Source organism: Sus scrofa, chromosome 7 (assembly GCF_000003025.6).
Source record: "Sus scrofa isolate TJ Tabasco breed Duroc chromosome 7, Sscrofa11.1, whole genome shotgun sequence".
Lineage (NCBI taxonomy): Eukaryota > Metazoa > Chordata > Mammalia > Artiodactyla > Suidae > Sus > Sus scrofa.
In genome coordinates, this window is record NC_010449.5 from 32,762,910 (window position 1) to 32,823,857 (window position 60,948).

The 60,948-nt window shown below is 46.6% G+C and overlaps 1 protein-coding gene and 1 pseudogene across 1 annotated transcript; one reads left to right on the top strand and one right to left on the bottom strand.

Annotated features, from left to right (window-relative positions):
- PIM1 (Pim-1 proto-oncogene, serine/threonine kinase) lies at positions 25,337-30,973 on the top strand. The gene is made up of 6 exons (XM_005665927.2): positions 25,337-25,831; positions 25,941-26,047; positions 26,153-26,203; positions 26,288-26,654; positions 28,226-28,402; positions 29,416-30,973. Exons 1-6 carry the CDS (start codon positions 25,750-25,752, stop codon positions 29,571-29,573), a joined length of 942 nt encoding a protein of 313 aa, XP_005665984.1. The 5' UTR covers positions 25,337-25,749; the 3' UTR covers positions 29,574-30,973.
- Positions 57,289-58,237, bottom strand: LOC106504397 (annotated as a pseudogene).

The window sequence follows — 60,948 nt, forward strand, 5'->3', positions numbered from 1 at the left end:
AATAGGGTATCTCTCCCGAGATCGGGGCGGCGGTGGGGGGGGGGAGAAGAAGTGTGCAGCACGTGGCTTAATATCGAACAGAAGCAGATCCGGCCAGGACCGTCCCGGGGCCTCCGGGAGACGCAGAGCAGGGCTGAGGGTGCCCGCAGGTCCCCGGCTCCCTCACCCCCACGGGAGGGCCTCCCGCCCTGTCTAATTACCGTCCCATTCCTTTCGCTCCCCTCCTCAGCCCGCAGCTCGGGCCTCTGCATACCACAGGGGTCAGACACAAATAAAATCCATACATGGACTCCCCTCAAGGGTCACAGAAGCTGGCGAGCCGCTCAGACGGAAGACGGCTCCGGCTCCCACCCTCCTTGCCCACCGCAAAATCTCTGCGGGCAAACACCAGCCCCTTAGTAACAGCCTCCATCAGTCGCCTTTGGGCTCTTATTCATCACCCACGAGCCTTACAGCGATGTCTCATCACAGGCCTCCCCCTACCCCCCACCCCCCGAAGAGAGGAAATTCCACAGCTCTGAGGTGATGTGAAACGTGATCTGCACGCCCCAGCACTCTTTCTTTCTCCCTCTCCCCGGCCGGTTCCCAAACTGGGTTTCCCGGGCCGCTCTCACAGCGGGTCCTCTCCGCCCCTCCCCCCCCCCCCGCTCCCCCTCCGCTTTACACACTGTAACCTGATAGGCTGGAAATGCAGCTTCTTTCATCTCCCCTTTCCCACATCCTGAAAGTCCGTGGAGAAGGAGCCCACCCAGATAAAGGAATGCCAAGTATGTGCACCCCCTCCCCCTCCAGCTCCATTCACAAAGCAGATTCCTAATGGCCCGAGGCTCCGGGGAGGCCCCCGCGCCCCGCCCCCACCCCCACCCCGGCCCGGCCCGGCCTCTGAAGAGTTTAATCATTGCACATCCTCACTCCACAGCCGCACCAAAGCCTAAGTCCACAAGCCCAGGACCCCATATTAACTTTTCCCTGAACTCTGCTCCCAGGGAAAGCTTTCAGATGGCGCTCCGATGGGGACCGCAAGGGCTGGGCCAGCCTGTCTACCCCTCATCTGGGCCCTCGCCGGCACTTCCAGATAAGAGGGCTCACGGAAAATGTGTCATTGGATCAGGGGGAAAAGATATAAATGCAACATGTGATGTTTCAAGGAGACACGCTTATGCCTTTGGGAAAGATCACAGGCTGTTCTAACCCAGAGACATTCCCTTCCGACAGAATTTGTCTCGAGGCCAGAGGAAAAGATGCTTTATTTGAGGGAAAGGCAAAGAATGGGTGGGTCTGTGTGTCTGTCTGTGGAAGGAGATTCTGGTAACATTTTTGTTCATTACTGGGGGTGGAATATCCTATTCCAGGGTCTTCGCTATGTGGAAATTAGCGACTACAAAACATGCTCTGGGGTCAGTTCTTTGGTGGTCCATGTCCAGGGTCCTGTCAGGGACAGGAAAGAAGGTCAGGGACAGCTGCTCTGACCTCAACCTCAGAGGTTGGGAAGTACCCTTCCAAGCATCCCCTTTCATTAAGGGTGATAAACTATCTTATCCATCCTTTCGGGAGGGTGTGAAAGCTGTTTTGAATCTGTACCAGTTCTGGGATAATCAGTTCCCTGAATTAACTAATCACTGTGTGAAACAGGATTTCCTCCATCGACAGAGTGCCCCCCCCCTGCCACCCCCACGTCCTGGTCCTGATATTCGGGAGCATATTTACTAGATTATTAATCCATATTGTCTTTGCAATTCAGAGGATAGTTAGCTAACTTTCTCAATGCACTAGCATAGAACTAAAAATATGCTAATGGCTGGCCCATGAGTGCATTATGTCAGGCATTCAGTAGATCTGATTCTAGCTCAGGAAGTCTCCTGGAATTCCAAGAAGAATTTGAAAGGCCAGAGCCAGAAGATGCAATAAAGTATGCTAAGAAATAACAGACTGTAGCAGAACAGCCACATGGCAGCTCCTCAGATCATCCCTATGGTGCTGAGGAGAAATCTGCACTGTAGCTCAGCTCCAGGACTGGCCCACGTTTGCGGTCCTCATGTCAGAGCAGCCTGGGCCTCCCTAGACAACAGCAGCACAAAATAATGCACTGACGCCTGCAGCTTGGGACAGGCAGTATTCTCTGAGCAACAGTTTCCTTATCTATAAAAAGCTAATCCTTTTATTTTTTTCTTTTTTGGCTGCCCCATGGCACATGGAAGTTCCCAGGACAGGGAAACAGCCAAAACTTCGACTTAAGCCACAGCTGCCTGGACTCTTTTTTTTTTTTTTTTTTTTAAGGGACACACCTGTGGCATATGGAGGTTCCCAGGCTAGGGGTCAAATTGGAGCTGCATCTGTTGGCCTACACCACAGCCATGGCAACACCACATCAGAGCCACATCTGCAACCTACCCCACAGATTGTGGCAACACCAAATCCTTAACCCACTGAGGGAAGCCAGGGATCGAACCCCAATCCTCACAGACACTATGTTGGTTCTTAACTCAATGAGCCACAATGGGAATCCCCCGGATTCTTATCCCAATGCACCAGGCTGGGATCAAACCTAGGCCTCCACAGAGACAAGCCAGGTCATTAACCCATTGTGCCACAACAGGAACTCCTATAAAAAACTAATCAAAGTGTGGTCCCCAGAGTGGCAGCAAGTCTTTACCCAGGAGTGATCTAGAAATGCAGGATTTCAGGCCCCACTGTGAATCCTACAGCATTTGAACAGGAACCCCAGGTGATCCTGGGCAGGTTACCACTTGAGATGCTCTGGCCTAGACTCAGGGTCTCAAAGGTCCTCTTTCTAGTTCCGAAATTGTCTGATCTCATTAAGTGGTCTCCAAGGAAGTTTTTCGTCTCTGATAAATGGTTTTCTTCCTTTCTTACACCTCCACTCTTGGCACTTACTGTCTCCCTTGCCAAGGAACTCAAGTTTTGCACGAGGAGCTTGTTTAGCATGTAGATTCATGAACCCCATCAAGAAATGTACTGAGTAGGTCTGCGGTGGGGCCAAAGGTTCTGTATTTCAGCCAGCTTCCTCCTGATAGGTCACAGACCAGGGTCCCCAGATTACATCTAAATTTTTTATTATGGAAAATTTTAAACATGGAAACAATGGACAAAATAGTAAAAATGACAGTCACATTTCAATACCCAGATTCAACAACCATCAACTCCAAGCCAATTTTGTTTCAGTCAGATTATGGTTTGTTTCATTTTGTTCTGTTTTTTGGCTGCCTCTGTGCAAAAACGTATAACTTCCCGGGCTAGGGATTGAACCCCCACCGTGGCCAGATCCTTCACCACTGAGCCACCAGGGAACTCCTTGTTCTGATTATGTTTGAAAAACTTTGGCCTCTAGAGCTTCCCACTCTTCCCTGCTGCATCTGTTCCTTTAAGGCTCAGCTTATTTTCCTTGAGAGCAAGAGTTGTGCCTAAGTTCTTGCTGTGGCTCAGCAGAAATGAACCTGACTAGTATCCATGAGGATGCGGTTTCGATCCCCGGCCTTGCTGAACACTGCAATGTAAGTCTCATTCATATCTGGATCGGATCTGGCATTGCTGTGGCTGTGATGTAGGCCAGTAGCTGTAGCTCCGATTCGACCCCTAGCCTGGGAACTTGCGAATGCCAAAACTTTGGCTGTTAAAAAACAAAAAGGAGTTGTGTGGTATTATCTTGGAATCCCCAGTACCTAACACTGTGCCTGGTACATGCAGACACTCAGAAAATGAATACAGTGAGACATTAAAAAGAACTTTAAAGTAAAACATAAACTGGATGGCTTAAACTGGAGATAAACAGGATTATCTGATCTCTCATTTTTTCAATTCTTTGCCTGTGATTCCTTTTCAGCTAGAGAAATTACGGCATCAAAATGCATGCGACTGAGTGAAAGAATCAGGAAAGTTTCCAGAAGTCCTGGTTCACGTCACTTTCCTTCTGTTCTCAACATTTAAAAAAAAAAAGAAAAAGAAAAAAAAAGTGTGTGTATGTTTGAAGAGAGGGGATGTCTCCTGGCCTTTGTTTTGCTCTCTCCCTTTTTTTTTTTTTTTTTTTTTTTTGCTTTTTAGGGCCACCCAGGGCAGGTGGAATTTCCCAGGCTAGGAGTCCAATTGGAGCTACAGCTGCCGGCCTAACAACAGCCATAGCAATGTGGGATCCGAGCCTTGTCTGCGACTTACACCACAGCTCGAAGCAATGCCGGATCCCCGACCCACTGAGAAAGGCCAAGGATTGAACCCACATCCTCATGGAGACTAGTAGGATTCGTTTCTGCTGTGCTGCTAGGGGAACTCCCTGTGTTACTCTCTAACATAGTAGTAAGTGTCTGAAAGCTCCTGGTGTTCAGAATATCCTGGAAATGGCAAAGTCTTCCCACACTGTGAAAGGAATTCAAGTTTCCTGAGTGGACGAATCACTGGTATCCCAAAGGTGCAGTCCTGCTCTTTTCACCTATTTGCTAATTATAAAGGCCAAAACTGAAGGGGGATGCTAAAGAACGCAAGGCGGAGGAAGGGATGGCAGGACCAAACTGAGAAAAGAACTCTGCCCTTCCAAAACTCAGCACAACAATCAAGGGATAAAGCGGTAATTAGGCCTGATTATCATGCAAGGCAGCCCCCGGTTAAATTGGAATGTAGCCGGAGAGACGAGAAGCTGAATGGAGAGTTTGCGACGCTGGAGACTTGCTTTGATGTCTGCAGGGAAGGTTGTGTTTCATTCAGCCATCCAACCAACCAAAAAAAAAAAAAAAAAAAAAATGTTGCAGGAGCAACATGAAACCCTCCAAAATGAAGCATGCAGCAAGCTGAAGGCTGAAGTGAGTGGCTGGGTGAGAGTTCTCCTTATGGAGTGTGTGTGTGTATGCGTGTGTGTCTGTGGATACGAACATGCCGCTTTTCTCAGATTTACCGCTGCTGCCTCTTGGATCTGCCAGAAGACAGGAAAAGAGCTCTTGCACACGCTCTGACTATTAACTCGCCATTCCTGGCTTAGCAGATTTTTATACGACAAGGGAGAATGTATCTAGGCTCAGGGCAGCCTTCTTTTCTTTTTTCTTTCTTTTTTTTTTTTTTTTTTTGCTTTTTAGGCCTCACCTGCTGCATACGGAAGTTCCCAGGCTAGGGGTCAAATCAGAGCTGCAGCCGCCAGCCTATGCCAGCCACAGCCACACCAGATTCGAGCCTTGTCTGCTACCTACACCTCAGCTCAGGGCAACACTGGATCCTTAACCCACTGAGCGAGGCCAGGGATCAAACCCATATCCTCATGGATACCAGTCGGGCTCTTTATCGCTGAGCCACAATTGGAACTCCAGGGCAGCCTTTTTTACCTGCTGCGGGGAGAAAGCAAAGGAAGTGGAGGTAAATTACATCCCTGAGAGGCCCAGAACTACAATAACAGATGCAGATGGAGTCATCTGAGGCTGCAGCTACCACAGCTTTTATACCTACTGATGTAGGAAGAAGAAAATGAGCCAAGGAAGTAGGTTAATCTCCCAGAGAAACACAAAATAGGTAACAAGTGGAATTTTTACACCTTTCACTCTTTAATTGCTTCAAAACCCAGAGCTGTGAAGCACACGGAATTCCTTTTGTGTCCTCATCTCACCTCTCTCAACCTTTTCAGGGCAACCCCTGATTTAATACAGTGTTTTCCATACCTGAGCTCACTGCTCAGCTCGGTGCCCTCCCCAAACCGACAACTTTCACTTCATGCAGGGGGCTTTCAGTACAACTTGGTATTAGGAGATGATCAACTTTTTACTAAATTCCTGGCTGGCAAACAGCTTTGTAGTCAGATGTCATTGTGTTATTGTTTTCCTTATTCACAGGGTGCTAACCACAGGAAGTAGGATGTGCAGTCTTGATTTTGCATTAAGAAAGTCCATGGAGGAGTTCCCTGGTAGCTCAGCAGGTTATAAGGATCTGGCGTTGTCACTGCTGTGGCTTGGGTTGGTGCTGTGGCTCAGGTTCAGACCCTGGCCTGGGAACTTCCACATGCTAAGGGTGCAGCTCAGAAAAAAAGAAGAAGAAAGTCCAAGGAAAAACAAAAATTTTACTTGGAAGATGAAATGCAATTTCTATTTCATAGGGATTATCAAAACAAGACCACTATACCATCCAGACATGTAGCTCTATATTTCTTTTCTTTTTTTTTTTTTTTGTCTTTTTTTTTTTTAGGGCTGCACCGCAGTATGTGGAGATTCACAGGCTAAGGGTCAAATCGGAGCTATAGCTGCCAGCCTACATCACAGCCCTAGCAATGCCAGATCCAAGCTGTGTCTGCGACCTACACCACAGATCACGGCAACACCGGATACTTAACCCACTGAGCAAGGCCAAGCACCGAACCTGCAACCTCATGGTTCCTAGTTGGATTTGTTAACCATGGCGCCATGACGGGAACACCTCTGTTTTTTTTTCTCTCTCTCTCCATTTTTTTTTTTTTTTTACTATATTTCTTCTCAAAAGAGATGGAGTGCCCATTATGGCTCCATTAAGGACCAGATAGAGTCTCCAAGAGGATACAGGTTTGATTCCTGGCCTCACTCAGTGGGTTACGGATCCTGAGTTGCCATAAGCTGTGGTGCAGGTCACAGATGTGGATCAGATCTGGCATTATTGTGGCTGTGGTATAGGCCATCAGCTACAGCTCGGATTAGATCCCTAGCCTGGGGACTTGCATATGCCACAGGTGCAGGCCTAAAAAAAAAAGAGATAAAATAAGTTGTCAATCAAATTACCTTGAAGGAGGAATTCTGGTTGTTGCTCAGTGGTTAACGAATCCAACTACAAACCATGAGGTTGCGGGTTCCATCCCTGGCCTTTCTCAGTGGGTTAAGGATCCGGCATTGCCGTGAGCTGTAGTGTAGGTCGCAGACACGGCTCGGATCCCGCATTGCTGTGGCTGTGGCTGTGGCGTAGGCCGGTGGCTACAGCTCCGATTCGACCCCTACCCCGGGAACCTCAATATGCCTCAGGAGTGGCCCTAGAAATGGCAAAAAGACAAAAAAAAAAGAAAAAAAAGGAAAAAAATTACCTTGAAGAAATTAAAAGAGCATTTATTGGAGTTCCCGTTGTGGTGCGGCAGAAATCAATCCAACTGGGAACCATGAGGTTTCAGGTTCGATCCCTGGCCTCGCTCAGTAGGTTAAGGATCCAGCATTGCCATGAGATGTGATGTAGGTCAGTACTGTATCTCCAATTGGACTCCTATCCTGGGAACCTCCATATGCTGTGGGTGTGGCCCTAAAAAGAAAAGAAAAAACAAACAAAAAAGACCATTTATTACATATTCAACACATCACTTCTTGGATTTTATGTCAAGCTTTCCTTCTATATCTGTATTGGACAATCCACAGAGTCAGCTATTTTTGCTGTGATTTCCTCTCTTACTCCAGTTTGCTCTTAGGATCCCTATAAAATAATAAAGACACATATTTACCATAAAGGAAAGAGCCTATGGAATAACTACAGATGCGAACCTTCTATTGCATCCATCACTTCTGATATTGCTACTATACTTCAGAAATTGTGTGAGTGAAAAATGATGCTTTGAAGTAATAGATTGTTCCTTTGCCTCCCAGTTTCACTTGATTTAGAAGAAACTCTACTTAATCCCCTCTCTAAAATTCCCTGAAATTACTCTTGCAGTGTGCAGCCTGAATTTAGGATAAATAAATTGCACAAGATTGAAAATACCCTTTCAGCTATCTTATTCTGTGTAATATTTGAAAAGGAATTGTGGAATTTTGTTTCTATGCAGCATTAAAAAAAAAAAAAGAGGGAAAAGGAGTTTTAAAAAAAGTCTTAGCAGCTGTGCATTTTTTTTAAATAATAAGAAAATAGCATTCCCCAGAATTTCCAGTAAAACCCGTAAGATTTAGGCAGTTCATCCCTAAAGTATGTGTGGGATGCTGGGAGCTCCCTGGCTTTTCCAGGCAGCTCCACCCCCCAACACCCCCCACACACACACCAAAAAAAAGCAGATGGGCTGCCTCTGAACGAATCAAACTCTCCAGGGGCAGAAGCTCTCTGCTCTAAATGCTAATAGAGTGAGTAATCAGAAACCTACATTTGGTAAATTATTTATCTTATCTCTGGAACTCAGCAAAGCATGGAAGGCAGGAACTTCTGTAGAAAGATGTTGTTGGTCAAGAACTCCAGCTGGAATTTGTACTTTTACTAGAAAAGGGAAAAGTTCAGAGACCAGAGTGGCTCATGAAGCAATCATTAAAAAAAAAAAAAAAAAAAAAAAAAAGAGACCACAGGCAAAGCCAAGGAAAACTGACTTCACAGTTCTGTGGAACAGGTCTGGTTCATGTTTTGTCTAATGGGCCTTAAGTTCCATCTGGATTAGGGTAATGGCCACAGAAACCAGTAGATAATAAAGCTCCCTGAAGAGCTGGGAATCAGTAGATTCTCGCACTCCTGGTCTCCTCCACCATTCCCTGGCAAAGGGCAGCCAGCCCAAGTAACCGGAAGCAGTAGTTCTGAAACCTGAGCTTCCGGCTTCGGAATCACCTGGAGGGCTTGTTAAACCAGGATGGCCCGGCCCCACCCCCAGAATCTCCCATTGTGTAGGCCTGAGGGGAAGGTGCCTGGTCGTTTGCATTTCTGCCTTTTGAACAAGTTCCCAGGTGCTGCTCTTGCTGGTTCAGGGACCTCACTTTGAGAACCACCGGCCTAGAGGGTGGGTCTTTTTCTTTCTACAGTTTGGTTTAGATCTGGTACAGTCCAAGCACCTTCCCTTGGGAGTTCCTTGATGGCTTAGTGGGTTAAGGATCCAGTATTGTCACTGCCGTGGCTCCAGCTACCGCTGTGGCGCGGTTTCAGTCCCTGGCCCAGGAGGGGTGCAGCCGAAAGTAAAACATAAAATAAAATGAGCACCCTCCTTTGGGATAGGCTATGGAGATTTGGAGCTTTAAGGGGTATGACTGGGATTTTGAAAGTGAAATTAGCCTTAGAAATGACTCTTAGCACTTTCACCTACTTTATAAAACATATTAACTTTTTTTTTGGCCACTCCCAGGACATGTGGAAGTTTCCCGGCCAGGGATTGAAACTGTGCCACAGCAGTAACCTGAGCCACTGCAGTGACAAAACCATGTCCTTAACCTGCTGAGCCACCAAGGAACGCCACAAAACATATTAACTTGATAAATCAATTCCATCTTTGGTTAATGTTATACTTAGAGCACACGCAATTGCCTTGTGTCCTCCACAGTCCCAAGTACTTTTGAGTTCAATAGAATTAAGCAGATGAAAAAGTAAAGGTTTCATTTGAATAAACATGGTTGTATATGTCACATTCACATTATAAACACATTAAAAAGTCTGTTTTACTTCAATACAGGGTCACCAGTGCATCCACATTGCGAACTCAGTTCTGATCAACGGAATCATGAAATAGGAAAACACAAATGGAATTCCTGTTGTGGTTCAGCGGATTAGGAATCCGCCATGGTATCCGTGAGGGTGTGGGTCCAATCCCTGGCTTTGCTCTGTGGGTTAAGGATCCAGCGCTGCCGTGAGCTGCGGTGTAGGTCGCAGATGTGGCTTGGATTAGGTGTGGCTATGACTGCCTGACTGCGGTGTAGGCCGGCAGCTACAGCTCCAGTTGGACTCCTAGACTGGGAACTTCTATGTGCCACAGGTGTGGGCTTTAGGGGAAAAAAAAAAAAAGATTCTTTTCCCTTTGCTTCTTTCTTTCAAACAACAAATATATTTGGAGCATACACTGTAAATATGGTAATGCATATACACCCACAAAACACAAGACAGGGTATTGAATCTAAGGGGAGATGAGATGGAACGATACAGACCATCTGAGTTAAAGGAATTCCCCACCAGGAGTGCCGGTCAGGCAATGCTTTTACAGAAGTTGGCACTTGAGTTAGATCTGTTTGAAATCCTCCCATGGCTTCCTATCACCCTTCGGACAGAAGTTAGACTAGTCAGAGTGATGCACACAGCTCTTTATGATCACCTATTGTTACCTGTCCACTTGGATTTCCCTCAATCCTTTTTCACCCCAGGAGCCACCATACTTAGCAACAAGGTAAAAGTTTGTGATAATGTGAGTTTCAGATGTAGCTGCAATTGATGATCAATCCTCCACCTAGCATCCTTCTCTTTTCTCAAACTGGGGCAGAGGGAGTTCCCCGGTGGCCAAGTGGTTAAGGATTTGGTGTTGTCCTTGCTGTGGTTCGGGTTTGAGTTCTGGTCCAGGTATCTCATCTGTGTGCTGCAGGCGTGACTGAAGGAAAAAAAAAAAAAAAAACAGAAGTTGACTACACATCTATTTGGAGGGGGTGTTGACAGGGGCAACTGGGAAATGACTTCCTCATGGTGGGTTGAACTTTACTTCAGGGAGCAGTCAGTTGTATACATAATGAGTTGCACTGTCCTTACTTTGTGTGCTTTTTATGACAGCACAGATCAAACTGAAAAACAGCCATTTTTCTTTAACCTTAGAAGAATGCAAACTTACCTCGATTTTATGCTTACAAATTTTTGGAGCCTATTTACTACACTATGATGTGTTTTTCCCGTCCATGCAAATGTGTGCCTCTGAGTGTTGACACATGCTCTGCCTTTTTGCTGAAATTTGAATTTCCCCATCCTGTCCTTTGACTGGTTGATTCCTCTCTTTCTATTTATGTTTCAAAACCCACCTCCTCTTGGAAGCCTTCCTTGACCCCAAAGATTTAGAGGTGTCCTTGTTTTCTTTGCCTACTTTGTCCCAAATGTAATCGCTTCAGAGCAAGTGTCGGTGTGTGAGAGGCGCTCCGTAAACGCTTGGGAAGAAAGGGGCCAAAATGGAGAGGCAATGTCTAAGCAAAGAGAGATGGGAAAACGCAAGTCTCATTCTGGGGGCAGCAAGTTCTATCCTGCCTCCCCCTCCCTTCACACTCATAGGGAAAGAAAGACATGCAATTATGAGTAGAAGACCTCAGAATAGCTGGGCCTTCATTTCCTCACCTGTAAAGCTTGGATGTCAGTACCTGCCTCGTGGAGTAGTCCCAGGGAAAGTTATATAAGGCCCTTAGCACAGTTCTTGGCACACAGAAAGGGCTCAATACATAGTAGCTTTTATTTGTTGTCTTAATTCCATGCTTTTATGGGGGAGTCATACGGTTTACCAAGGTGATGTTTCACAGGCACCTGAGTAAGTAACTGGGCTCCAAACCTATTACCCAAATTTAGACCTAAGATCTCTGAATGCTAGAGCTGGTACTTTGGGGCTTTTCTGTGTTACTGATGAGTTTAACAGTTGAACAGTTGAGCAGTACTGAGTGAGATCTCCTGGGACTTAGACAAACCCAAAGATTGGGGGAGGAGAAGTGCAAGATCCGTGTCTCCACGGAAGGGCTTCTTGAAAAGAAGTAGCTTTGTTTTGAGTTCTCCAAGAGTGCACAGATTAAGATCAAAAGAAGGGATGTTACCAAAAGACAGATTTTTAATTTTTTTTTTTTTTTCACTTTTTAGGGCTGTACCCGTGGCCTGTGGGGGCTTCCAGGCTAGAGGTCTAGGGGTCAAATCAGACCTGTAGCCACCAGGCTACACCACAGCCACAACAGCGTCAGATCTGAGCTGTATCTGCAACCTACACCACAGCTCGCGGCAATGCTGGATCCTTACCCCACTGAGAGGCCAGGGATCCAACCTGCGTCCTCACAGATGCTAGTCAGATTCATTTCCCCTGAGCCAGGACAGGAACTCCTAATTTTTTTTTTAGACAGATTTTAATTTAACATTTAAAAGCTTCCAGACAAGTGTAGTTGTATGGAACCAGCTGGCTCTTGAAAAAACAGACTCTTTTCTACTAGCAGAGTCAGGGTCTAGATAATCAAGAATGATGTTCTAGGATCCTCAGCTTCAAGATTCTTGATTCTGGAGTTCCCGTTGTGGCTCATCGGGTTAAGAACCCAACATAGTGTCTCGATGAGGATGCAGGTTCAATCCCTGGCCTCTATCAGTGGGTTAAGGATCCAGCCTTGCTGCCAGCTGCATCATAGGTTGCAGACATGCCTTGGATCTGGCATTGCTGTGGCTGTGGCATAGGCCGGCAGCTGCAGGTGCAGCCATAAATAAATAAACAAATAAATAAATAAACAAACAAACAAATAAATAAATGAAAAAATAAATACATAAAATTAAAAAAGAATAAAAAATAAAAAAAGGATTCTTGATTCTGGGACATTCCCCTGTGGCACTGTGGGTAAAGGATCCGATGCTGCTGCAGCTGTGGCACAGGTTACCCTGTGGCTTAGGTTCCAATCTCTGGCCCAGGAACTCCCACATGCCGCAGGTGTGGCCCAAAAAAAAAATTAAAAAATAAAAAGATTCTTGATTCTAAAATATGAATATTGCCACCACGAAATTTAAAGATTTGGCTTCAAATCCCAAATGTGCCATTGACTGTGGGATAGTCACTTAACCTAGCTTTGCCTCTGTTCCTTTATATGAGGTGAGGATAGCAACCTGATTTTCCTCAATATCGGAAGGTTAAATCTTTCCAAATATATAAATACGTCAGCACAGTTAATGCAGTTAACACCTGGAGTTCCCATCATGGCTCAGCGGAAACGAATCTGACTAGTATCCATGAGGACACAGGTCTGACCTCTGGCTTTGCTCAGTGGTTTCAGGATCTGGCGTAGCCGTGAGCTGTGGTGTAGGTCACATACATAGCTTGGACCTGGCACAGAGGTGTGGCCCTAAAAAGACAACAATAGAAAAATACAGTTAACACCTGATTAAAGGCAGTTCTGTTTACAAGGGGGTTCAATGTTTTCTCAAGTGTGTGCTCATGTAAATTCTTGACAATGTCTAGGATCTTTGCACCTGTGAAGCTTAGCATTATGTTACCAGGGCTTTCTCAGTGTTTCCATGTCCAAGCTTATTCATTTTGGTTAATCTAGGCATTGGTCATTCAGCCATCCCCAGAGATTAGGTGGAGAAGAGTCAACCTCTAAGCGAGAGGCATGTGTGCCTTCCGGAGAAGTTCCAAAGTAAATGCCCTTTTCCTCTGAGTGACATAAATAGTGCAGTCACTGTGTCCACGCTCTGTTAAGAAGAGAAACAGACCTGTTCCCTCCAGTATCCCCCGAGTGCTGATAACTGTATGCCAAGGAGTTGGCCAGATCATGTGGAATAGGCAGCTGTCTACATGGTGTAATTTGAGGGGTTTGAGGAAATCCCCCTGCTTAAAATATCTTCCCCAAATGGCCAGGACACATGCCTGAAATGTATTACTTATTCTTCAGAGGAAGGTGCTGCCAAAATGCAATTGTTATCCAGGACTGGACTCGCATTTAGTCATTATCATTCATCAGCACCTCAGTTGAAATTAATTTATCAGATGAATTTGGTAGAGGAGAGTCACAAAGATAATCTGGCAAAAGACAAATACATTTTAATGAGGGGAAACTGATCCCAAAGGGTCGGAAGTATGGGGCACTGGGCCACGCAGGTGAGGAGCTGTACAGGTGGTCACAAAAGTTTGGGGGAAGGCAGGAGGGTCCAGTCGGAAGGCTGGAGAGGGGAGATGAAGAAGTGGATTGGTAAGGCTCTGAACACTCTTCCAATAGTTGATATTTTAAATATTACTACGATTGTGGACATTTAAAAAAAATAACACTTTGGAGTTCCCTGGTGGCTAAGTGGGTTAAGGAGTTGATGTTGTCACTGCTGTGACGAGGGTTCCATCCCTGGCCCTGGAACTTCCGCATGCTACAGACGCTGCCAAAAAAAAAAAAAAAAAAAAAAAAACCACCACTTTGCTTCCTCTTTGGGGTTATTTTCTTAGGTTATTTCCCCAAAGCGGAATTCCCAGGTTAAAATTAAAGTTTTGATTCCATGACACCAAAAAGCTGCAGAGCCACCAGTTCAGTGTAAACATATTCAGGTTGAAACATCTTTGCATAATTTGTGACAACTTCTGCAAGGTGTCCTTGCAGAAGGCCATTCATTCCTTCATTCAATGAAAAGTTGTTGAGCTTATAGTGAGGGCCGGGTGCCGCATTAGGCGCTGGGGAAATAGAACAAAATCAGCAATTCCTACCTCTATACAGTTTCATTGCTCATCAGTTTGAGACAATTCAACTATTCTTACATATTATGTCTTTATATTGCATTCCTGATTTCTTATTCTTTTATTCCCTTTGACTGTTGAATTCATTTCTCCTAAAAACTACTTAATCTGTCATTTCATAAGGCTTCTGTAAAGTCACCATAGTACTATGTTTGCTGAACTGATTCAAACATTACAGTAGAATTGTGCTGTAATCCCATCTCCCAGAGAAGGCCAATATGAATAATTTGGTTAATTATCATTTTTAAGTCACCATATACTGAGTGCTTACGATATGCTTGACAATTATTGAGTTATGTCTAGGAGGGAGCTATTATTAGCCCCAAATTACAGGCAAGGAAACTGAGTCTTTCGAGGTTAAAATTACACAACTTCCAAGTGGCTGAGTCAGGATTCAAACTTACCTTTGTCTGACGCCAAAAATCTGTGATCTTATTGAGCATGAAAGAATAATTTCTTAAACAAACATTTTAATGGTTAACATCTAAAGACAGTTATAGAATAATCTAAAAATAACATTGTCTTGTCATAGGCTTGGATGGGAGTTCCTGGATTTCAAAGCCAGTGGTTTTATGAAACTTTTTACAAAGTGTTAGTTTGCTAGGGCTGTCATAACAAAGTAACACAGTCTGGCGGCCTAAGCAATAGAAATCAATTTTTCTCACACTTCTGGAGACTAGAAGTCTGAGATCAAGGTGTTGACAGAGTTGGTTTTTATCTTTCTTTCTTTTTTTTTAAACAGCCATACCTGTGGCATATGGAAGTTCCCAGGCTAGGGGTCAAAGTGGAGTTGCAGCTGCAGGCCTACACCACAGTCGCAGCAACGCCAGATCCAAGCCACATCTCTGACCTACGCCACAGCTTCTGGCAACGCCAGTTCCCACTGAGTGAGACCAGGGATCAAACCTGCATCCTCACGGAGACTATGTCGGGTTCTTAACCTCCTGAGCCACAATGGGAACTCCCAGTGTTGGTTTCTTCTGAAGTCTCTCCTCTTGGGTTGTAGATAACTGTTTTCTCTGTCTTGACAGGTCCTTCCTCTGTTCATCTCTTCCAAGTTCTCTTTTTCTCATAAGACACCAGTCATATTGCCCTAGAGCTCACCCATCTGACTGGATTTTACCTCCATTACCTCTTTAAAGATCCTACTTCCAAGTATACATTCTGAGGTACGGAGATGGGAATTAGAACTTCATCATACAAATTTTGAGATACAAATTAGCCCATAACATAAAGTGAATCTTGGAGTTCTCTGGTGGCTCAGTGGGTTAAGAATCCTGCGTTGTCACTGCCATGGCTAGGGGGTCGCTGCTTTGGCACAAGTTTGATCCCCAGCCCAGGAACTTCCATGTGCTGTGGGCACAGCCAAAGGAAAAAAATAAATAAATAAATAAGTGACTCTAAAGGTGCTAATCGTTACACAAAGACGCCTGGTTAATAGGATGCTTTGCCTTCAACGTATAAGTTGTTTCAGGAGTTCCCGTCGTGGCTCAGTGGTTAACAAATCCAACTAGGAACCATGAGGTTGAAGGTTCAATCCCTGCCCTTGCTCAGTGGGTTAAGGATCTGGTGTTGCCGTAAGCTGTGGTGTAGCCCACAGATGCGGCTCGGATCCCGCGTTGCTGTGGCTCTGGCGTAGGCCAGCGGCTATAGCTCCGATTCGACCCCTAGCCTGGGAACCTCCATATGCCGCGGGAGCGGCCCCAGAAAAAGGCAAAAAACAAACAAAAAAAAACATATAAGTTGTTTCAGGCACACTTATGAGCATCCGCTACGTTCAAGGCTTGGTACTAAGCTAGGAAAACAGAAACTACATCGGCCATGCTCCCTGCCTTCAAGGAGCTCCCAATCTCTCTGGAGAGCCATTTAGAGAGACCAGAGGTTCTCAAGCTCCAAAGCATATCACTGTCACCTGGAGGGCTTGTTAAGCCATAAATCACTGACCCACCCCCAGAGTTTCTGATTCAGTGGATCTGGAGAGGGCCCAAGAATTTGCATTTCTTACAAGTTCCCAGGTGCTGCTGGTCTGGAGACCACACATTTTCAGAACTACCGAGCTAGACGTATCGTATCCAGATCACATGTGATGTGCATGTTTGAGGTGGCACAGGTGCTCGGAGAGCACACAGGAGGGGCCGTTTTCTGTTTTCAGGCTAAAGCAGCTGAGAAGACAACTGGGAAAGTCCCTTTGCACCTGAAAATTCCCCAGAAAAAAAATTTTAGCATTTAATTGTAAACATATTATGGGAAGAAGCCACACGTTGCCTATACCATTAATCTGCTACTTGGCAAATACTACCTTTCATTACTAATTGCATCTATAGAAGAAACTAGAAAGAACCCGGGGTGGTAATCAAGTCTGGGTTCTATCCTTGCTCTAAAAAATGTCATGGGAACTTTGGCAAGTCACTTCCTGCCTCTGAGATTTGGTTTTGGTCATCTATAAAACTCAAGAGATTAGATGAGATCTTTAAGTTTCCTTTCAGCTCGAACTCCATGATTCTATATATCTCGCCTTGTCAGAATAAACAGATTCACAAGCAAGAGCTAGGACCATGTCTTTTGCTTCTATGTAGCTCTGTGGCACCGTACTTGAACAAAGTAGCTGTTCAGCAAATTTTTATTGATCAACTGACTGAATCAGTCAATACCATCGCAAAGACACAAGAGACTCTTGTCTCGCTGCCATAGATTACAGCTCCCCTCCCGCTAAGGCTCACCGTCTCCCACACACTTCGCTGCCAGAAGCTCTCGTTTTCAGCAGTCATTCCTCTTGGTCACCACTCACACCGTTAACTTTTCACATTGTTCCAATCCCCATTCATTTCTCTTGGGCACAATATTGAAGGAAATTATCCACTGACTCTATTGTCTTTCCATTCATTACCTTGCTTCCTGATTTTATTTAATCTGGCCCTTGGCCCTCTGTGCTCTGAGTGTGACCTCTATCACACAAAGAGCTACCCCATGCATTGTCTACCTCTTAATCAGCTTGCATTCCATGTATTAGGGCTTGAACCTTTCTCACCTGTCTACCTTGGACAAGTTATTTACCATCCTGGGTATGATAATAATGAGGGGGATTAAAGAAAAATATAAATACAGGTGCCACATGAATATCTATTATATACACATATAATATGTATGTCTAGTATATATAGCACATAAAGTGGCTAATTAGACTAGTGCTTAGCACACAGTAAATGCTCAATTAATATTAGATATTATCCCTATAAACTAGACTGTACCTAATTCTCTAAGCCTTTGGCTTAGGAACCTGCAGCATATGGAATTTCCTGGGCTAGGAGTTGAATATGAGCTGCAGCTGCTGGGCTATGGCATAGCCACAGCAATGTCAGGTCTGAGCCTTGTCTGTGACCAACATACACCACATCTTGCAGCAACTCTGGATCCTTAACCCGCTGAGTGAGGCCAGGGATCAAACCCGAATCCTCACAGACACAAGTAGGGATGTTAACTCACTGAGTCACAACAGGAATCCCAAACCTGGCATTCTTAATTTATAGAAGTGCTTTTCTGGATGTTCCCATTGTGGCACAGCAGAAACAAATCCAACTAGTATCCATGAGGGTGCGGGTCTGATCCCAGGCATCGCTCAGTGGGTTAAGGATCCGGGGTTGCCGTGGCTGTGGCATAGACTGACGGCTATAGCTTGGATTCGACCCCTAGCCTGGGAACGTCTGTATGCCACGGGTGCAGCCCTAAAAAGCGAAAAAAAAAAAAAAAGTGCTTTTCTGAGAAGGGCAAAAATTGGCTTTGAGTTCATTTTTTGTCTTTTCTCTTTTGGCCACAGCCAATGGCATGTGGAAGTTCCTGGGGCCCTGGATTGAACCGGCCCCACTGCAGCAACCCAGCCAGATCATTAGCCCACTGCACCAGAGCAGGAACTCTCTCAATTCAATTTTTTTTTTTTTTTTTTTTTGTCTTTTGTCTTTTGTCTTTTGTCCTTTTAGGGCTGCACCCGCGGCAGATGGAGGTTCCCAGGCTAGGGGTCTATTCGGAGCCATAGTCACCAGTCTATGCCAGAGCCACAGCAACGCCAGATCCGAGGCGCATCTGCAATCTACACCACAGCTCATGGCAATGCCAGATCCTGAACCCACTGAGCAAGGCCAGGGATTGAACCCGCAACCTCATAGTTCCCAGTTGGATTCGTTTCTGCTGCGCCACGATGGGAACTCCTCAATTCACTTTTTTTTTGAATTATTTTTTTAGCACTTCCTGAAGGGAGCCATGTGGTCTTTAAAAACTTATAGTAGGAGTTCCCGTCGTGGTGCAGTGGTTAACGAATCCGACTAGGAACCATGAGGTCGTGGGTTCGATCCCTGGCCTTGCTCAGTGGGTTAAGGATCCGGCGTTGTCTGAGCTGTGGTGTAGGTTGCAGATGCGGCTCGGATCCCGAGTTGCTGTGGCTTTGGTGTAGGCCGGAGACTACAGCTCCGATTAGAGACCCCTAGCCTGGGAACCTTCATATGCTGCGGGAGCAGCCCAAGAAATAGCAAAAAGACAAATAACCCCCCCCAAAAAAAAAAACAGTAGAGTCTCTACAGTTGGAGAGCTCATGGTCTCACTGGGGAAACATGGATCCTTTCATGGCACTGAGTTAAAACTCCTCTTAATGACCAAGTCATGATAACAGCGAACACTTAGATAACAAAAGAATTTGATTGTGTCTGATTACTAGTACAAATAATTGCTGTGAGTTTAAAAACAATTGGTTGGAGTGATCAGAGAAAGCTGCAAGAGGTCCAAATGGCCCTGCGTCAGTCTATAAAGATAGACTGAACTGGGGGAATCCGTATATAATTTGGCTAAACTATGTAATCTGTGTTGTCTTTACAGCCCTGCAAAAGAGGACTGGCTCTTTGCCAACAAAACTCCCATTCATAAGAGTGACTTGGGAAATAATTCTGACTGCCAATGATAAGTCTGATTCTCATCTCGTGGGTGGGTGTCTCTCTAATCATGTAGCATCACTGAACACAGAAACAAGCTTAACCTATTCAGGGAAAAGTAAAAGCTATTTCTATAAAGAAGAGTACACAGCTCACCAGTTCTCCAGAGTAAGCAAGATCGTACTGAGACAGTCAAAGAAACTTTGACAATGTTATATATTGGAAGGCCATACAAAGTGGTTCCGTATTTGTAGGACAGTTGTTCTAGTTCTGACTGTGGTGAGTGTCCATGTTTGTTTTAGCAGCACTCAGCCTAAAAAAGAGAACAATAACAGGGCTGGAAAAGAGGAAGTATATGTTGGAGATGTAAGTTTCTCCAAATTATTGAGTGGATGTCTTCCAATCATGTCAATGCATGTCTCCTTGGTCATGTGGGTCTTGGACACTCTCTGTGTTAACACAGTGAAAGCTACCGTTCCCAAACCGTGAGCTTCCAGTGGTGATCTGAATAGAGAATCTTCTAGTTTCTTCTTCAATAAAGACTGGAATAAAGTCTATCACCTTTTTCATCTCTTTTACCTCTTTTATCATATCAGGAGGTCCTACTGATTTCTCTCTCTCTGGCTTTCTGCTTTAGATTTATTTAAAGAAACTTTTATTCATTCATGTCTCATGTATTGGGGAATACAAAGAACATCCACAAAGCATCTTTCGCTTTAGTTCCTGAGGCTAACGCCCCGCCCCTGCCTAGTCATGTCTTATTCATCCTTTGAGACCCACATGAAGTTCTACATTCTCCAGGGAGCCTTCGACGACTTCTTCAGCCTCCTCTGGACCCCGCCCCTGTAGATGCTACCTTCAGTTAGACCTTAATCATAGCTTACCTTGCTAAACCCTCTAAACCTACCCTGTCTTCCTTGGGGAAGCGCAGACTGGCATGGTGGGGAAGGAGATGGCTCTGCCTCTTCCCTAATGTTGCCTTGGGCAGATTACTTCTGGTTCTGTTTATTTACCTGGAAACCAGTGAGGATATTAAAACTGCCCATGTCACAGGATTTATCTGAGGATCTATATAAAGTGCTTAGAAAAAATACCCAGCACATCTTTTTTCTCTTGTCTTTTTGCCTTTTCTAGGGCCGCTCCTGCGGCAAATGGAGGTTCCCAGGCTAGGGGTCTAATCAGAGCTGTAGCTGCCAGCCTACGCCAGAGCCACAGCAACGTGGGATCCGAGCCGAATCTGCAAACTACACCACAGCTCACGACAACGCCAGATCCTTAACCCACTGAGCAAGGCCAGGGATCGAACCCACGACCTCATGGTTCCTAGTCGGATTCCTTAACCACTGAGCCACGATGGGAACTCCAAAAAAATGCCCAGCACATCTCTGATGCTCGATTTTAGCTGCTATCACAGTGCCTCTTTTCCCACTTTTGCCTGACCCACTGTCAGATCTTCTTAGCCTTTATGTTCAATGAAAGGATGGTTTCTGCCCTCAATAGGTTTATAATCTAGTTGTAGAGACTAAAGAAATACAGAAAAATAAGGCTGTATATACTATTAAATGGCAAATGACATAGACAATAAACAAATGTTTTCATTTATCTTTTTAGTGCCTAGTGAGGTGTTCCATGAAGTCTTTTTGAGCAAAAAAAATTTTTTCCATTTACTTAGATGCATTTTGTGGCTTTCCCAAGTCTTGCATCAGCAATTTTATTCTATATTTTAGAGATGGCAGACAATCTCCTCATCAGCTCCCAAACTTATGAACTCTATCACTGTCTCTGACTCTCTGTCTCTGTTTCTTCTCTCTCTCTTTCAAAATCCCTCTCTCTCTCTCTCTCTCTCTCTCACACACACACACAGCCCCTTTTCTTTATCAGTTAAACATACAGAGTTTTGTGCATGTGCCTGGTCTTTATGATCCAAGGCATACATTTTCCTTTTCTTCTAATGAAGTATTTTATAACAATCTCCAAGCATCTATAGCCTTTATACCTTCTAAGCTACTCCTTTTTGTCTTTACCTATCAGGAACTGTAAAATCTTTGTGTTCAGTGCCTTCAAAAAATATTGATTATTTTCACTCAGATTGTCAGTACTCAATGTGTAAAAAATCCAAAAATAAATCTAGGTTATTTTTATTTCTTAAAAAAAAAAGAATTGTCAATGAATTTAAATATACTTTATTGGATAATAAAAACTCTTTCTTTCTCCAATCTTGCTGAGAAACTGGAAGCTGACTAAAGATTTATAAACTTGAAACAAATGTCACATCTTATCAAGGACAAGAACCAGTTCTAACTTGACTACATAGATTTCCTGACTGTTCTAAAGTTGGGATATTCTGGATTTCCTAGCTGTCCACCACTACCATAATTCATAATTATTACAACTTAAAAAGGAGGCTTCAGCCTTTTTAAATTTAGACTCTTTCATGTCTTACAGTTTGTAGTGGATTTTCACATATATTCTACACATACGAAATGCATGTGAAATTTAGATTTTACTAAATGAGCTTGCAACTGTTGAGGTAATTGGAGATGTTTTAAGATACAGAAAGAAGTGTATTACAACTAATTTTCTCCAAATTCCCCCTTTTTATTTCACTGAATAAGGAGAAAGTAAGATAAACAAAAATGGTAAATTTTTCAAAATTAAACTTTAAATTTAAAAATGAAATAATTCACTAAAAAAATTTAAAAATAAAGATACAATAAATCTTTTTTTAAGAAGAGAAATAACAGGAGTTCCCATCGTGGCTCAGTGGTTAACAAATCCGACTAGGAACCATGAAGTTTCGGGTTCGATCTCTGGCCTCACTCAGCGGGTTAAGGATCCAGCATTGCCATGAGCTGTGGCGTAGGTTGCAGACACGGCTCGGATCTGGCGTTGCTGTGGCTCTGTCATAGGCCGGTGGCTACAGCTCTGATTAGACCCCTAGCCTGGGAAGCTCCATATGCTGTGGGATCGGCCCTAGAAAAGACAAAAAAGACCAAAAAAAAAAGGAGAGAAATAGCAGATTCAGATCCAAAATATTTCCATCCTATTAACTGCGAATAGCTTGTAGGGAAAAGTTATGTAGCCTTAGTTATAGAAGTACATCAATTAGATTCTGGGGTACTTTGAAAAACAATATATAGGCATCCCTTTCAAACTTCTAAACTGTGATTATAGACATCGCTGAAGTCATTCTTTTCACAATGACTGGATTAGATCCATATCAGGTAGAATAGGAAACCACATAGGATTAATTTGGCCACTGCTCAAATTAATATGAACAAATTCTCCCCTTTCCAGAGAACTGTTAGCATACTCATGGCCTTTCTTTTTCCAAAAGCGTTTGTCATTTAATTATTAGTGTAGTGTTTCTGATTGTTTGTTCAAATCTTTGAGATGGCACAGGTTGTGCAAGATTTTCTTTTTACAGCCACAGTTTGATGTATCAAAACATCAAGTTCCTTATCTTGGAAGAGTAACTTTTAATGCAAAACATACCTGAATGTTTAATAATTATCTTTAAAAGCAGTTTTAAGTAAATAAAAGCTCTTTGCCCGGCAAGGTCCATGTTTTGTAATTTCCAGCTGTGAAGTGCCTACCATATAAAGCAGACATATTAAATGTTAATTACTTCAGCTCTTACTAATTAAATATTTAGCCCTACAAAGATCTAGAGAAAGTGAAAATGATTGAACTTGATTTAATGTATATGATTTTGAATCACATTCTCTCCAAACAGGTTAAAATCAAACTAGCTAGCATTTTATCTTTGAAGCCTTCAAGGTGCAAGACCATCCCAAAATTCTTCCTTTTAATCATCATTGTCACAATCACAATCAGCATCATTGACTTCATAACTAATATTTATTAGAATCTCACTCTGTGCTGGTCTGTGTCTTACAACAGCCCTAAAATGTAGGTGCAACTGTTATCTCCATTCAGTGTAAAGCTTAGAAAGGTTAAGTAACTTGACGAACGTCACATAACTAGATTTGAAAGCAAGGTAACTCAGTTTAAAGGTTGTTCCTAACCTTTATATTGTCTGTTCCATTTTAATTTGCTGAAATTTGGTCTAAATTGACTTTTATAATCATGACCTTTTTTGTGGAGACCCATTTTAGTCTTTCCTTTCGTCAACAATCATTGGACAAAGTATTCATTTAAGGACTAGGGAGAGAAGATATAAATAACTGAAAAGTTAATAAAGAGATTTAAAAAAAAAACCTAAAAAACGTGCGGTTGTCAGATAAGTGGAGTAGATGTGTAATTTCATGCTTGGAGTTTGTTGGGCAATCTGGGGTGGAACTAGAATTGTGTTCTCAAGTCGGCAAAGGCTTTAAATAAAAGAGGGGGAATTCTCAGAGCAGGCTGACTGCCTCTCCAAAGGCACAAAGTCTAAAGTGCTGCGTGAGTGGGAACAAGGGAGAATGGTCCAGTATGGCTTGTGAAAGGAAAGGGAAGGTAGAGGGGTTGGAAATGGTGGTCACATAAATTTATACTTGTTATCTTAGTATCAAGGACAGTTTTGGATGCCAATAGAAGAAAAGCTTTGAATACTCTGGAGTTGAATTTGGGTCATTTCATCTCTTCCTCCCTTAGCTGTTGTATGACCCTGTGTCATCCTATTTATGTTTCATTTTCCTGTCTGTAAAAAAGGGAATAATTCTTGTTCCCTTGGGTTTTCTCATAGTCATCAAAAATGAATGAGTTAGGCCACAGTACACAACAAAAGGGAAATATGTAATATCTTATAAGATAAATTCATAAAAGTTGTGAAACAACTGGGTGTCTTTATAAAACAAGCACTGTAGGAAACTTTTAATGAAACATTTAAACTCATTAATGCCAGCAGATACACAGATCCACGGACTTCCTCATTTTTCCTTTAAGTGGCAGGAACTTGAAAACAATTAAAATAGGATGTAGTTAGCTTTCAATTATTTAGGCTCTGACATTTCAATTTATGGATTACATAGAATTCTAATTTACTCATTTCACACGTCGTTATCAACTCTACATGAAGTTTAAAAGGACAAAGGATGAAAGTCAAATTGGTCAGTTTTCCGTGTTATTTCCAAGGGGGGGCAGGGAAAGGAGGGGCATTTCCTTTGAGTCAAGAATCGGGGGCTGCTAATAATTGCTAGTATTGCCTGACTGGTAATAACAGGCTGATGAAAAGGTGAATACAACGCGAAAGCTGATTAAATCAAGCGCGCCCTCCCACCCCGCTTTAGATGAGGAATTCATCTCTCGCTCCCGCCCTCACAGAAGGGCTGAGACAGCATCTGGCATCACAATACTAACATTTGTTTCGTGATTTCCTCTTTACCGGGCACTCTGACACACATCACTGCTTAGGAATCAGGATTCACTGGAACCTTTCTGCATTTTAAAAATAAAATCTGCTAGGGGATTGGGGGCTGGGGAGCTGATCTTTTCACGGGCTGTGACAACCGCGATCGGGACGCCTCCCCCGAGTGAGCGGAGCTCTCCTCATTTTATTCCGGGCCTGTGACACCTCCACTCCCTGCGTGAAGCCGCTGTGACTCACATCTTGCAGATCCTTCGCCCCCCACGCGCCCCCAACACACAAACCCCGGAGGACCCAACTCGAGCCCACAGAGCGTGATCAACCAGCCCAAGCCGACTTGGAGGTCTCACGTCTGAGTCACACAGAAAGACCACCCTCGTCGGCATCCCCCCCGCCACACACACACCACACACACACACACACACACGGTCCCTCACACCCCGGCGCGCCGGCCGCCTGGCCTCCCCGCCTGTCACACCAACGCCCGTCGTCTCTGCGCAACTTGTTATGCTCCAGCTCAAGCCCTTGACCCAAAAACCCCGAGAAACGGAGAGCCGCAGAGCCGGCCTCGGGCGGCCTTTGATGGCTTTGTTATTGTTTGGGTTTGAATCGATACGCCCCTCCCCATCCTTCCTCCGTGGCTGCTAGACACCCAGCTCCCGCCTCCCATCACGCCCCGCGCCCCTCCCCCTCCATTTTGGCGCCTTTTCCTTCCCGCCACGTCGTGGCGGCGTAGAGACCATTCTGACCGCGAGAGCGGGGCGGGGCGGGAGCGGGGCGCGCCGTGTTATGCAGATAGGTCGGCTTCTGGTTGGCTGGAGATGCGCCGGCGGGGGCGGGGCCGGGGTGCGGCGCCGGAGCGCGCGGGGCGGGGGGGAGGGGAGTCGCCCTGTCCCGCCGCTTCCCCACCCCCTCTCCTCCCTCCGCTGGCCTGGCAGCCCGGCTCCCCGCCTAGGCCTCCTGGAGAGGCCCCGCCCCATCCCCGCCCGCCCGCGCGCCCCCCGCCGGCGCGCTCCGCCCCTTTACTCCTGGCGGCTGGGCGAGCCGGGCGTCTGCTGCAGCGGCCGCGGTGGCGGAGGAGGCCCGAGAGGACTTGGCGGCAGCAGCGGCAGCGGCGGTGGCGGGACCGGCAGCAGCAGCAGCTACAAGCTCCCTGTGCCGCGGCGCTGCCGCAAGAGTCCCACGAGCCGCCCACCCCGCCGCCCTCGGCGTTGCCTGACCCCGCCGGCGTGTCCGCCAGTCTCCAGCCCCGGCGGCGCCCCCAGTCGTCCTCCGACTCGCCCTCGGCCTTCCGCGCCAGCCGCTGCCGCAGCCGCAACGCCACCCGCAGCCTCACCCCCAGCCGTAGGCACAGCCACCGGCACAACCCCAGCCCCAGCTCCTGCTGCTGCAGCTCTTCCAGACGCAGTCCCTACGCCGACACCCTGGAGGTTGGGATGCTCTTGTCCAAAATCAACTCGCTTGCCCACCTGCGCGCCGCGCCCTGCAACGACCTGCACGCCACCAAGCTGGCGCCCGGTGAGTGCCCCCCCCCAAATCGTGGATGGAGGGGCGACTGGACTTCCCAGGGTGGGAGCTGGGGGCACCCGGGCCGGCACTGAGTCCTCTGTGACTCCCCCTTTCCTAGGCAAGGATAAGGAGCCCCTGGAGTCGCAGTACCAGGTGGGCCCGCTACTGGGCAGCGGCGGCTTCGGTTCGGTCTACTCAGGCATCCGTGTCGCCGACAACTTGCCGGTGAGTGGGCGCCCCACCACGGGGAGGGCGCTCCGGGCAGGGGGGCGGCAGGGTGTGTTTGGCTCTGGCGAGGGGACCTAACAGACTCTCTGGGGGGCTTTCCAGGTGGCCATCAAGCACGTGGAGAAGGACCGGATTTCCGACTGGGGAGAACTGGTGAGGGAGCGACCCCAAGGATGGGTGGGGTGAGGGGCACCCTCCGACTCCCGCCCTAACGCAGCCCCCTTGCCCCCTCTGCAGCCTAATGGCACCCGAGTGCCCATGGAAGTGGTTCTTCTGAAGAAGGTGAGCTCGGGCTTTTCCGGCGTCATTAGGCTCCTGGACTGGTTCGAGAGGCCCGACAGTTTCGTCCTGATCCTGGAGAGGCCCGAGCCGGTGCAAGACCTCTTCGACTTTATCACGGAAAGGGGGGCCCTGCAGGAGGAGCTGGCCCGCAGCTTCTTCTGGCAGGTGCTGGAGGCCGTTCGCCACTGCCACAACTGCGGGGTGCTCCACCGCGACATCAAGGACGAGAACATCCTCATCGACCTCAACCGCGGCGAGCTCAAGCTCATCGACTTCGGGTCGGGGGCGCTTCTCAAGGACACCGTCTACACGGACTTCGATGGTGAGCCAGGCCTTGGGGGAGCTGCGCGGGAGGGAGCTGCCCAGGTGACTCGGCCTGGCCTGGAGGCCTCCACAGGCTCCCCTCTCCGGCCCTTTGTAAAGGTCATCGGGCCGCCTGGCTCGATGCTAGCAGGGGTGGGGCGAAAGAGAGCTTCCCAGCCTAGGAAAGCCGGCGATTTCAAGCCAGCAGAACCTGTAATGTTTCTGGCATGATTTTATTTTTTGAGTGGAATTCAGTGGGTTCCAACCTTTCCCGATGAATAAGAGGTTGTGGGCAACCGGCCGTAGCCCAGATTTCTGAAGTCTGACCCAGTTTCCTCCCCAGTAAAAGGATAGGAGGGGGAAGGAGGAGGAGAGAGCGGGAGAGATGAAAATTGATGCCGGTTTTGTAATTTTTGTTTTGTCTTACAAGGGACTTAGTTTTCGGTAAGGTAGTTTTAGAGCTGCAGTTTCTCTCCTTTGATCTAGGGAAGGATAAGGAATAGAAACAGTAGTTGTGCTGAATAATTCGTTTTGTTGATTATTTAATTTTGGGGGGTGTTGTAGGGTGAGGGAATTAAGAATGAATGTTGTGAAATAAGATCTCTTGCTGGTTAGAGAATTAGTTGGGTGTCTCCGCAGAGAGGATGAAAACCTATCCTAGGGAGGGGCTTGGAGCGGGTCCTTTCAGAGAAGATGGAATGGAGAGCTCGGAGATCAAAGCACAGGAGGGTGGGTCATCATCTGAGCGGCTTAACCTCACCAACGACAACCTTTCAAAACTTGTGACTGGGGCTTGTGGTTTGTGTTTATTTGCCCTTGGAGGACGCTGGGTTGGGCTGTATTTTTTTGTATTTAACAGTTAATGGCTGGTCCTCCCCGGGTTTTTTTTTTTTTTTTTTTTCTTTGAGTCTTTGCTGCCCCCTGGTGAGCACCAGCGGGATGGCCCCCACCTTTTTTTTTTTTTTTTTTACAACTCAAAGTTTGTAAACAGGAATCACGTGGTCTGAAGCCAGCCCTGCAGCTCTGTCTACCTTTCCCTTGTGGGGAGGAAGGGGTGTGGGTGTCTGCCTCTGTGTTCAGAGGGTGGGGAGGACAGCCTCTCAAAGGGCACCCTGACTTAGGATATTGTGCAAGTGTCCTTGCCTGCATCACATCAGAAGTGAGACTCACCCTCACCCGGCTCCTGGGCAAGGATGTTTAATGCAGTTTGAGGCTGGTCTGTGGAATAACTCCCTTGATTGTGCAAACCTTCATCCCCTCTTTCTGTGGCGGGTGGTCCTGCCACACACAAGCCTCAGGGTCTGTGGCCGGCCCTGTTTGTTTCTTGGAGCTGTTTGTAAAGAATTTCAGCTAATGGTCTGGACGGTGAGGGTAGGTGGAAATGCTTTGGGTTGGAGAGTTGCCATAAGTTGCTCATCCACTCCCTTTAGCCCCAAGGCCAAAACAGGAGTTCACCCAGCTGCTGGGGGAGGAAGTAGCGTAGTGGTTGTTTTGTTTTGTTTTTTTAAGAGTTACTCAGCAGACCTCAGCTGCTTTGTGTTTTATTTTTTGCTAAAAGCGTGTTTTCCTTCCTATTCCCCCGGCTCTCAGGAACCCGAGTGTATAGTCCTCCAGAGTGGATCCGCTATCATCGCTACCATGGCAGGTCAGCGGCGGTCTGGTCTCTGGGGATCCTGCTGTACGACATGGTCTGCGGAGATATTCCCTTTGAACATGATGAGGAGATCATCAGGGGCCAAGTGTTCTTCAGGCAGAGGGTCTCTTCAGGTAACTTCTGGGAAGCGCCCCCCGCCCATTTTTTAATCTTTTTAGGGCTGCACATGTGGCATATGGAAGTTCCTAAGCTGGGGGTCCAATCAGAGCTGTAACCACTGGCCTGCTTCACAGCCACAGCAACGCAGGATCCGAGCCGCGTCTGTGACCTAGATCTGCACCACAGCTTGTGGCAATGCCAGATCCTTCATCCACGAAGTGAGGCCAGGGATTGAACCTGTGTCCTCATGGATCCTAGTCAGATTCGTTTCCACTGAACCACAACAGGAACTCATTAGGAAGCCCATTACTGAGGAGAAGCAGGAATTACAATGCTCTCATCCCGGGGGACAGTCTTTGAGTTCTGGAGGGCTTTGCTCTAAGATACTGGACCCTTGGCTTAGGATTCTAGGGCACGATTTACCCTTGAGAGCTGTGAATCCCCCAGGAATCAAAGGGTGTGCATTTGCGGGTGCCTTGGCAGGGGGCGGGGGGGTGTCAGAGAAAGAGCTCTGAGAATTTTAAGACAAAAAAGACCATTTAGTTCCTCTGAAAGAAACTTAAAAAGACCTTTCAGAGAATCCTGATCCCTCAACCCCTGGCTGTTGGGCCAAAGAGTGAAAAATTAAGGGCTCCCTGAGCCTTCTCCATTAAGGCAGGGTCTCTGAGTACTGTGGTTCCAGTGACCTCATTGTGGGTGGAGTTCGTATTTGTAAGCCAGTAGGTGAATTGAATCACCTCGTCACGTCTCATCAGAATCCCTTGTCATCATTCTTCCTATTTCTAGTGAGTGGGTGTCGTGGGAAAGGCCCTAGCTATTGAAGTTTGAAAACCACAGGCTTAAGAGGGGAGCTGGGTTTTTTTAGCTGAAAGCAGACTAGAGGAGCTAAATGTTACTCATTGAAGAATATGAGTTCTAGAAAGGGCAAGGTCTCTATTGGATCCCTGGCGTGCCGGCCCCTGGAAAGATCTTTGCATTGCAAAAAAACAAGTTGAGTCATTCATAACCTCTATTTTGCTTTCTCCAGAGTGTCAGCATCTCATCAGATGGTGCTTGGCCTTGAGACCATCAGATCGGCCATCCTTCGAAGAAATCCAGAACCATCCATGGATGCAGGATGTCCTTCTGCCCCAGGAAACTGCTGAGATCCATCTCCACAGCCTCTCACCGGGGCCCAGCAAATAGCTTCTCCGGCAGGTTCTCCCCTCTCTGTCAGATGCTCAAGGGAGGGAAAGTGTCTGTTTCCAGCTTCCCGAGTACCAGTGACACTTCTCTCCAAGCGGGACAGTGCTTGATACAGGAACAACATTTACAACTCATTCCAGAACCCAGGCCCCTGGAGGCTGCCTCCCAACAGGAGGAAAAGACTCCACTCCAGGCGTCCTAGGCCTCAGCTCTTCCCATAGATGCTCTCATCAGCGTCCAGCATCGCTGGACTCTGCAAAGTCCCAGGGGTGTGGGTGGGGGGTGGGAGTGGGTCAGAACCCTGCCTTGGGACTGTTCCCTTCCCCACGAGTTCTGCTGAATGCCGCCATGGGTTGGGTAGGGGGAAATCTGGTTGGGGTGGGATAGGACTAGCACCATTTTAAGTCCCTGTCACCTCTTCCAACTCTTCTGAGTGCCTTCTGTGGGGACTCCGGCTATGCTGGGAGAAATACTTGAACTTGCCTCTTTTACCTGCTGCTTCTCCAAAAATCTGCCTGGGTTTGGTTCCCTCTTTCTCCTCCACCCCTCCTGCCATCCTTCATATGAAAGGTGCCATGGAAGAGGCTACAGGGCCAAACGCTGAGCCACCTGCCCTTTTCCCACCTCCCTTAGTAAAACTCCCAAGTGAACTGGTCTTCCTTTTTGGTTTTTACTTAACTGTTTCTAAGCCAAGACCTCACACACACACACACACACACACACACACACACACACACACACACACACACACAAATGCACAAACAATGCAAATCAACAGAAACTGTAAATGTGTGTACAGTTGGCATGGTAGTGTACAAAAGATGATAGTTGATCTAATTCTTTTTTAATTTTGCCTTTAAGTTATTTTACCTATTGGGGTTTGTTTTTTTTTTTTTTTTTTTTTTGGTTTTTTTTTGAAAGATGCGCATTCTAACCTAGAGGTCAACGTTATGTATTTATTTATTTATTTATTTGGTTCCCTTCCTGCTCCAAGCTTCCACAGCTGCCGCCATAGTTTTCTTTTCTCCTTTCCTCCTCTGACTTTGGGGACATTTGGGAGAGGGCTGCAACGCTTGCTGTTTGTTGGTAGGGTGATGGGACTCGGGCGGGACAGCTGCTGCAGCTCCCTGACTGCTGCAGGGCCCCCCCTCGCCTGCTTCCCCAAGTGGGTCTGGGTTCCGTGGGTGATGGGGCCAGGGCGTTGCTGACGTGTACATAGGATAGTCTATATGAAAAGCAGTTCTGGATGGTGTGCCTTCCGGATCCTCTCTGGGGCTGTGTTTTGAGCAGCATGTAGCCTGCTGGTTTTATCTGAGTGAAATACTGTACAGGGGAATTAAAGAGATCTTATTTTTTTTTTTTTATACTTGGCATTTTTTGAATAAAAACCTTTTGTCTTATTTGTGGCTTATGTGTTGTCCATGCAGAGGCATGCCGATGTGCCTTGATTGACCAACTCTGGTAAATGCCAAAATCTTTCCTGGGAGGAAAAAGGGAACTTTCAGCCTAACTCTGGTTACCTTCAATAGGAGTTCTGGGATAGTCGCCTTTCTGAAATGGATGTACAGCCGAAGGATAGGTGGACCACTCTTGCATGGCCAGAGGCCCCATGAAATCCCATCCTCTTCCCAGTACAGATTCTATTCAAGCTAGGCTGATAACGTGTACATAGCTATTTCCCAGTGCTAGTCAGATTTCATGAAAATAGCCACTGGTGACTACCAGCTGTGGGATTGTAGAACCTTTCCATCATGGCTGAGAGTTGCATTGGACAAGGCTGACTAGAGATAACAAGAATCTTAAAACTACCAGTTGAAGCTTTTTTCAGTTGTCTCTCCTGCTAGTGAAACATTTAGAGCAAGTACCCTTGATACTGTTAACAGGGGAACTACGTCACTCTAAGTTCCTGTTTCAAGTTCCCTTCACCTTTAGTGTGGGGTTTAGTCATTGATGATAGTTGATGGGTGGAAACGCTTTTTTGTTTTTTGGGGTTTTTTGGTTGTTTTTTAGCAGAGCTTCCCTCTCCAGTGTACTTGAGAGGAAGGGAGATGTTAGCCTTGCCATTTTCTTAACTGCTTGTGCTGGGATAATTAGCATTTTTAGTCTGTGGTTTCTTTACAGGGATCTATTTAAGCCCCTTGTTAATTTTGCGAGAGTTGAGTTTAATCCGACCCATGGATCCACTTAATGCATGTGGCCTGCCTAATCCCGAAAACACACTGGAACGGTACCACTGCTGATGTCCATATCAAGTATGCATAAACATTGGTTTCTTATTTGGTTTTGGCTGTGCCTGCAGCATACAAAAGTTCCTGGGCTGGGGCTTGAACCACATCGCAGCAGTCAACAATGCTGAATCCCCAACTGCTAGGTCACCAGGGAATTCATGGTTTTCTGTTTCTTTAGGAGCATCGGTAGTAGCTTAAAACAGTTTTTCCTGCTCTGTGGGTCACCTTGCATTCTCCCCTTGGCACGTGTGGCCACACCCTTTGGACGCTGACCTGGAAGCTGGATGCTGTCTTGGTGTCTGCAGGTCCAGGCCACAGTATTGCTCAGTCCTCATCTACCTTTACCTTAGCCAAGCCCCCATGTGGCAGCACGAGAAGAAGGAAGGGGGGCTGATTGTCTCAGTTCCCCTTTTCTCTATCCTGACTGCTCTTCCCAGGCCAAACACAGAGAAACTCCTCATCTCTTGAAATGTGAGGGTTGCGTGCCTCATCCCTTCCCGTAAAGTTGACATTTGGCTCAAAAGTTCCTCCAAACTTGTAACGAAATCTATCAAAGCCCCACCCTTCTTTCCCTTGAAGTGAGTTTCTGGCAGTTTCCCCATCCTCTGTTGAGACTGGTAGGGATGATAGAAACTGTCTCTTTGAAGAAGAGGGCAAGATACTGGGTGCAAGGTTATTAGAGGTCGTAGAGGAAGGGGGAAAGACCATGGTCTCTTCTCTTGGGCAGTTTAAAACCTAATGTGGGCATTCCCTGGTGGCTCAGTGGACTGGGGATCCGCCATTGTCACTGTGCCATTGTCACTGCTGTGACATGGGTTTGATCCCTGGTCCGGGCACTTCTGCGTGCCATGGGCGCAGCTAGTAAATTACATAAAATAAAATCTAGTGTGGAAAAGGTATCAGATAACTAATATGACTGTGTGGCCACAGGAATGTGGAGGGAAGCAGGGGTTAGGGTATGACTTGGAAATCAGCCTGAGATCTTGCTAATTCCATCATTACTTACCTGGATGCCTTGGGCCTTACTACTGCTGAGACTAATCTCTAAATAGAGATATTCCTTGATTGGATTTTTAAGAAAATCCAATTAAATAATGGGTGTACTTATATGCAAACAAATGTTGCCTCTTGCTTAGGGATGTTTATTATGTACAGTAAAAAATCAGGGAGTTCCCATTGTGGCTCAGTGGGTTAAGAACCAGACTAATATCCACAAGGATTCAGGTTTGATTCCTGGCCTCCATTCAGTGAGTTAAAGGATCTAGTGCTTCAGTGAGCTGTGATTCAATCCCTAGCCTGGGAATTTCCATATGCTGCAGGTGTGGCCCTGAAAAAAAAAAAAAAAAGTCCTAAGAAATACAGGGCAATACATTCCCAGAGTCATAATGGTGGTTATTACCTCAGGGGAAGAGGAAGAGAGGTTCTGATTTGGGGAGGGGTCTCTGCACAGAGACCTTGAGCTGTCTGGGCAGTGCTTTATTTCAAAAACCAGATGGTGAAAGAGTTCCCATCGTGGCTTAGGGGTTAATGAATCCAACTAGGAACCACAAGGTTGTGGGTTCGATCCCTGGCCTTATTCAGTAGGTTAAGGATCTGGCGTTGCCGTGAGCTATGGTGTAGGTTGCAGACGCGGCTCGGATCCTGTGTTGCTGTGGCCCTGGTGTAGGCCAGTGGCTACAGCTCTGATTAGACCCCTAGCCTGGGAAACTCCATATGCCGCGGGAGTGGCCCAAGAAAATGGCCAAAAAAAAAAAAAAAAAAAACAGATGGTGAAGATTAAGGTGTTTGCATCATTCTTTGTAGCTTTTGGTTTGTCTTAAATATTTTATGATAAAATTTTTAAAGTAATGAAAAAAATGTGTTCTTGGAGTTCCCATTGTGGCTCAGCAGTAATGAACCCGACTAGGATGCTGGTTTGATCCCATGAAGATGCTGGTTAGATCCCTGGCCTCACTCAGTAGGTTAAGGATCCAGGCTTGCCATGAGCTCGTTGTAGGTTGTAGACGTGGCTCAGATCTTGTGTGGCTGTGGCTATGGCATAGGCTGGCAGCCACAGCTCTGATTCAGCCCCTACCTGGGAACTTCCATATGCCTTGTGTAGGGCCCTAAAAAGACCAAAAAAAAAAAAAGGTGCTTATCACAAAGGAGGCAGCAGATGAAGTTATTATTGCCCTTGGCTGAGCTGATCTGGGAAGGCTTCAAAGAGGAGGCAGCATTCAACAGGGCTCTGAAAATACAGCCAAAGCAAAGAAATCCAGAGGGGCTAATGTTTCTTCTGCTATTAGACAAGGGATCAGCAAACTCCAGCCTCCTAACCAAGTCTGATTTTGTATGGCCTGTAAGCTAAAACTGGGCTTTACATTTTTAAACGGTTGAAAAAGACTGAATGAGGAATAGTATTTCCTAACAGGTAAGAGCATATGAAATTCAATCATCAGCGCTAATAAATAGAGCTCATCCATTTAGGAATTGTCCATGACTGCTTTCATGTTGCAATGGCCAAGTTGAGTCCTTACGACAAAGACCTTATGGCCAGCAAAGCTGAGAGTATTTACTATCTGGCCCTTTACAGAAAAAAGTTTGCAAACTCCTGCATTAGACTGTGGTCCCATTGATTCATCTGCATGTTTTATAACACTTAGCAGTAATAGCTAACGCTTATTCAGTACCTGCTACGCATCCAGCATTGTTCTGCATGCTTTGCATGTCTTAATCTCACTTCTCTCCATGAGGGAGATGTTATTCATCCCCATTTTGCAGATAGGGAAAACCGAGATGCAGAGCAGTAAGCACCTCGTCAAAGGTCACATACCTAAGGACTGGCCGGGTTAGAATTTGGACACAGGTGGTCCATGCTCATTGCCACTCTGCTGCAGTGCTACTTAGTAAATAGCTGGAGGGATTCGTCAGCTCAAGTTTCCTTCAGGGCCCAGAATCTGGATGGAGGTCAAGGCAGTACTTCCCAGACTCCAGAGAGTCAGGGACGCCCTTCTGCTCTGTGGAAATCTTCATTATTGGCTCCAGGGAGCTACCCTTCTCCTGGGCCTGGGTGGGGAGGAAGAGCTGGAGGCGGTAAAAGGGGGAGAGAGGAGATGAGGCGGTGGTTAGGGGTGGGGCGAGGGCGCATTTCTTGTAAATGTTACTCAGCTCCCTCAACTGCTCTGCTGGTTCTTGGAAACCCTTACCACAAAGGACCCATCGAGAACAGTGTTAAGGCAGATATGGCTCATCCCCCAGTTCATTTCCGGCCCGGCCTTGCGCTAGTAACCCCGATTGCCAAGAGCAAGGTTGCAGTGACCCCTCAGTGTTGCTGCGGGAGGAAGTACAAAAATAAGCAGAACTAGGGTCAAGCAGAGAAGTCTTTATTTTTATTTATTGTAACAGGACATCCGATGTACAGAATTGGATTAATCATAACCCTTGGTTCATCCTTGATCCAAGCATGGCCTGCTGTTATTATTATGTTACACTGGGTGGTGAATCCACTACCCGATTCCAGAGAAAACATTAACAATGACGCCCATCTATACGATCCTTTCTCCCAGATATAAACCAACATCCTGAATTTTGTGTTTAGCATTCTTTTACATATTTTTCCTCCTTCCTTCCTTCCGTTCTTTCTCTCTTTTTTTCTTTCTCTCATGTCACATCCAAGGCATATGGAATTTCCCAGGCCGGGGATTGACTCCAAGTTGCAGCTGTGACCTACGCTGCAGCTGCATTAACACCAGATCCTTTAACCCACTGCACCAGGCTGGGGACTGAACCTGTGCCTCTGCAGTGACCTGAGTTGCTGCAGTCAGATTCTTTTTTTTTTTTTTTTTTTTGTCTTTTTGCCATTTCTTGGGCCGCTCCCTCGGCATATGGAGGTTCCCAGGCTAGGGGTCGAATTGGAGCTGTAGCTGCCAGCCTACACCGCAGCCACAGCAATGCAGGATCCAAGCTGCATCTGTGACTTACACCACAGCTCACGGCAATGCTGGATCGTCAACCCACTGAGCAAGGGCAGGGACTGAACCTGCAACCCCCTGGTTCCTAGTCGGATTCGTTAACCACTGCACCACGACGGGAACTCCTGCAGTCAGATTCTTAACCCACTTCACCACATTGGGAGCTCCCCTTTTACATTTCTTTCTCTTTTTTTTTGGTCTTTTTTTGCCATTTCTTGGGCTGAACCCGCGGCATATGAGATTCCCAGGCTAGGGGTCGAATCGGAGCTGTAGCCACCGACCTACACCACAGCCGCAGCAATGTGGGATCCGAGCGGCATCTGCAAACTACACCACAGCTCATGGCAACGCCAGATCCTTAACCCACCAAGCGAGGTCAGGAATCCAACCCACAACCTTATAGTTACTAGTCGGGTTTGTTAACCACTGAGCCATGATGGGAACTCCTGGAACTTGCTCTTTTTACTCAACATTGTTTTAAAGATTTATGTATGCTGTAGCATGTGGTTCTTTTTCACTCTATAATATTCCATTGTATGGACAGGCATTTGGGTTGTGGTCTGTGAGGTGGGCCTTTTTTTTTTTCCCAAGCAGTGGCTTGAAGCAGGATCTCAGTTTTCAGACTAGGGATTGAACCTGGGCCATGGCAGTGAAAGCACCAAGTCCTAACCATTAGACCACCAGGGAACTCCCTGGAGGCTAGTCCTTAGAGGCCCTTTGGGTTAAGCTGCTCAGGAAGTCAGCACATAGAACCAGGTATAGATAGCCCTTGCCCTATACCCCAGGGTGAGAGCTAGTGACCATGGAACCATTCCAGATTTATCCACAAATCACCTACTGTGCCATGCTGCAAACACTGAAAACTCCTTTTTCACGTGTGAGTAGACAGAACCAGGCATTTCTCAGGGCTCAACGTGATGTCAGTGAATAGGCAAAGTGTCACAACAAAGCAAAGATCTGACTGTTGCCTGGGTTCCAGGGAGTTCTATGATCTGGCAAGTGTTGTGTATGCAGTGTGGTGTGCTGTGTGTATGTGTGCAAATATGTGTATCTGTGTGTGGTGTGTGGGGTAGAGGTGTTGGATTGTGTAGGTATGTGTCGTGCTGCTGTATATACACACTCATTCTTGGAGCTACTACTTGCCTCTGCACCTGGACTCTGTGACCTGTCTGCCTCCTTCTGACCTTTGCCTGGGTTCTCTCCTCTGCTCCACCCCCTTCTCTCCAGCCCCCTTCATCTCTTATCTTCTTCTCCAACTCAGAACCCTCCTCCCATAACCACCCACCCAATTCTCTCTCTTCCTCTTCCCAGCTCCTCCTCCCGGTGGACTTTCCCCAGACACCTTTGAGAGCCCATCCTTAGGTGACCTCCTTGCAATCTTCATAAAGTTGCTGGCCCCTCCCCTGGTTTCCTAAACCGTGGTTTGCCTTGCCTTGGACTCTCCTGCCGTTTGGGTCCACTTTCCTCTGCCTCTCCTTGCCCTTTAAATGCGGGTGTTCTTTCCTTTCCTCACCCCCAGGCTCTCTCTGTTGGCCAGGATTCTGGCAGGAAACAGATGGCTCACTCTGATTGGGTCGTGCCGGGATAGTGTGAAAAAGAACCCTTGACAAAGGTGTGGCCCAGGTGCTGGGAAACTGCACGGGGCGGTGCTGTACCCCTAGGCTACCAACAGTGGGCGCACTTCCTGGCTCAGGCCTGAGGGCTGGAGGAGAAGGAGCCGGCCTGACCTGGGCTGTAACCTTCATTCCAGAGAAGCAGTCAGCCCGGGCTAATCCCGCGTGCGGGGAGCCAGAGAAAGAAATGCCCCTGCTTCTGTCTTCCCACTCTCTTACCTCCTACCAGGGCCTCCTAGGGGCTGATTCCAAGTGAAAGCCAGAAGGCAGGGAGTCTGGTGTGATAGTCCACGTAGGTCGGCGTTTCCAGGCGCTGAGCAAGCTGGAGAAGGGCGGAGCGGGGCTCCGGAGGCCCCGGGAAGACGCGCGGCACAGCCTCTGCAGGACCACGCCTCCCTCACCTGCTTCGCCGACCATCTTCGCCAAGCCAAGCCGATTCCCGTAGCACTAGCGCAGACCTCTCTCCTAAGTTCAGGTCTGGAGATCAGTAGCCTCCGAGATGCCACTGTTCCAGGACCCCAGGAACTGAATATCACTTGTGCACCTGCAGGACAATGATGGAATCCCACCTTGCTGCTGCTCACCTCTCGACTCCGCTCAGGAAGTTACTGAGAAACACAGATGCCCACATCTTTCTTTTTTCTTTCTTTCTTCCTCCCTCCCTCCCTCCCATCCTTTCTTCCGGCTGGGGATGGAATCCAAGACCTCTGCCACAGCTACAGCAACACCAGATCCTTTTTTTTTTTTTTTCTGTCTTTTGAGGGCTGCACCCGCAGCATATGGAGGTTCCCAGGCTAGGGGTCTAACTGGAGCTACAGCTGCCGGCCCATGCCACAGCTACAGCAATGCCAGATCCGAGCCGTGTCTGTGACCTACACCACAGCTCATGGCAACGCCGGACCCTTAACCCGCTGAGCGAGGCCAGGGATCGAACCTGCAACCTCCTGGTTCCTAGTCAGATTCGTTTCCACTGTGCCACGTCGGGAACTCCCAACATCAAATCCTTAACCCACTGCACTGGGCCAGGAATAAAACCGGTGCCTCTACAGAGACCTGCCAGATCATTAATCCACTGCACCACAGTGGGAACTCCTCACATATTTTCTAAGTGAAAAGAATTTTTTTGCTTATAAAAATGATACATAATTAGGAGTTCCCATTGTGGCTCAGCTGTAAGGAACCAGACTAGTATCCATAAGGATTCGGGTTCGATCCCTGGCCGCGATCAGTGAGTTAATGATCCAGCGTTGCCATGAGCTGCAGTGTAGGTCACAGACACAGCTCAGATCCTGAGATGCTGTGGCTGTGGCATAGGCTGGCAGCTGCAGCTGCAATTTGACCCCTAGCCTAGGAACCTCCATATGTCATGGGTTCGGCCCTAAAAAGCAAAAAAAAAAAAAAAATTTTTTTAACTTTTATTTTTTCTTTGGCTGCACCCTTGGCATGTGGAATTTCCCAGGCCAGGGATCAAACCCACACCACAGCAGCAGCCAGAACCACAGCAGTGACTACCAGATCCTTAACCTATTGAACCACCAGGGAAATCTGATACATGTTTTTTAGTAAAAATAATAGTACAAAGTGAATTAAAATTATATGATGCAGGAGTTCCCACTGTGGCACAGTGGAAAAAAATCCAACTAGTAACCATGAAGTTACAGGTTTGATCCCTGCCCTTGCTCAGTGGGTTAAGGATCTGGCATTGCCCTGAGCTGTGGTGTAGGTAACACGTGAGACTCGGATCTGGCGTTGTGGCTGTGGCTATGGCTGGCAGCTGTAGCTCAGATTTGACCCCTAATTTGGGAACCTCCATATGCTATGGGTGCAGCCCTAAAAAAACAAACAAACAAACAAAATTATATGATGTAATCCTACCACTCCAGAGAGAAATGCTTTTAGAGAATCCACATATATACACACACACACACACACATTATCTATATATAATTTTACAGAACAGAGCTCATATTCTTGGTAACCTATTTTTCTCCCACTTAACAATGTGCTATTAAAATGTTTCCATTTCAAGAACTGTGGATAACAGTCATTTTGATATGGCCATAGTATGAATGTACGTTATTCATTTTGGTTCCAATTTTCCACCATTATATATGAAATATTCTATTACCAGATAAGACTTTGGACAGAGATGACTCATTGCCTATGTCAACATCTATTATTCTTTTTTTCCTTGGTAACAGAACCTCTGATTTTTAGCTAGTCATATAGCCTTCTTTGAGAATAAAAACTAGGAGCTCCCTTGTGACATTGGGGGGTTAAGGATCTGGCATTGTCACCACACCCTTCCACAGGCCGTGGGCAAGGCCAAAAAAAATAATGAAGGCTAAATCCCTCAGATTACCTTGCAGCTAGCCGTGGACACACGACCAAGTTATGTCCAATGTAATGCAAGCAAAAGTATTGTGAGGGAGTTCCTGTTGTGGCTCAGCAGTAATGAACCTGACTAGTATCCATGAGGATGTGGGTTCGATCCCTGGCCTTGCTCAGTGGGTTAAGGATCTGGGGTTTCTGTGAACTGTGGATCGAATCTGTATCCTCATGGATACTAGTCCGGTTCTTTACCACTGAGCCATAATAAGAACTCCCTCTCTCATTTTACTTTATGGCAAGCTTTTGCTGTTTCACCAGAAAACTATTTTTCCCTTAAGTTACAGATTTTTTAAAAATGTGTGGTCATAAAATATATTTTCATTGTATCTTGGAGACCAATGTCTGCCCTCTCACACCCCAGGACAATTTTGTACAATTTTATTTTATTTATTTATTTATTTATTTATTTTGCTTTTTAGGGCTGCACCTGCTGCATATGGAAGTTCCCAGGCTAGGGGTCAAATCAGAGCTACCGCTGCTGGCCTACAGCACAGCCACAGTGGTATGGGATAGGAGCCACGTCTGCAATCTATACCACAGCTCACAACAATGTCGGATCCTTAACCCACAGAGCAAGGCCAGGGATTGAACCCACATCCTCATGGTTACTAGTCAGAGTTGTTTCCACTGCGCCACGACGGAAACTCCCATTTGTACATTTTTATAATACACGTCAGTTAAAAAGTGTGATTTGAGTCGTTCCCCCTGGGGCTCAGTGCTAACAAACCCAACTAGTATCTATGAGGATGCAGGTTATATCCCCGGCCTCACTCAGTGGATTAAGGATTCAGCATTGCTGTTGCCATGAGCTGTGGTGTATGTCGCAGATGCCGCTCTGATCTGGCATTGCTGTGGCTATGGTGTAGGCCAGCAGCTGCAGCTGAGATTTGGCCCTAAAAAGAAAAAAAAAAAAAAAAAGTGAGATTTGGTATCAAGCCAAGTCTCATTTATTTACCCATTTATTTATCAACCTGTGGAAGAAATGATACGGTAATATGAATAACCTAAAATACAAGTAAAATATATATTTGGCTCTCGAATGAGTGCCTTAATCTAACACATTTTCATTGATGGAGAGAAGAGGGGAATGAACATTATTTTTAAAGCTAACTTTATTGAGTGATCATTTGCGTACACTAACTAGCACCTATTTTAAGTGCACGGTTTGACGTGTTTTGACAATTGTACACACCCATGTAACAACTACCACAATCAAGATAAGAGAACATTTCCACCCTCTCAGAAGTTCCCCAGGCCCTTTGCAGCTGATTACCCATCCCACCCCACCAGCTCGAGGCAACCACTGATCTACTTTCTGTCACTATAGATTAGTTTTGCCGGCTCTAGAATTTCATTTAAATGGTGTTATACAGCATGTCATTTCTGAGAATGACCATTTATTGGGTGCCTAGCATGGGACAAACACTTTACAAGTATATAATCACTTCCCCTTTAGAAATGCAAACACCAAGACTTAGACGGTAAGTAATTGGGGAGTTACTAGTGTGGCTCAGCGGTAATGAACTGGACTAGCATCCATGAGGATGCAGGTTCAATCCCTGGCCTCGTTCAGTGGGTTAAGGGTCCAGCATTGCCATGAGCTGCGGCATAGGTCACAGATGGCTCAGATCTGGTGTTGCTGTGGCTGTGGTGTAGGCCTACAGCTACAGCTCTCATTCTACCCCTAGCCTGGGAGCTTCTGTATGTCAGGGTGCAGCCCAAAAAAAAAAAGAGAACAAAAAAGAAATTATATAGTTTACCAAGGTCACATGGCTCATATAGTCATCCCAGGATTGGTTTCCAGGACTTCCCTCAGGGATGTGCAAATCCCTTTTATATAACAGAGTATTTGCATGTCACCTACACACATCCTCCCCTATACTTTATTTATTTATTTATTTATTTATTTTTGCTTTTTAGGGCCCCACCTGCGACATATGGAGGTTCCCAGGCTAGGGATCGAATCGGAGCTACAGCTGCCGGCTTACGCCGCAGCCACAGCAACGCAGGAATCGAGCTGCGTCTGCAACCTACACCACAGCTCACAGCAATGCCGGATGCCAGGCCCACTGAGCGAGGCCAGGGATCGAACTGCAACCTCATCGTTCCTAGTCGGATTCATTTCCTGCTGTGTCACAATGGGAACTCCCTCCTCTATACTTTAAATCATCTCTAGATTTAAAGAGATTTAGGTAGCCTCATCTACCTAGTATGATGCTAATACTATGTAAATAGGTTGTAAATTCAATGTAAATGCTATGTAAATCGTTGCCAGGGCAGCAAATTCATGTTTTGCTCTTGGGAACTTTCCAAATTTTTTTTCCCTCAGATATCTTCCACCTGCAGTTGCTTTGAATCCTCAGAGGTGGAACCTGTGGATCCAGAGGGCTGACCGACCGTAAATGGCAGAGGAGAATTCTAAGTTTATGTGTCTCCAAGTTTAGGGTCCTCTTTACACCTGCCGCAGCTCTGGGTTTTACAGAGGCCTTATAAGATGACCTGAGGCCTTATAAGATGACCGTGTTAGACGCAGATGTATGGTCAACATTTACAGTCTTCTGAAAAGATGAGAGTAAGCCATAGGGAACCATCGGAGAACAGACAAAAAGATACATAATAAAATGTCAAAAGTATATTGTAACCAAGCACCAAAAATATGTTGCCTGCCTTGTACAGATACAAATAGCCCCAGGAGACCTAAGAGAATGTTGGCTAATGATGTCATAGCAGGATTGTCTGTCCCCCTAGGCATTTACTTCAGATGAAATCTTGGAGTTGAGTTGGGGGAATCTGACTCAGAGGGGCGAGATCGCAGGTCTTCTTCCTTCCTGTCTGGTCAAATCCGTGTTGGAATCTGAAGTTCAGAAAATCGTAATTTAATAAGGCAAACGCAGAGTGCACAAATCCCAGAACAGTAGCACGACCGTGGCACTGGGGGGTTTCAAGGAGTTTAAGGACATGTTACGAGAAGAACAGACGATTCTCCAGCTTCTATAGGGTCATGCTGCAAAAGTTTGTTTGTGTATCACTTGTTTGAAATTCAACACATCTTTCCAGAGAAACCGCATTACACATGGAGGTTGGGCTCTCAGATCTGCCCTCAAGTGCTGAGTTAACACATGAGGTGGCTGAAACACTATACAACCACTATGAAAGCAGTTCTGTGGCAATTCTAAAACTCAGACAAAACAGTGGGTTGTGGACTCATAGACAGCTAACCCTGTTGTCTAGACCTCCCTCCTACCTGGTACAGGATCAGCCCCCCGAACCCGTCTGTAGGTGTTCTACCTGAGCTGAGTCCACCCTCCTTGCAAGAGAGAAAACCTTCCTTATTTCAAGCTGAAGCTTGTCTTCTGCTACTTTTCCTTCCTTGGTCCTAGCTCTACTCTCTACATGGAACCCATCCCTCTCCCATGTGACCAGGCTTCAGAGGGTATTTGGGTGTTCATTTTACCATTCTTTCTTTTTTTTTTTTTGTCTTTTTGCCATTTCTTGGGCCGCTCCCACGGCATATGGAGGTTCCCAGGCTAGGGGTTGAATCGGAGCTATAGCCACTGGCCTACGCCACAGCCACAGCAACATGGGATCCAATCCTGTCTGCAGCCTACACCACAGCTCACGGCAATGCCGGATCCTCAACCCACTGAGCAACGCCAGGGATTGAACCCGCAACCTCATGGTTCCTAGTTGGATTCATTAACCACTGCGCCATGACGGGAACTCCCATTTTACCATTCTTTCAACTTTTCTTTTGGTTTGAAGTTTTTCCTAATACAATGTCACAGGAAATTTTTGAAAAAAAAAAAAAATCCAAGTAAATGTTTTCTCTTTAAAATTGGAAAGGACTGGGTGTTCCCCTTGTGGCTCAGTGGTTTAACAAACCCGACTAGGATCCATGAAGACGGGGGTTTAATCCCTGGCCTCGCTCAGTGGGTTAAGGATCCAGCATTGCCAAGAGCTGTGGTGCGGGTTGCAGATGCGGCTAGGATCCTGCATTGCTGTGGCTTTGGCATAGGCTGGCAGGTATAGCTCCGATTAGACCCCTAGTCTGGGAGCCTCCATATGCTGTGGGTACTGACCTGAAAAGCTAATAATAATAATAAAATAACTAAAGTAAAATAAACTGGAAAGGACTGAAGATACTAGTCAAGAAAAATTATTTGGGGAGTTCCCATTGTGGTGCAACAGAAATGAATCCGACTAGTATCCATGAGGATGCAGGTTCAATCCCTGGCCTTGCTCAGTGTGTTAAGGATCCCAAGTTACTGTGGCTGCGGTGTAGGCCAGCAGCTGTAGGTCCGATTTGACCCCTAGCCTGGGAGCTTCCACATGCTACAAGTTCAGCCCTAAACAGGAGAAAAAAAAAATTTTTTTTTGAGAATTCCCATTGTGGCTCAGCAAGTTAGGGACCCTACCTTTTTCTGTGAGGATGCAGGTTTGATTCTTAGCCTCACTCAGTGAGTTAAGGATTGGCATTGCCACAAGCCGAAGTGCAGTTCACAGATATGGCTTGGATCCAGTGTTGCTGTGGCTGTGGTGTAGGCTGGCAGCTGTAGCTCCAATTCAGTCCTTGACCAGGGAACTCCCATATGCAGCCATAAAAAGGAAAAAAAGAAAAAAGGAAGAAAAATTATTGACCTACTTAAAAAAGAAAAAATGTGACTACAAAGTATCCAGCTAATCAGACATCTATCAAGGGTGAGGAAATGGCAGAGAGCCAGGCCATTTCAATACCTTTGGTCCAGGATATTGTACAGAATATTTGAGATTATGTCAAAGAAAGTATGGGGAGGCTACGTACATAGAAGGTGTTAGAAATACTGTCGATTCTCGGGAGTTCCCGAGGTGGCGCAGCGGAAACAAATCTGACTAGGAACCATGAGGATGCGGGTTCAATCCCTGGCCCCGCTCAGTGGGTTAAGGATCTGGGGTTGCCCTGCTCTGTAAGTTGAAGACGCGGCTCATATTCCGCATTGCTGTGGCTGTGGTGTAGGCCGGCAGCTGTAGCTCCAATTCAACCCCTAGCCTGGGTACCTCCATATGCCATGGGTGCGGCCTAAAAAAAGAGAAAATACTGTCAATTCTTGTCATTCACAGTAGCTGTGTTCTATAAAGTTCCTGAAAACTTGCTTCATCTTATTTTATTTATTTATTTATTTATTTAGGCCATGCCCTCAGCATGTGGAAGTTCCCAGGCCAAGGATCTTCCAGAGCCACAGCAGTGACAACACTGGGTCCTTAATCCACTAAGATACTAGGGAACTCCTGCTTCATCTCATATAATATACATTACTGACTCATTCTCATTGAACTCATGCCCAACAGCCCTCTAACTCATACCTCAGGGAAGTTTACAAATATATATTTTCTCTGTAACGCATGTTACAACCTTCTTGCACTTAGGAACGCTAGATAGCGCTTCAATACGACACTTGGGGCAGTTTTAAACAGCAAAGTCACCAACAAAAAGCATAAAAATGCAAAAAGCATGACACTAAATATACCATAAAGGACACTTGTTTATACTCTGATAGCTGATATAAGAAGGCAGTGTCACCTTGCCTCACCTTAGCCGGCAATGTTGAACAAGTCATGCATGGTGGGTGACACATTTTTGGACAATTTGCACAAGGCTACATTTACCATGAAAGCACTGCGAGTATTGGTTTGGGGGTTATGAATATGGTTTAGCCAGAAGGCAAATTCACAAATACATAATCTGTGAATAATAGAGATTAATTGCATCATGATATGGATGGCTGAAGTCTTTGGTGATTAAGGAGGTTTTTTTTTTTCTTTTTTTTACGCTGAACCTTTTTTTTTCACATACTTTATTTCTTTGAGAATCATGAGAACAGCAAGGTAGATGGTTTTATCCCCATTTTATAGATGTTGAGGGTGACAAGACTGTTGCGGGGCAGAGACAAGAGTGGAACTAGGTTGGAGTTACAGCTCAGTGGGTTAAGAAGCCGACTAGTATTCATGAGAATGCAGGTTCGATCCCTGGCTTCACTCAGTGGGTTAAGGATTTGGCATTGCCACAAGCAGAGGCAGAGGTCACAGATGCAGCTCTGATCTGGCGTTGCTGTGGCTGTGGTGTAGGCCGACCGCTGCAGTTCCGATTTGACCCCTCGCCTGGGAACTTCCACATGCTACAGGTGTGCCCCTAAAAAGCAAAAAAAAAAAAAAAAAAAAAAAAAAAAAAGAGTAGAACTAGGTCTGTAACCTTTTGTGCACTCTATGTGGGTTTTAGTTTCAGTTACCGCAAAGTGTAATTATTTAAGCCTACTCAACCACCACTCAGTTTTGAAACCTTCAAATTTCTAGTCATCTAGATACTCAGTTAACAAAGTCATTTTTTAGGAAATTATTTTTTATTATTTATATCAGTATGGACTCACAGATATTTATTTTATTCCGTGGGTTAGAAAATCCAATTCGATTGTTACTTTCTTGTTCAAACTGTTCCAGCTTTAGCCACTGGGAGCACTTTCAGGTTGGTTCCTGTGTCCTCTGTCCTTGTTTGGAGCAGTACCTAGTCAACACTGTATCAGCATAAATGACCATTTATCTATATATTTCTTTCGACTAAGACGTCAGCTCCTAAAGGGAAGCTTATATCTCCCTTGGCACAGGTTCTTTGTATAAGACTGGCTCATAATAAAATTGACAGAACACTGTAAATCAACTATAATTTTTAAAAAAAGATTCCAGGAGTTCCCTTCATGGCTCAGCAGTAACAAACCCAACTAGAATCCATGAGGACACAGGTTCAATCCCTGGCCTTGCTCAGTGGGTTAAGGATCCAATTCCAGCATTGCCATGAGCTGTGGTGTAAGTCACATACAAGGCTCAGATGTGGCTGTGGTGTAGGCTGGCAGTAGCAGTTCCGATTGGATCCCTAGCCTGGGAACTTCCATATGCAGCTGGCAAGGCCAAAAAAAAAAAAAAAAAGAAAAAGAAAAAAATTTTTAAATAAAGAAAATTAAAAATAAGAAGTAAAATAAAATCTCCTTCTGGGGCGGCGGGGGGCGGGGGGGGGGAACTTGCTCATAGTAGCACTCCACAAGTGTTGACTTTGGCAAATCACCTGGAAATCCGTACCAGTATCATTTCCATTTCTGGATAGCCTGTGGGCTAGCAAATCAGTGAACACCTAGCCAAATGTAACCTACTCAGGGAGACATAGCCAAAGGAAACCAAGCCTGCCACATCCATTCAAATCTTTGAGCAATTCAGCAAGCATGGTAGATAAAGGGAAACTTATGAACTTGTTTATTAAGATTGCCGGCAATTCTTTGACCAAGTTTGAACTATCCTAAGGTTGTAAGGAAAAATGTTTGCTAGGAATATGAAGCTGCCTCTGCCCTGGGAAACAGAAAGTAGGGTTATATGGGTAATTCACTGTTTAATGGTCAGATATCCCAAAGTTGAGAGCTGGGTTTCCCAGGCCCCTGTGTAACTCAGGGCCAGCTGTGGGAAACTGGAGACCATTCCAGGTGTTTGAGGCAGAAAGGAATTGAATAAGGAATCAGTTCCTTCGAAATCTCTGGAACAGCCCAAGAGTCTTTGTTCTGGGTCTCTGGGATCACTCTTGAAATAATACTGCTGAACTTGTCTGCCAGGAGAGTTGTTGCCACAGCCTGACTCAGGAAGGTGGTGTCAGGAGGCCACCTCTGGAACTGTTAATTTCCAGAAAACATCACCACAATAGCAGCCCAGGCATCAGGAGTTGACCCAGCACTGAAATATTGCTGCAGAGAAACAACATAACTCCATGACCTTGTTTGTCTGAAGCAAAGGCGGCAGGATGGTGGCCTCTGCCTCACTTTTATCTTCCCAGGTTCCCAACCAAGTCCAGCCTTCAGAACCACAAGGGAGGCAGGCTGGAGCATTTGGTTTTAGTCGAGGTGTTGGAAGGTACATCAGAGGGTTTGAGAGCAGCGCTGGACCAGTCGATACACCATATCCCCCATACCCTGGGTGACTGCTCTAGTCACTGGCTTTCTGACTGTTCTTGGAACACACCAGACTTGTTGCCCCTGTTTGGATCTTTGGATTTGCTGTTTCCTCTGCTTGGAATGTCCCTTCCCACAGATCTTCCCAGTCCTGTTAAGCATCACCTCCCTACAGAGACATTCTTCATTCAAAGACCTCCAAAATAGAAGTTCTCGTGTGGTGCAGACCGAAACTGCAGGGCAGTTTGATCCCTGGCCTGGGAACTTCCACACGCTGTGGGTGGCCAAAAACAAACAAATGAACAAAACCAGAGACTTCCTAGATCCCCCACAGAGTTCCCTGGTGGCCTAGCAGTTAAGGATCCAGCATCATCACTGTTGTGGGTCAGGCCACTGCTATGGTGCGGGTTTAATACGGCATGCCTTGGGCATGGCTGAAAAACAAAGATGCTCCTCTCCACTGGATCTTGAGCCTGTTTCTTTTTTTCTTCTTCTTTTTAAAAAATCTTTTTAGGGCTGCACCTGAGGCATATGGAAGTTCCCAAGCTAGGGGCGAAATTGGAGCTGTAGCTGCCAGCCTACACCACAGCAACTCGGAATCCAAGCCACATCAGTGACTTACACCACAGCTCATGGCAATGCTGGATCATTAACCCACTGAGGGAGGTCAGGGATTGAACTTGTATCCTCATGGACAATATGTTGTGTTCTTAATCCACTGAGCCACAATGGGAACTCCCAAGAAAATTTTAGAAAAATATAAAGCCTGAAAAATTTTTTGATCTTTTTGTATCTTTAATATGTGTCATTTCTGAAAATCACCTACTGTGATTTTTTTTTTTTTTTTTTTTTTTTTGTCTTTTTAGGGCCGCACCCACGGCATATGGAAGTTCCCAGGCTAGGGGTTGAATTGGAGCTACAGCTGCCAGCCTACACCACAGCCACAGCAACACAAGATCCGAGCCGCATCTGCGACCTACACTATAACTCACAGCAACACCAGATCCTTAACCCACTGAGCAAGGCCAGGAATTGAACCCACATCCTCATGGATACTAGTCGGATTCATTTCTGCTGCGCTACAATGGGAACTCCCCCCCACTGTGATTATTTATTTATTTTTATTTTAATTTTTAAAAATTTTTTAAATTTTTTAATTTTTTAAAATTTTTTGTCTTTTTACCATTTCTTGGGCCGCTCCCGCGGCATATGGAGGTTCCCAGGCTAGGGGTCCAATCGGAGCTGTAGCTGCCAGCCTACGCCAGAGCCACAGCAACGTGGGATCCGAGCCGCGTTTGCGACCTACACCACAGCTCATGGCAACGCCAGATTGTTAACCCACTGAGCAAGGCCAGGGATCAAACCCGCAACCTCATGGTTCCTATTCGGATTCGTTAACCACTGCTCCACGACGGGAACTCCCCACTGTGATTATTTAACTCAGCCTTTTTACATATATACCAACATGCAAACACACAACACACACAAATAAAAACACTCACAAACACAGCTGTGCAGACACAAGCTCACGCACAAACACACCTGAAGCAAATCCCTTGTTTTTGAGACAAAATCAATACAATCAGAAGGTACTGGTAAAACCTGTTTCTCAGGGAAGAAAATCACTATTTTATCCTTTGTTTGTTTTTTTAGGGCTGCACTCTCGGCATATGGAAGGCCCCAGGCTAGGGTTTGAATCAGAGTTGCAGCTGCCAGCCTACACCCACAGCAATGCAGGATCCAAGCCGCGTCTGCAAACTACACCACAGCTCACAGCAGTGCTGGATCCTTAGCCCACTGAGTGAGGCCTGGGATCAAACCCGAGTCCTCATGGATGCTGGTCAGATTTGTTTCTGTTGAGCCACGAAGGGAACTCCATCACTATTTTGTTCTTAAAAAAAAAAAAGTACGTGTTTAAAATGGTAAAAAAAAAATCTGTTTTACTAGCAGAGGGGAGGGGAGGGAAGCTGAGGAGGGTTTCGTGGAGCGGCCGGCAGAATCAGGAGCTCAGCCTCCGTCTTCAGGGCAGCCTGATTGGGGCAAGGGTGAGGAGGAGTGGGGGGTTGGGGTTTGGGTAGGGAAAGGGGGTGGAGGCGGGGGATGGGGGCGGTCTCAGAGGCCCTTGTTTACCACTTGCTTGGTGGGCAATTTGATTGGAAAAAGAAAAGCATAGCATCAGTCTATACATAGAGACTGATGATAGAAGAGACCAAAGAAAGGAAAAATGAGGGCGTCAGAGAGCCAAGAACAGTGACAGTGGCTGTGGGGACTTCTGGGGGGGGAGAGTGCAGGGGAAATGGAGACCCAAGGCTGGGAGGAAAAAAAGAAGTGAGACGCACGGAAACATTTACACATCCTGAAACCGGTGGGGAGACGTCAACACGGAATGAAGTCTGTCCTCCGTGGGACACGGGATGTACAGGTGATAACAGTGAGGTGAGAGAAATGCTCAGAAATATTCAGGGGTTGTACGCTTAAGAGTGAGCCCCTTCCGGGAGCAGCCTGCAGAGGCCGTGGGAAAAGGGGAGACCCTCTTTTCTCTGGGGAAGTTCGAGCCCGCTTGCTTCCTCTTGACACCATCGGTCCCCAGCCCAGAGCCCCTTCCTTCACCCTAAGGTGGAAATGATGAAAGAAGAGCATACAGCTCTCCTGTCCCAGGGGTATCTGCACCTACTCAGGCCCCCACCCTTCCATTTCCTCCCCTCCCTTCTCAGGGCTAAATCCCACTTTCTTCTGGGACTCAGCTTAAAGGGCTCTGCCTCCAGGAAGCCTTCCCTGACGCTCCAACCTTCAAGACTCCTCCTGTGGCCCCCAGTCCTTCCCTCGGGACCTCATCCTGGGTGCAAATGGCCCTGAAGGACCCCCCTCTTCCCTCATGAGTTTGGGAGCCCCTTGGAATGGGGGTTGTGTCTTACTTTCCAGAGTATCCCCCAGTTCCTAGCTCAGGACCTGACACACCTAGACACTCAGCAAACCTAGTGAAGAAAGGGAGGACGGAAGGCCAAAGATCTTCTCGGGGCAGGCCAGGGGGCGGGTGACAGCGCACAGAGAATTGCTCTTCCCGGGGACTCCTGCTTTGCTTGAAAGGCTTATTTTAGGCTTGGGGATGTGGTGCTGGGAGATGAGACGGTATTTCTAGTGCCAGTAGCTGATGCACGGGAAAGATTAGGGAAGGAGGCAAGGGACAAGGAAGGTGACATTCTTGCATCCTTTGTGGGTATTCTCCCATCTGTAATTATCGACAGTCTTCACCAGAGACTCCAGAAGTGAGGGAGAGAAAAAAGGAGTAGGAAGAGGAGGCCAAAAGAGCGGTAGGAATTTGCTCCTCAGCAGCTCATCCTCCATAAGCATCCCTTGGAAAACAAGGAATGGTGGGCCCTTCTATTCTGCTGAGGGTCTCGGTCTGTTCATGTCACCAATATTTATGGAGCATCCACTATGTGTCAGGTGTTGTTCTAGGTGCTGGGAAAATAGCAATGAAGAAAATATGGTGCTTTGGAGTTCCTGTTGTGGCTCAGCAGGTCAGGTTAAGAACCTGACATAGACTCTGGGAGGATGCGGGTTCGATTTCTGGCCTCGCTCAGTGAGTTAAGGATGCTGCATCGCTGCAAGCTGTGGTCCAGGTGTGGTTTAGATCCTGTATGCCGGCCGCTGCAGCTCTCATTCTACCCCCTAGCCTGGGAATTCCATATGTCACAGGCATGGCTGTCCAAAAAAAAAAAAAAAAAAAAAAAGAAAGAAAGAAAATAGGTGCTTATATCTTGGGGGAGATTGCTATATGCAGTAAGCCAGGTGAAAATATATATTAAGGGGAAAAAACCCAGCAGGGTAAGTGGTTTAGAGAGGGGGGAGGAGGGGCTGCTTCCCACAGGTTGGGAGGGAAGACCTCTGCCAGGGCTTGTGAGCAGACACTTGAAAGAAATGAGCGGAAATCAGTGGACACCTGGAGTGGCAACCTTCCAGGCTGAAGGGACAAGTGCAAAGGCCTCCCCGAGGCTGAAGTGTGCTGGGTAAGAGGAACTGCAGAGGCCAGCACAACTGGGGCAGAGGGAGGGAGGACGAAGGGGTTAGGAAGGAGACTGGAGCGTGACATGCACTGGATCACTCAGCAGCCAGCAGGGCACGGCGAGGACTGGGGATTTTTCCTCTGAGTGCGGTGTGAAGGCCTGGGGAGGATGCGCAGCAGAGTAGAGGAGGGCCTTGAGCTGCCTAAGGTTTCACCAGGATCCCTCTAGCTGCTGGATGGAGAAGTGACTGCAGAGGGAATAGGGGTGGGTCCCGGAGACCCATTAGGATGCTGCTATTGGTGGTGGCAGGGGAGGTGATGAGAAGTGGCAGGATCTAGGAGTTCCCTTCGTGGCTCAGCGTTAACAAACCCAAGTAGGATCCGTAAGGATGCGGGCTTGATCCCTGGCCTCACTCAGTGGGTTAAGGATCTGGCATTGTCACAAGCTGTGGTGTAGGTCACAGACTCGGCTCAGATCCTGTGTTGCTGTGGCTGTCGTATAGGCTGGTGGCTGTAGCTCTGATTCAACCCTTAGCCCAGGAGCTTCCATATGCCACAGGTGCTGCCTTAAAAGAGGTTTCTGGCAGCTGGTAACTTTTTTTTTTTTTTTTTTCCCCAACATGTGGAAATTCCCAGGCAGGGATCAAACCCCCTCCACAGCAGTGACCCAACCCGCTGCAGTGAAAACACCGGATCCCTAACCCCCTGAGCACCAGGGAACTGGCAGGGAACTCCTAGTTGAGCTGATTCTCAGAATCTGCTCTCCCTCCACCTCTTCTTACATGAAGGTCCATGGCCACCCCAGCTGGGAAGGGGATTCGAACCCTGAAGTTGGCCTGTTTTATTTATTTTTTCTGGTTCCAAATCATACCTTGTGAGACTAGGACAGAGACAGACGATATTAATTCTCCATCATCAGCTAGAGGTGCCCTAAATCCTAAATAGTCACCCCTAGAGGAGCTGGTTGAGAGGGCGGTGCAAAGCCAAAGCTTGTTGCAGACTGCCATCTGCTGGTCATTCTGGGACCTGGCTTGGATCTAAATCTATGCCTCACCAGGCAGTGAGAACTCGGTGGATTGTTAGAATAGTACCTGGCACCCACTGTGTTCAGTAAAAGTGGGCTGTCATCATTATGCCCATGGTTTGGAGGAGCATGGTCAAAACAAACAGTTTTCTCTGACTTCACACCCAACATTTATTTATTTATTGTCTTTTTAGGGCCACATCCAAGGCATACAGAAGTTCCTAGGCTAGGGGTCAAATCGAAGCTACAGCTGCTGGCCCACCCTACAGCTCATGGCAACACCAGATCCTTAACCCACTGAGTGAGGACAGGGATTGAGCCCGAGTCCTCATGGATACTAGTCAGGTTCATCACTGAGCCACAACAGGAACTCTCAAATGGCGATTATTCTTGCCATGTTATGAGCCAACATGAGGAACTGCTTTCTGATCATTATGAGAGAAGCCAAGTGATCCATGAAGCTGGAAAGGGGGTCTATGGTTACACACAGGAGTAAGAGGAGTCTCCAGAGAACTGCGTCCTCTGGTATGGTAGCCACAAGCCAGCTGCTTGAGGCTCTTGAAGTGGAAATAATTAAAATGGAATTAAATTTTTTTTGGTCTTTTTTTAGGGCTATACCCGTGGCATATGGAAGTTCCCAGGATAGGGGTCCAATCAGAGCTGTTGCTGCTGGCCTCCGCCAGAGCCATCGCAACACCAGATCCGAGCTGCATCTGCAACCCACACACAGCCCATGGCAACGCCAGATCCCCAACCCATTGATCAAGGCCAGGGATGGAACTGGCAACCCCATGGTTCCTAGTCTGATTCACTTCCCTCTGTGCCATGACGGGAACTCCAAATGGAATTAAATTTAAAATTTGTTTCCTGGATTGTCATGGCCACATCCCAAGTACTCAATAGCCACAGGTGGCTCGTGGACGGCATAGATGTAAAACAGTTCCATTAAGCACAGAAATTTCTGTTGGACAGCACTGCTCATCAAGGACTCAGCAGAACTAGGCATCATTGGGGAGATCCACAAGAGAAAAATTAGAAACCAAAGTTGTGGAGTTCCCATTGTGGCTCAGTGGTTAACGAATCCGTCTAGGAACCATGAGGTTGCGGGTTCAATCCCTGCCCTTGCTCAGTGGGTTAACGATCCAGCATTGCTGCAAGCTGTGGTGTAGGTTGCAGACAAGGCTTGGATCCCGCATTGCTGTGGCCCTGGTGCAGGCCGGCAGCTACAGCTCCAATTAGACCCCTAGCCTGGGAACCTCCATATGCTGCGGGAACGGCCCTAGAAATGGCAAAAAGACAAAAAAAAAAAAAAAAAAAAAGAGAGAGAGAGAGAGATAAACCAAAGTTGTGCTGGAGTTCCTTGGTGGCTCAGCAGGGTAAGAATTTGGTGTGTCACTGCTGTGGTTTGGGTTCAATTCCTGGTCTAGGAACTTCTGCTTGCCACGGACACAGCCAAAAAAATAAAAATAAAATTAAAAAAAGGAGTTCCCATTGTGGCTCAGCAGGTGAACAACCTGTTGTCTCTGTGAGGATCCGGGATCAATCGCTGGCCTTGCTCAGTCGCTTAAGGATCCGACATCGCTGCAAGCTGTGGTGTAGTTTGCAGCTGCAGCTCAGATCTGGTGTGGCTGTGGCATAGGCTGGCAGCTGCAGCTCCCATTCGACCCCTAGCCTGGGAACTTCCTTATGGTGCAGGTGTGGCCTTAAAAAGGGAAAAAAGAGGAGTTCCCATCGTGACTCGGAGGTTAATGAACCCGACTAGCATCCATGAGGACATGGGTTCAATCCCTGACCTCTCTCAGTGGGTTAAAGATCCAGCGTTGCCGTGAGCTGTGGTATAGGTTGCAGATACTGCTCGGATCCCGCGTTGCTGTGGCTGTGGTGTAGGCTAGCAGCTGTAGCTTGGATTCGACCCCTAGCCTGGGAACCTCCATATGCCACAGGTGCAGCCCTAAAGAGACAAAAGACCAAAAAAGGCGGGGGGGGAATGTGTAAGGATGTGCAGAGAGGGGGTACCATGTGAAATAACAGCACATACCAATGAGATGGTTAGATGAGCACAAATGCAGTCTATAATTAAATGCCAAAAGAAGTCACAAACGCATGCATGCACAATAATTGGTCCATGCAACCCTCCCTCCCCTGCAAGAGCCATCAAACTTGAGAATCCCCAAAAGGAAGCAGAATCAACAGAAGGCCGTCAGGGAAGGGGGAGCCACCGCTGGGGAGCACTGGGCCTCTTTCTGCCTTCTTCCTGGCATGGTTCAGTTTAACTTGTGGTACAAGTTTCCCAGCCTGACAGGGGGCCAGGAGGTAACGGTACTGACAGAGGAGTGTCTGCGATGGCCTAACTTGCTTAGCATCCTGGGGTTCTTGTAAAGGGTGTACATGTGCTTGGTGAGGAAGGGCAGGCAGCAAAAGTGCAGGAGCATCCGGGAGATTTGGAAGACCAAGTGCAGGTAACCCAGCTCCTTGAACTGCTCTTTGATGGCCCCGTAGGTGAGCAGGACCACGGTGAAGCTGAGGAGCTCATAGGTGATGATCCACACAGCATAGCACAGCAGCCCCACGTAGTTGTTGACGTGGATGCAGCCAAGGAGCACGGAGCTGAGCACGATGGTGATGGTTGATAGGCAGATGTTGATGCTACTCTCGTAGGTCAGGACCCAAGAGACCAGCTTAAGGTTTGTCACCTTGTAGATGCTGAACTGGTCCTCGTAGCCAATGGATCTAACCTCATTCATTTCAAAGATGAGGAACTGGATGGTGTTGAGGAGGGAGAAGACGCCCAGCATGAAGGAGAACTTTTTGTCATTCATTTTGTAGGTGTTTTGCCAGAGTATCTGCTGCAGGGGACAAAAAAGTCATGGAGACACATGAGAAGATGACGGAGCTAGGAGTTCCCATTGCAGCTCCGCAGGTGATGAACCTGACTAGTATCCATGAGGATGTGGGTTTGATCCTTGGCCGTGCTCAGGGAGTTAAGGATCCTGAGTGGCTGGGTGTAGACTGGCAGCTGTAGCTCCAAGTCAGCCCCTAGCCTGGGAACTTCCATATACCATGGGTGCGGTTGTGAAAAAGAAAAAAAATGATGACAGAGGCAGGCCTAGATGAATTTCTCTCAATCCACTAGATGTAAGTGGAAGAGCTGTGGGTAAGAATGCCATATGGACAGGCCATGGGCTGGAAGTCCAGGGACATGGGCTCTGGTCCCTGCTCCGGCCTCGCCAGCTTCAGGTGAGCACATCACTGGGAGCCGCGGGCCTCGTCCCAAGGTACCACTGGATGGTCCTCAGGTAGCTCTGCGGTGCTTTAAGGTGGCGCAAAGAGCGCTCCTGCTGATTTACTCCCTGGGTCTCATCCAGAGTTGTCCCAAGTCACAGGCTTCCGTGAGCAGAGAAAGGAATGGGGGAGGCTGTGAGGGACAGTGGGGAACAGTCACACACAAGGGGACACGTGCAGTCCTCCGGCTGCTCTGTTTCCCATGAGGGGCTGTGGCCTCCTTCCGCTTTCTCCTCCTCACTTGCTCAATCAACCCCAAATATTCTTCTTCTCCTTTTTTAAAAATTAAATTACATTTTATTATTATTATTACTACTATTGGCTGCACCTGTGGCATGCGGAAATTCCCAGGCTAGGGTTTGAACCTGAGCCACGACAGTGACAACACCGTATCCCTGGATCCGTGGAGCCACCAGGGAACTCCTTTTTTTTTTTTTTTTGTCAGTAGCAACAGTTTTATTGCTGTGGCAAAATGTATATAATATACATCGTCCCGTTTAACTCTTTTTTAGTGTACGATTCCGTGGCATTATGGATATTCACATTGTTGTGCAACCATCACCAGCACCCATCTCAACTTTTTCATATTCTCAAAAAAAAAAAAAAGGAATTTCCCATTGTGGTTCAGTGGCAATAAGCCCAACCAGTATCCCTGAGGATGTGGGTTTGATCCCTGGCCTCGCTTAGTGGGTTAAGGATCCAGCGCTGCCATGAGCTGTGGTCTAGGTTGCAGATACATCTCCGATTTGACCCCGAGCGTGGAAACTTCCATATGCCGCAAGCACAGCCCCGAAAAGCAAAAAACAAAAACAAAAACAAAAACCACACACACAAAAAAAACCTCCTGTACTCATCAAACACTGATTTTTCCTCTTGCCTTGTTAGTTCTACTTTCCGTCTCTATGAATCTGATTACTCTAAGCACCTCATATAAATGGCATCAAATAGTATTTGTCCTTTTGTCCTTTTGCATCTGGCTTACTTCACAGCATATTTTCTTTTCTTTTTTTTTTTTTTTTGTCTTTTCTAGGGCCACACCTGGAGCATATGGAGGTTCCCAGGCTAGGGGTCTAATTGGAGCTGTAGCAGCAAGGCTACACCAGAGCCAACACAGGATCCAAGCCACATTTGCAACTTACACCACAGCTCACGGCAACCCTGGATCCTTAACCCACTGAGTGAGGCCAGAGATCGAACCCCAAACCTCATGATTCCTAGTCGGATTTGTTAACCACTGCGCCACGACGGGAACTCCCACAACATATTTTCAAGGTTCATCCCAAATATTTTTACACCTTATTCCTTACTTACTCCCCCAGCTGTGTGTGACTCCATAGTTTACTCCTTGATACACAAACCTTTCATTGCCCCCAGGCTCGGAAGGGTCGAAGATGGGGTGACCGAGGTAGTGTGCTGGCTGGTGGAGAGCTGCACTGACACTTTCCTGTCCCCAGTAACCACACCTCACCTCATCCCTACTCACAGAGCCATTTCTTTTTTTTTTTTTTGCTTTTTACTTTTATTTGCATTTATTTTTGTGAAATTTATTCCCTGGCCATAAATTTTTGTTTCTTTAGTTTCTTCTGGGATCTTTTTCTTCTGGTGCAACCTCCTCTTCTGGCTTAGGAACAATGTGCTCTTTTTCAGTCGGGATCATCTCAGTGGGACAGGGGGAGCTCATGTAAGGGTTGATCTGACCGTGACCATGAGGTCTGTTAGGTCCTTTGCTGTGTATCTTAGGAGCTTTGTTCACCTGGATGTGCTCAATGACCACAGAATCTGCATCAGGCCCTTAAATTTAACATTACTCTCTGCATTTTTGAGCACATGCAATAAAAATCAGCACTCTTTTTGGGCCACCAACCCTGAGTCCAGCCCCACTGTTTGGCCTGGGGCACATAACCAACTCCGCCACTGTTACGATGGACTGGCACACTTTGCTTCCGTAGAGGGACATCCTTCAGATGCTTGGTGGCTTTTCGAATACGCATACTCTTAATGGCCTGGGCAGTTTCATGAGGGTTCTTCAGGTGAACATGAAGATTTGAACCTCTTGATTTGCATGATCTTGTGGGGTTTTCTGGGTCCTGTACATAGCGAACCATTTTTAGAGATCACCTCAGGCTGCTTACCGGAAAAGCCACACACAGGGCAGTTTCTAGAGCATTTTTGCTTGTTTGTTTTTTAGGGTCACATGTGCTGCATATGGAAGTTCCCAGGCTAGGGGTCAAATCGGAACTGCAGCTGCCGGCCTACACCAGAGCCACAGCAACGCCATATCCAAGCCTCATCTGCGACCTACACCACAGCTCCTGGCAACACTGGATCCTTAACCTGCCAAGTGAGGCCAGGAATGGAACCCATATCCTCATGGATACTAGTCAGATTTGTACTACTGAGCCACGGGGGGAACTCCCAATTTAATTTATTTTAATTGAATGTCAATGAGTTTCTTGGATGTGTTTTCAATAAACCTGAGAAGATTTCAGCCACTTTTTTCTTCAAATTTTTTTCAGTTCTTTTCTCTATCTCCTCTTCCAAGACTCCCATTACGCCGAGTTGGTTAGTATGCTTAATCACGCTCCACATTTCTCTTTGGGTCTGTTTATTTTTCTTTGTCTTTTTTCTCTCTGTTCAGATTGCATAATCTCTAGCCCTGGGGGAAAGGGAAGACAGGGGTCTGAGGTCTTGGTTTGCCTCTCCTGTTATTAGAACCACCAGCTTAACCTGGGGCAAAGGCAACTGGAGCACCCCAATTCTCAGTGGTGCCACACCTAAGGTAATGCCTCCATCCCATGAGAAGGGGCCAGGCATCAGAAGGGAGTCCCCGGCTCTTAGCCTCAGCGACAGGTTCCTGGCAGATGGGATACGAAATACCAGTGTCTGCTCCTCCTGGGAAGAAAACCCAGACTGCAGGGTGAGGGAAAGGGACCCCCATTTCTTGGCTGCACCAGTCTGGAGTAGAGTTTCTGCCAGGCTGAGCTGGGAGAGGAGAGGAAGGAAGTGGTTTGGGTTCAAATACCACAGAATCTCACTTTTCTTACCAAATCTCCATTGATTTTTCTAAAGAGATGTCTCTTCATTTGCTGCATACCCTTAGGGCCATTTCCAGAGGCTTTACAAGGGTGTGTGTGTTTAATAATTGTTATCAGTTTTACTGGGGAGGAGGTCCATGGATCTCCTTATACTGTCATACCAGAAATTGATCTCTCCATAATGCTTATTTTTTTTTTTTTTGTCTTTTGTCTTTTGTCTGTTGTTGTTGTTGTTGTTGCTATTTCTTGGGCCGATCCCGCGGCATATGGAGATTCCCAGGCTAGGGGTCTAATCGGAGCTGTAGCCACCGGCCTACGCCAGAGCCACAGCAACGCGGGATCCGAGCCGCGTCTGCAACCTACACCACAGCTCATGGCAACGCCGGATCGTTAACCCACTGAGCAAGGGCAGGGACCGAACCCGAAACCTCATGGTTCCTAGTCGGATTCGTTAACCACTGCGCCACAATGGGAACTCCTTTTTTTTTTTTTTCATAATGCTTATTGACAAAGGCTTATCTTTTTAAAATGTGCATTGTATGTCCATTTATTTATTTTTGATTTTTTTGAGTTTTTAAAATTTTTTCTACTGTAGTTGATTTACAACTCTGTCAATTTCTGCTGTATGTATGTCCATTTATTTTTTACTTTGTTTTGGCTTTGTAGGGTCACACCTGTGGCATGTGGAGGTTCCCAGGCTAGGGATCAAACCGGAGGTATAGCTGCCAGCCTACACCACAGCCACAGCAACGCCAGATCTGAGTTGCATCTGCAACCTACACCACAGCTCATGGCAACTCCAGATCCTTAACCCACTGAGCGAGGCCAGGGATGGAAACTGCATCCTCATGGATGCTCGTCAGATTCGTTTCCACTGCGCCACAATAGGAACTCCTGTATGTCCATTTAAATGCAACTTAAAACATAAATTTGGAGGGAGGAAGCAAGGAGGGCAAAGTTTTATTATTTATTATGACTATTAATATCACATTTTTTTTAAATCCAAGAGAAAGCAAAGTCTCTTTACAATTTTCTTTGTCAGGTATATCCTAGTAAAGCTGGAAAAAATAAAATAAAAAGCAAAGCCTAAGGATCGGTGACCCCTGGTGGCTGTGATGTTTCGGTCCATCATGAATGCTGTGTGGAGTACTGTCTTGGCTCTTTGTCACATGTTAAAATCATACTTACCTTTCAAGAGATATCAAATCTGATCTCCTTATTGAAGTCATTAGTGACTATTGTGATCCTGACTTCTTAGGCAGACATCTTCCCCAACACCCCTTTAAAAACTCCTATTCGTGAGGTTTCGGGTTCGATCCCTGGACTCGCTCAGTGGGTTAAGGATGAAGCATTGCCGTGAGCTGTGGTGTATGTCACAGACATGGCTCGGATCCAGCATTGCTGTGGCTGTGTCTGTGGCTGGTGGCTACAGCTCCGATTAGACCCCTAGCCTGGGAACCACCATATGCCATGAGTGCGGCCCAAGAAAAGGCAAAAAAAAAAAAAAAAAAAAAAAAAAAGGAACCATAAAAACTCCTATTGCAGGAGTTCCCATTGCGGCTCAGCAGTAATAAACTCCATTAGTATCCATAAGGACAAGGGTTCTATCCCTGGCCCCACTCAGTGGGTTAAGGATCCAGCATTGCTGTGTGCCGTGGTGTAGGTCACAAATACGGCTCAGATCTGGCGTGCTGTGGCTGTGGCGTAGACCAACAGCTACAGCTCTGATTCAACTGCTAGCCTGAGAACTTCACTAAGCTGAGGATGAGGCCCTAAAAAAAGCAAACAAGAAAACAACAACAACAAAAAATTTATCAAAATGTATTCTTTAAATATGTGCAGAGTTCCCATCATGGCTCAGCAGAAACGAATCTGACTAGCATCCATG

Bases quoted from the DNA above. Each gene is read 5' to 3' on its own strand.
- PIM1 (XM_005665927.2), top strand. From the start codon at position 25,750: ATGCTCTTGTCCAAAATCAACTCGCTTGCCCACCTGCGCGCCGCGCCC. The intron at 25,832-25,940 runs GTGAGTGCCCCC...CCCCTTTCCTAG, and splicing joins CGCCACCAAGCTGGCGCCCG to GCAAGGATAAGGAGCCCCTG. The intron at 26,655-28,225 runs GTGAGCCAGGCC...CCCGGCTCTCAG, and splicing joins CGTCTACACGGACTTCGATG to GAACCCGAGTGTATAGTCCT.